Source organism: Henckelia pumila, chromosome 2 (assembly GCF_033568475.1).
Source record: "Henckelia pumila isolate YLH828 chromosome 2, ASM3356847v2, whole genome shotgun sequence".
Lineage (NCBI taxonomy): Eukaryota > Viridiplantae > Streptophyta > Magnoliopsida > Lamiales > Gesneriaceae > Henckelia > Henckelia pumila.
In genome coordinates, this window is record NC_133121.1 from 23,414,493 (window position 1) to 23,486,581 (window position 72,089).

The 72,089-nt window shown below is 37.0% G+C and overlaps 1 protein-coding gene across 2 annotated transcripts; it reads right to left on the minus strand.

Annotated features, from left to right (window-relative positions):
* Positions 1–22,272: 22,272 nt before the first annotated feature.
* Positions 22,273–33,076, minus strand: LOC140880017 (membrane-bound O-acyltransferase gup1). 2 transcript variants are annotated; one of them, XM_073284059.1, is made up of 21 exons: positions 32,993–33,076; positions 31,814–31,967; positions 31,662–31,717; positions 31,063–31,244; positions 30,917–30,965; positions 30,303–30,406; positions 30,144–30,208; positions 29,665–29,735; positions 26,984–27,043; positions 26,746–26,859; positions 26,016–26,140; positions 25,864–25,915; positions 25,534–25,596; positions 25,322–25,431; positions 25,146–25,238; positions 24,977–25,058; positions 23,892–23,969; positions 23,488–23,563; positions 23,365–23,414; positions 23,228–23,287; positions 22,273–22,748 (listed from the first exon to the last, which is right to left on the minus strand). In XM_073284059.1, the coding sequence occupies exons 2-20, from the start codon at positions 31,917–31,919 to the stop codon at positions 23,237–23,239; spliced, it is 1,587 nt and encodes a 528-aa protein (XP_073140160.1). In that variant the 5' UTR covers positions 31,920–31,967; positions 32,993–33,076; the 3' UTR covers positions 22,273–22,748; positions 23,228–23,236. The 2 variants fall into 2 exon arrangements, 1 of the variants encoding a protein (XP_073140160.1); XR_012149567.1 differs by lacking the exon at positions 22,273–22,748 and having other exon boundaries at positions 23,266–23,287; positions 23,918–23,969.
* Between the last annotated feature and the right edge of the window lie 39,013 nt (positions 33,077–72,089).

Sequence of the window (72,089 nt, forward strand, 5' to 3'; positions counted from 1 at the left end):
AGCATACTCGAGACAGTTGGTTCTTGAGTTTTCCCTTAAAATCACATACTAGCATCAATACTTGTTCTAGCATGTGGAACTTGTATTTTGTTGTTAATTGAGCTTTTTTTTATGTGGCTTAATGTTTATGTTTTCTTATGAATTCATCTTGAGCCAAACCTTTGATTTGTCGGGCAGAACGACTCTTTTTATATTAGACGTTTTGGGGGCTTTAAGCTAGTGGCCTAGGCGTAGAGGTTCGCATAGTGTCAGCATACTCCTTATAGTCGCACCAAAGTCTAGGGGATTGGGATACGTGGAACCACCTCGATTGGGAGAGTCGGTGAGTTGTTACGTGGTCTTATCCTCGGGATCCCAAAAGCATAGAAGCAATCCCTCGTTTATCAGAATCGATATCCTGATTTAAAGACATGTATATCATTCATTTTGATTTGATTATGTTGTTTTGAAAGCATGTTGTTGATATATTACTTGTATTACTTGTTATGTTGCTTTTACTGGGAATATCATTCTCACCGGAGTTTGTAAGAGTGGGTGCCCAGTGAGCCAACTGTGTGGCTATGGGCTTTGATGACTCTTTGTATAAACAATCTTTTGTTTAATATTATTTACACTTTTATGGCAATGACTTTATATTACTTCATATTGTTATATTGTGATATACTATTGTTGTTTTGATAAAGACCTTGAATATACTATAGTGTATGTAAGATGTGGTAGAACATGGAGATGTCTATCATGAAATACATCTTATAGTCACTGTATATTCTAAAAACCGTTCCTAGTCGATTGAGCTGTCCGATAATAAGGATAAGGATCGCTCGAGTTTGAGACTAGCATTTGTGATGCGGAGTACCACGTTTCATTGGTAGGGAACATGGAGATGTTCGAAGCATGCAAATGGATATTCATAGGATGAATAATCGAACTACCCTATCCGGACTTTCCAAGTGGTTATCACTTATCGAGTGGATAAAGTCCGCGGTTTTGGTTGTACACCATTAGTCCTTACGACTTGAAACATCATGGAGACTCTATATGCTAGTGCTGTGCTTTGACTCGTTTACCGACTCTATGGGGGTCATCAGGTGTCGAGATTGGGTACAGTTACGACACATATAGGAGTCAATGCATTGTTGTCAAGGATTCACCACATACTTGCGAGTGTGGATATCCTATGCGATCTGAGGAGATATTAGTGTGACAAATCTCTGGCCAGAGTACTTGATGTGATTTAAGAAATGGTTTCTTAGTAGCACATGCGATGTCACTAATTTGATCTTCAAGATGCATTGCATAGTTATCGAATCTTGAGCGACTCTCGATATACCAATGGTTGTTGATTCGATCGGGATATATGGATGAAGGGACCGTACTGTACGCTAACCAAAATCTACTGGTTCTTGTAGGCACTATCAGTGATACCTAGGGAATCATGGGGCGATGTTGCTAGGCGCTTTACCATGATTCGTTGGGCAAGTCGGAAAGTGTTGTTCCGAGTCACAAGGAGTTGTGAGCCCACGGCTAGCTGTATCCCTGAACCATTGAGGGTCACACAGTGTAATGGAGTTTTAATCCCCGTTGAGATAGTTAAATTTAAAAAGTTAAATTTAATGAACTAAGGAGTTGGACTTCTTAAATAAGAGTAAGGGAGTAGGATTTCCTAAAATGACATAGGGATGGACATTTTTGGAAACCACTGAATTCGGATTCAGGAAAATTTATTTTGACTTTAAAATGTGCAGAAATGGTTTCTGTGCACATTGGTGAAATTGGTTCATCGATCGGAGTCACGATGAATTTTATATTAATTTCTGAACGTGCGGGCTTTGCTTGTCGGGCCCTAGCTTATGACTAATGGGCTCTAAGGTGTTAGTGGCCTGCATTATAAATAAGTTATTGCAGTACAGAAATTACACACAACAGGTCATAATTTTTGAGACAGGATTTTCGAAACCCTAGCCTCCTCTCAAGTTTTCGGCCGCCCCCCCCCTTCACTCTGTCAGAGAAAATTCCGGTCTGTGATTTTTGAATTGCAGTCAGGAATAACGAATCAGATTCGTTTAATCTCTTCGCAGAAAAACTTCTGATAGATTTTCTAGTGCAATCTATCAGAGGGATTTAAACCCCATTCGTGGACCTGATTGAAGGAGTTCATCAGTTCCTGGGAGATACAAGAAGCGCAGAGAAATCTGTGTGGTGTCGATTAATCTCGCTTCGAGATTGAAGGTAAAATTTAATTAATTGTTATTTGAATTTTACACACACAATAATTTAATCGTTGAATGGTTGATACCCACACCATGGAATTGTTCCATGATAAAAATTTTTAAACTTCCGCTGCACCGGGTATCAATCGTGATTGATCTGACCGCCAGTTTTTCCAACAGAGTTATCCGGCTGTTGCTTTGTTTTGTATGTGTACTTGAAAACAGGTGGGGCAGGATCAAGTCATCGAAGACCTGGTTAGCATCAAGAGGGAGAGTTAGTAGAGGGACTCAGTTTAGAAGTCCTGTCGGAATGTTTATCTAGTTTATGATATAAAGCATGTTAGAACTCGAACTTATTATGTTTTGTATTCGGATTGTAATAGCTAGAACCGATGCATGTTCTATCTTATTGAGCGGTTGTATCAACTCTAGAATTTCATGTATTATTTGGAGAGATTGTGATTTTAATGCATGATTATGATTTGAAGGTTTTGGATTTGAGTTGTATCAAGTTTTGCTGTATTTTTTGGCTTCTGTACAGTCACCGATCGATCGGTAAGATTTGACCGATCGATCGAGTGACAATTTGCCTGGTTTCTCTTTTGGATTCAAGGTGCCCGCTCGATCGGTGGTTTTTGACCGATCAAGCGGTGCTGGGTTTTTGCCCGGGCAGAGAGTTGGAACTTTCTAGCTCGCTCGATCGGTTGAATCTTACCGATCGAGCGAGGCCCTATTTCAAAAAAAAAATTATTCCTTGCTTTTAATCTTGGATCTTGTTTTCTTAATCGTTGTTTAATCCGAGATTAGTGGTTTAGAACCGAGGTATCACATTAAGTGGTATCAGAGCGATAAGATTCTTGGTTGAACTAGATTGAGGGGGGTAGTTCGAGTCCGCATGTATTGGCTCCTCGCATGTGATTGAGTTATTCGTTGATTATTTAAATTACATGCGAGCATGCTTTATTGTTTGAGAATTATTTGAATTACATGATTATGTGATTTAATTTATAAAGCATGGACTACTTGAGATATAACTGTTTTTGTTATCGACTGGTATCCGATATTTTGAGAGGTTGAAAAGGGCACCGCATTGTAGCGATTGAGATATCTTGTGTCCTAACCTTTGATTATCAGATGGGTCCTCGTCGAGTTATTAACAGAAACCCACCGTCAGTTACTCCTCCTAATGAGCAAGCTAGTACTGAAGTCGATCAATTGGATGCCACAACGACGCTTATGGAAACCTTGCTGAAGAGGTTTCAGTAGTTTAATCCGCCTTTGTTGTTGGGTACAGAAAATCCTGTTGATTGTGAAAGCTGGTTGGATGACATTGATCAGTTGTTTGATTCCCTTAATTACTTTGACAACCGCCGAACTAGGTTAGTCATTCATCAGCTTCGTGGTGTTGCTAAGAACTGGTGGATCACGACAAAGAGATCCATGGAGAATGAAGGTACAGTTGTTAATTGGACTCTTTTCAAATCTGAATTTTATAAGCGATTTTTCCCTATTTCGTATCGAAAGGACAAGGGAGCCAAGTTTGCCAATCTAAGGCAAGGGAACCTGAACATTGAGGAGTACGTAGCCAATTTTGACAGTCTGTTGCGTTTTGAACCGCAAATTGCCAACAGTGAAGAAGCCAAAGCCGATCAGTTCATTACGGCTTGAATACCGACATCTTCACGTTGGTAAACACTGCTAGACCTAATAACTTTGCAGATGCCATGAATCACGCAAAGGGAGTTGAAGCAGGTTTGTGGAGACAAAGAGGAAATCAGATGGTACCTCAGCAGCAAAGACCGTCTCAGAACCAACCGTCTCAGTATCATAATCAGCAACCTCAGTATCAGAATCAACCACAGAGGTACGAAGGAGGAAGCAGTGGTGGTAAAGGAAGGATCATTACAAAGCAAGAGGAAACAGTTCAAGAGGCAGGGGAACAGTTCTTATAGTTCCAGTGGTTCCAAGAAATTCGGTTCAGGACAGAGTTCTGGATCTTCATCCTTGTTCTGCAACAAATGTGGGGGTAGGCACTCACCGGATCAGTGTATAGGAGTCTTTAGGAACTGCAATACCTGTCAGCAACCGGGAAACTTTTCTAAGGTGTGCCCTCAGTGTAGTAGAGATCGAGCTCTGAGTGGGAGTTCATCTAGGCCTATAGCTCAGCCTGAGAGATAGTCTTCTGCAGTTCACTTCTTCCAACCCAGCAACAGAACGGACAGGGATGTAATCCTAGTGCGAACCAGCCTCCGAGACAACAGACACGAGTCTTTTCTTTGACAGAGGATCAGGCTCAGGAAGCACCAGACGATTTTATAGCAGGTAACTGTTCGATTTTCGGTTATTCTTCTCATGTTTTGATAGATACAGGTGCTTCTCATTCCTTTATCTCTGAAAAATTTGTGTTGATGCATGTTTTGCTTACTGAGTTGTTGCCTAATGTAGTAGCTGTTACTTCACCTTTGGGTGGAGGAATTGTTTCTGTCATATTAGTCAGGAACTGTGAACTTTGTTTTGAGGGAAATTTGTTAGAGTTCGACTGTATAGTACTTGGGCTGTCAGATTTTGACTGTATTGTTGGTATAGATGCTTTAACCAAGTACAGGGCAACCGTCGATTGTTTTCATAAGGTTGTCAGATTCAGACCTGAAATGGCAGACGAGTGAAAATTATTCGGTAAGGGTTCTCGATCTAGAATTCCTTTGATTTCAGTATTATCTATGAATCGTTTGTTACAGAGAGGTGCAGAGGGATTTTTGGTTTATGCAGTTGATGTACTGAAATCTATCCCTGATTTGGTTGATATACCAGTGGTTAGAGATTTTGCTGATGTGTTTCCGGAAGATGTTCCTGGATTGCCGCCTATTCGAGAGATCGAATTCAGCATTGATTTAGTGTCAGTTTCTCAACCTATTTCCAAAGCTCCGTATCATATGACACCGATTGAACTGAGAGAATTGAAAGTACAGCTTGAGGATTTGATTGCCAAGGGATATATCAGACCTAGTGTATCACCTTGGGGTGCTCCTGTTCTGTTTGTTCGAAAGAAGGATGGTTCTATGTGGCTCTGTATCGACTATCGTCAACTGAATCAGGCTACAGTAAAGAACATGTATCCTTTACCCCGAATAGATGACCTTTTGATCAGCTGCAGGGTTCTTCTGTCTATTCGAAGATTGATGTGAGATCAGGTTATCATCAGCTGAGGCACGCGTGAGGAAGATGTTCCTATGACCGCATTCAGAACGAGGTATGGTCATTTTGAGTTTATAGTCATGCCGTTCCGTTTAACTAACGCTCCATCAGTTTTTATGGGTTTGATGAACCGTATCTTTCAGCGCTATTTAGATGAGTTTGTCAATATCTTCATCGATGATATTCTTATCTACTTGAAGAACCGTACTGCCCATGCAGAGCATTTGAGGACCGTCTTGCAGATTTTGCGAGTTTAGCAATTGTTTGCCAAGTTGTCTAAGTTTGAATTCTGGTTGTATCGAGTTATTTTCCTCGGTCATATAATTTCTAGAGATGGAATTTCTGTCGATTCCAGCAAGATTGAAGCGGTTATGAATTGTCCTAGACCGACGTCAATGCCTGAGATCCGAAGCTTTATGGGTTTAGCGGGTTACTATCGTTGATTCATCGAGAGATTCTCTTCTATCGCCAAGCCGATTACCCAGCTGACACAGAAGAATGCGCCTTTTATCTGGACTGCAAATTGCGAGGCTAGCTTTGTTGATCTGAAGAGGAGACTGAACAGTGCTCCGATTCTTTCTATTCCAAAAGGTACTGGAGGTTTCACAGTCTATTGTGATGCTTCTAACCGAGGCTTGGGATGCGTTCTTATGCAGCATAAGCATGTGATAGCGTATGCATCGAGGAATCTGAAGCCGCACGAGACTCGTTATCCGGTTCATGATCTTGAACTAGCTACGATTGTATTTGATCTGAAGATCTTGCATCACTATCTGTATGGTGAGTCTTTCGAGATCTTTTCTGATCATAAGAGTCTTAATTATTTGTTTTCACAGGCAGAGCTGAATATGAGACAGAGAAGATGGTTAGATCTGTTGAAGGATTTCGACTGTGAAATCAAGTATTATCCGGGGAAGTCGAATGCAGTTGCATATGCCTTGAGCCGAAAGCTTTGTTCTTTATCTCTTTCTACTATCGGTGTTTCTCAGTTGATCGATGATTGCTGTACTTTTGGTTTAGATTTTGAAACATATAGGGAGACTATCAGAGTATGTGCAATTTAAGCCGAGCCAGAGTTATTTGTATTGATCAAAGAAGCACATAAGTCTGATCAGAGTACTCAGATTTCAGTAGAGAAAGTCAGATCTGGGCATTAGTCTGAATTCCAGGTTAGAGATGATGTTTTGTTTTTGAATAACCGTATTGTTGTGCCTGATATTTCAGAGTTGAGGCAGCGTATTCTCCGAGAGGCTCATTGCAGTCGGTTCAGTGTTCATCCTAGAGGCCGTAAGATGTATAACGATCTGAAGAACCAGTTTTGGTGGAAGAGAATGAAGAGCGATGTTGCGAGGTTTGTATCTCGATGTTTGAACTGTCAGCAAGTGAAAGCAGAGAGGAAGCGACCGGGTGGTCTGTTGCACAGTCTATATGTTCCTGAATGGAAATGGGATCACATTTCTATGGATTTCGTCACGAAGCTACCGCGATCTGTTCGAGGATGCGATGCTATTTGGGTAGTGATTGACCGATTGACGAAGTCTGCTTGTTTTATTCCATACAGGATGACGTATCGTCTCGATCAGATGGCTGAGTTGTATGTTAGCAATGTTGTCAGATTGCATGGTGTGTCGAAGTCGATCGTTTCAGACCGAGACCCTAGATTCATGCACTTCTCACTTTTGGCACAGTCTTCAGGAGGCACTTGGTACTCGATTGCATCTGAGTACAGCTTATCATCCTCAGACAGATGGACAGTCAGAGCGAACTATCCAGACGTTAGAGGATATGCTTCGAGCAGTAGTGCTAGAATTTGGCACTAGTTGGCAAGATTATTTGCCTCTTGTCGAGTTTTCTTACAACAACAGCTTCCAAACGAGTATCAGTATGGCGCCTTTTGAGGCATTGCACGGCAAGAAGTGCCGATCTCCGTTGTTTTGGGATGATTTGTCCGAATCACCTGATTTGGGACCGGATATGCTTAAAGATATGGCGGAACAAGTTAAGATCATTCAGTTGAGAATGAAGTCAGCTCAAGATAGACATGCAAAGTATGCGAATTTCAGGCGTAGACCTCTGAGTTTCGAGCAGGGAGACCATGTTTTCCTTAAGATTTATCCTTTCAGAGGCACTGTTAGATTTGGGAAGAGAGGAAAGTTATCTCCGAGATTCATCGGACCGTATGATATTCTCGAGAAGTTAGGCGATCTTGCCTACAGACTTGCACTTACTCCGTCTTTTTTTGGTATTCACGACGTTTTTCACGTCTCTATGCTGCTGAAGTATCATCCAGATCCTTGTCATATTTTTCAGCCTGATGAAGCCGAGCTAGACGAGACTCTAAGCTATTTTGAGCGACCGATTCAGATCCTTGATCGAAAGGAGAAGCAGCTCAGAACCAAGTTGATTTTGTTGGTGAAAGTGCAGTGGAGCCGTCACGGAGTCGAGGAAGCGACTTGGGAGACAGAATCCGACATGAGACAGTGTTTTCCTGAGTTATTCGGATGACGTGAGTTCTTTTTACTGTCTTTTGTCCTTTATTCTATCTTATGAGTTATCATTCTTATTGATTTCGAGGACAAAATCTCTTCTTGAGCTTATTTGAGTTAATCAGAGATTATAGAGTTCAAGAGCCGACTTTATTTTGATCAAGGTCTATTTTACAAATTTTGGAAATTTCAGGGACTAAACGTAAATAGTGGATTTTATATATTATCTACTCTAGTTGACTTGTCTTATTCACACCATCTCCTTCCCCTTTTGCACGCCTTCTCCATTTTTAAAGCCTCCAACCTTTTCAAGCTTTTAGATTTCTGTCCGAGCTCGATCCGTCTGTTGGAAATTATTTCTGAGGGCAGATTAGCGATCACTGCAGCGAGAGCTTCGTTATATCGTAAGTTTTTCTCCGATCAGATACATTCTATTTTTTGGATGTTGTGAGAATCGATTGAGTTTCGGTTATGTTGTTCTTGGCAGAGTTCTGATCGTTTATTCTCTGTCGGTTTTGAAATAGAGCGACGTTCGGATTTGTTATGATTTTTGGAAGCCTGTTTTCAAAAATGAGGTTTTAAGATGTGTTGGAATTGCTTTTTTATTGTTGTATTAGCATTGATATGAGTTGATATCGATATTTTACTGTTGTCTGCGTTTTTGGTTTGTTCAGTTTATAGCCGTTATGCCGCCGGTTTGAGTTTTGAGATTTTGAACCATTTCTGAGTTGTAGAACTTTGGCATTGAGTTTTGATCGTCGTTATTGATCTTCTTTGCCTCCGTACAGATTCGTTTGGAGTTTGTCGAGCCCTGTATTAACAACATTTGATCGTCGAAGAGCGTAAAGAGTTTACCTTGAGCCTTGTTGTTGTTAGGTTGTATAGGTTTTGATATAACCTCTTTTGTAGCGTATCCAGAGTTGGATCTACTTGCATTGAAAGGTACAAGCAGTCATCGTTAGCGGGATAGCATACTCGAGACAGTTGGTTCTTGAGTTTTACCTTAAAATCACATACTTGAATCAATACTTGTTCTAGAATGTGGAACTTGTATTTTGTTGTTAATTGAGCTTTTGTTGTGTGGTTTAATGTTTATGTTTTCATATGCATTCACCTTGAGCCAAACCTTTGATTTGTCGGGCAGAACAACCCTTTTTATATTAGACGTTTTGGGGGCTTTAAGCGAGTGGCCTAGGCGTAGAGGTTCGCCTAGTGTCAGCATACTCCTTATAGTCACACCAAAGTCTAGGGGATTGGGATACATGGCACCACCTCGATTGAGAGAGTCGGTGAGTTGTTACGTGGTCTCATCCTCGGGATCCCAAAAGCATAGCAGCAATCCCTCATTTATTAGAATTGTTATCTCGATTTAAAGACATACATATCATTCGTTTTGATTTGATTATGTTGCCTTGAAAGCATGTTGTTGATATATTACTTGTATTACTTGTTATGTTGCTTTACTGGGAATATCATTCTCACCGGAGTTATCCGGCTGTTGCTTTGTTTTGTATGTTTACTTGGCAACAGGTGGGGCAGGATCAAGTCAGCGAAGACCTGGTTAGCATCAAGAGGGAGAGTTAGTAGTGGGACTCGGTTTAGAGGTCTTGTCGGCATGTTTATCTAGTTTAAGATATGAAGCATGTTAGAACTAGAACTTATTATGTTTTGTATTCGGATTGTAATAGCTAGAACCGATGCATGTTCTATCTTATTGAGCGGTTGTATCAACTCTAGAATTTCATGTATTATTTGGAGAGATTGTGATTGTAATGCATGATTATGATTTGAAGGTTTTGGATTTGAGTTGTATCAAGTTTTGCTGTATTTTTTTGGCTTCTGTACAGTCACCGATCGATCGGTAAGATTTGACCGATCGATCGAGTGACAATTTTCCTGGTTTGTAGTGACCCGCAATTAATCAAGGTAATTAAGGAAATTAATTACTAAATTTTGCCTAAAATTATCCGAAGTGGATCGGAAGCTCCGTGCCAGGATCGGAAGCTCCGTCGACAAGATCGAAAGCTCCGATCGTGATCGGACGTTCCGTTCTAACTAGGGCTGGCGTCATCACCGACGTCAGCAAGATGAAGTCACTGCTTATGCACGTGAGGTGACATCGGACGTTCCGTTGTCACGATCGGACGCTCCGTTCGCGATCGGACATTCCGATGAGGGATCGGACGTTTCGATCGCCGTCTATAAATAAGGGGTCCGAGCCCTCATTCTGTACACCGATTTTCCCTCCTTTCCTCTGGTTTTCGAACCTTCTTACTTAGATCTACGGAGTTCTAGGCATCCTATTGGGAATTCGGAAGTTGCCTAGCGATCCCGGCGTCGTAGCGGAGGTGTGCCTAAGTTTTGAGGCGATTCTACACCAGCGGGCTGACGACGGACGAAGGTATAATTTGGCTTCCTAAAAATATTTAGGAGTATGAAATATCTTAGTTAAGGCTTTTAGAGCGTCTATAGTAATGCATGGACTTTTGCATGTGTAGACGCAGTAGAGCAGACTTGTAGGCTTTGGACCTAGATGGGTGTGCTAGGAGTTGACCTGCAGTGTTAGAGGTACGTAAGTACTGACCGAGATAGCCGACATGATATTTATACATATGTGTGTGATGCATGATGCATGTGTTGTATTGGATATGTTTTACTATTTTTAGCACATGCATATGTTTTTACGGAGACTGCATCGGGTATGATGTGAGTCATGACAGTTTCCATCAGTCGAGGTGATTCTTCCTGAGGATTCGTGTCTTGGAAATATACGAGTACCATGCGGAGTCGCTCTCTTGCCCGGTACTGTGTATTCCAGGCGCCATGAGTAAAGTGATTTAACCCTGATTTTTAAAGTCATGTGCATGCTCATATTTGTATTTATATCATTGCTTCCGTATTGAGCGTAGTCGCTCACGCCCTTTATGTTTCGTGTTTTGGGACACCTTGTGGCGGGTCAGGTCTGAGGCTGGACGGTCTCGGTGGTTCCCAGCAGGGTTGAGGTTGCTACCGTGCAGAGGTAGTTTGTTAGGGATTCTGATACCCTAATTTCGATTTGGTTGTATAAAGAATTATACACTGTTTCTATCGTCGGTTGTATTCTGCCGATTGGATTTGTTATACTTTGGAATTATCCGCTATTTAACGCTTTAATTATTATTGCTTGCGCTAATCACTCTGATTAGGTAGTGGATCCGGGTAGGGTCGCTACAGGTTTCTCTTTTGGATTCAAGGTGCCCGCTGGATCGGTGGTTCTTGACCGATCGAGCGGTGCTGGGTTTTTGCCCGGGCAGAGAGTTGGAACTTTTTGGCTCTCTCGATCGGTTGAATCTTACCGATCGAGCGAGGCCCTATTTCAAAAAAAAATAATTTATTCTTTGCTTTTAATCTTGGATATTGTTTGCTTAATCGTTGTTTAATCCAAGATTAGTGGTTTAGAACCGAGGTCTCATAATTAGTCTGATAGCTTGGTTTAAGTCATCAGTGGTAAAAACAGACGTTGGGATTCAGTAACGTTTCAGGATAGTACTTTCTTGTTAGGAAATGACATACTTAATCTGAACATTGCTTGGTATTAGCAATGGGTGACTCAGCTTGTGGAGATATGATTAAGTGGTTACTCCAGGTTGTTGGTGAATGATAGTTTTCGAGGACTATTAGCCAAATAATTTTCCTAGGTGTTTCCAGTGATAGCTTTAGAGTGTGTCGTCGATTTGAGATCCGACAAGTGTTGTGGATTTTAATTATCATTAGCAGACTAACATCAGTTGTTTGGTCGTGGGATGATACGATAGCTGAGATCTGGTTTTGGGGTCTGGCGGGATTGTTGTCACTAAAATCCCAGTGTGTTTCTGATGTGATGTGCCATTGAATATTAGAATCGATCGGGATCGATCTGGGAGTTAGCTGGATTGCCGAAAGTATTGAGGATTTGGCGTAGGATCAAGATGAACCAGTTTTGTTTATCCCAGTAGTGATGTCAAGTTGACAAGGATTGTTGTTATCCATGGGTGGATAATCGATGCCGTGAGTTCAAGTGTTTTCCCAAGGGATGAGATAGCTATAATCATGCGATACAGATTACCAGTGCAAAGGATGGTGTTAGCTATCTAAGTGTTTAGCGGAATGGTAATATTATTTTTGGAATTAGTAGTCAACATCGAGCAGGATAAGTACGAAAGGTACGTACTCTGATGCTAGGGAGTTTTAAGGTTGCTGTTATCCGTGGCAGGATGACTAATGGAAATCGCTTGGAATTCTCTCTCCTATAGTGAGATTCAGATCACAATGGATCGTGATCAGTCGGATGTGTCTTTCACAAGCTGTGATCATACCACTAGAGATGTAATCTGAGGTTGTCGGTTGCAGAAAGTGGTATGCAACAATGTTAGCACTTTGCTAGTGAGTGTCAGGGTATTGGTCATTTCTTTTTGCAAGGACTATTCCTGTTTGGAAGTGAGAACTTTATCCTTAGTGAAGGGGAGTAACTCGGGGGATTACTCTGATAAGGATCTCTAGTAATTAACGCTAATATTAGAATTGACGGTTGGCTAACACTGGCGATAACATCAGGGATGCAATGTCAGTGTTAAACTAGTAGGGATACAATGCGTTTGTATCATGATGTCTCACCTAATGTGGATTAATGATTAGCGATAGGGATAGTTGATGTCAAGTTGAGATCTTGACAGGAATTATCATCGCTAAGATTTGCAGTTGGCGTTACTACTTCAGTTAAGGTTGGTATACGGAAAGTAGTCAGAGGACTACAATATTTCGTGGTATTGGGTTAGATATCCGAAGGATTTTGGTAATAGCTAGTCTGTAGCTACTATGATTCGGGCAGTATTTGAGATCGCACGAGTTCGGGGTAGACTCCTGTGTGATCTGGAATGATCATACGAAGTAGGTAGAATGACTCAGAGCTTCGGATTATTTCGCAGCTAGCGACGTTTGTAACTAATGGATTACATGATATCAAGGTTCAGTATCAGTCATGAAGCATGTTAAGTTCATGTTAGAGTAAGACTGATTCTGCGTCTAGGAAAAAGGATTCTTTTATCTGCTTGTCGTACATGGAAATTTTTGAGGAAATTGTTCATCGTTGATATAGTACTTTTTGCAAATGGACGGTGAATTGCTGATGGTAGTCAGTGGTGTTTCGCAGTTCCATCGGGATTGCGGAGGGTAAGAAAGTTTTCATAAGGTAGAATTCAGCGTTATCATGGATTATTGACAATGCGTGGGGAGTTAAAACCGGTGCATAGTTTTAAGTTGACTTTTGGGTTTTTATGTGACTCAGATAAGGTTAGACCATGCAAGTTTTAGCGAGGTCTGAATTTTCGAGAGTTATTTGACTAGATGTTTCGAATCAGATCTACCAGTGTAGATGATGAATTGGATTTGTGTTACGTTCTCGAATTTCCCTAGATTTCGAGGACGAAATCTTCTAAAGGGGGGAGAATGTTGTGACCCGTATCCAGAATTTACGATTAAGTTGTAATTAATTAAATAATAATGTTTAGATTAAGTAAAACATGATTAAGGAATTTCCAAACGGGTCTAAGGATTTGAAAAATAGATCTAGAACACTTGTTAATGGCCGGGAGAGTCCAAGATCTCGTAGAGATCGGAAAGTCCGAACTATAGGATCTGACGGTCCGAAGGGGTGGAGTTTGGAGGCCCTGATCCAGTTCGGAGGGGCAGGGTTCGGACGATCCAAACAGGATCGGACGATCCGATCTTCATCGGATAAGATAAGATAATAAATGAAATCTGATGGCTAGGTGTGGGAGTTCAGACGCTTCGAAGTAAGGGTTCGGACAATCCGAACTGGGTCAAGCCAGGTGTTCGAATAGGTGATGTCATGGAGGACATAATATTGGGTTCGGACGATCCGACATGCATCTTTGAATGGTCCGAAGTGCTGGAAGTGACACATGTCACACATGCAGATATCGGACAATCCGAAGGTGGGATCGGACCGTCCGAACTCACTCTATAAATAGGGGTGCCTATGCTCAGTTTGAAGTGAACCGAGTCCCTCTTCCCTCTCCAATTCTAGATAGTATTTTAGGCTTTTAGTGGTTTCTAGGCATCCTACTGGAAAATCGAAAGTAGCGGGATGCTACGGGGATAGTAGCGGAGCTGTGCCCAAGTTTTGGGGCAGTCGCCATCAGCGGGCTGACGACGGACGCAAGTATGATCCGAATTCCCTAAAATTATTAGGGAGTTTCTATTAGCTTAGGTAAGGATTTTAGAGCATGTTTAGTGATGCATGGATATTTTTCATTGTAGACTTATAGTTTGGGATGGTAGGCTTGGAACCTAGATAGATGCTTCTAGGACTGCCTTAGTGAGGTACGTAAGTACTGACCGAGATAGCCGGCATGATATGTGATCTTATATGTTGCATTTGTATGTGCTTTGTATATACCATGTTTTACTGCTTTAGCACATGCATGATTTATCCGAAAACATCTGTGAGATGTGGGTCAGGTGGGGAGGCTCAGCCCCGTATGGTTTTGTCTATCACTAGGAGACGCCACGACGGTGGAGACTGATTATACGATGATAGGGAAATATACGAGTATCCCGCGGACTAGCTATCCAGCACGGTACTTTATATTCGTTGGTGCCCCTGTGCAGACTGAGTTTTACAGGGTTTTAAATCCATTTGCATGCATCATATTTGTTTATATATCATTGCTTCTATATTGAGAATAGTCGCTCACGTTCAGCGTTTTTTGTATGTCTGGACACCACAATCGATGGGGCAGGTGCAGGTGTAGGAAGTGCGCCAGAGACTCGGAGTAGTCGAAGACCTGAGAGACAACAGTGAGTAGCTGTTGGGAATTATTATTTTCAATTGGGTTGTATTATTGGATTTATTTAACCGGTTGTATTCTATCGGTCAGCATTTATTTTAGTATTTTGCAGCGTATTTCCGATTAATGTTAATTGCATGCTTAATTAAACTTTATTCTCTGATTAGTAGTGGATACGGGTTGGGTCGCTACAGTCAGGCATTAGCAAGGTGCTACTGAAGCTATAGCGGAGCGGTGCCTAATTTGTGGGTCCTTCGACACCAGCAGGTTGACGACGGATGCAAGTATAGTCCAAGATCCCTAGAATTTTTTGAAATTATCTAATAGCATAGTTAAGTCTTTTAGATTAATAATAGGTGATCCGGGACGGGACACTATAGCTACAATAGCCCTGATTTCACATGGAGAAATCGACAAAAGTTTCCTATGTTTATCCAAGAAAGATTGGATCGAGTTGTTGTAGATCTGGCCTAGCAAGACCATTTTTTGGGGTGCTAGAGTGTCTCACCAAGACTTTAATGGGTTCAAGCTCATGTTACTATTGATTGAATGCACCATTTACCACATAAGACATTCTGAAACTTAGTTCGTTTCTAACCTCTTTGGAGAGCAGTGGTGATTTTTCCGACATATCACCAAATGATGATTTAAGCATGTCAAAACCATCCTCAAAATTTTTTGGATCTTTGCAGAGATTTGTTTAATTATGATTGGAGCCTTTAAGAATGGGGTAAGTGTAAGTTTGGAAATTTGGCGCATAGAAGTAAAATGGTGCAATGGTATCTAGCTATCTTAATAACCAATCTATTATTGGGAAAGGAAGGAGTGGATTCAACAACTGGAAGGTCAATTGGATCATTTGCTACAGTTGGAAAAATACCATTGGAAACAAAGGTCCAGAGCCAACTGGCTTGTATGGGGAGATCTGAATACAAGTATTTCATCATAAAACCATTAGTAGACATCGAAAAAATCTCATTCATGGTATTTTTTTGGTCTAATAATGAATGGGCAACTGAGTTTCAGGATATAGCTATTTCCTTCGACATTTATTATGCCACTATCTTTACTTGTTCGACTCCTAATCATGAGTGTGTGTAGATGATTCTCCATGGAATTCATAGGAAAATCACATCCACCATGAATACACAGTTAGATGATCCTCATCCTACAGAATCTGTTCATACATCTCTTTTCGGTATGATCCCTTGGAAAGCTGCAGGGCTCGATATTTTGACACAATGTTTTTTCAAGGAGCCTGGAATATACGGGAGAAGATCTTACTTCAATTTGTCTTGGTGTTCTTAATGGACATTCTTATGGTGCATATCTTGATGATACTACTGTTGTACTTATTCCAAAGATGAAGCAATGCAAATCAGCCTCTGATTATAGGCTAATTAGTCTTTGTAATGTGGTGGAGAAGAATATATGCACTGCATGAAACATGAATTATCCTATAGACAGGGATCTAACTCTGGAATATTATGCCACTTGGTTTGAAAAACAAACTCGATTTAATTCATCTGTATTCAATATTTCAAGAACAAGTTATTTTATCTCAAATAATATCCCCGAATCGATCCCAACGGGTGTTTAAATATGATGATAAACACTTGAATGATGAGTAATTTCAGTGATTAATTTATGAAATATGTTCTTTGTTTAATTTAGTTTTTATTTAAATTTAAATGTTTGATTAATGATTTGAGGCACAATCAATGTTTGATTTATGATTAAAGCACATTTTCTATGTAGTGAGAAGGACATGTCATAATGATGTTACTTTTTGTTTTATTGTGAGGGTAAAATATAATTTTATGATCATAAATCAGATAGTAATTTTGTATTAAATGTACGTACCATAAGTACTACATATTAACACTTGTACGACTGATCTCTGTCTTTATATCCTAAAACTTTACACGTTAAAACATAAATACAAATCGACATATTCAATATACTCGATTAAATTCGGGAATTTGAATCATAAATTACCAAAAAAGTGAGTTTCATACAGCCTCAAATGAACGAGTCATAAAAGTGTGTCATATTGCCTAAAAATTGAGTATTTCATTCTCAATTGTCTATTTGTTTATTCCACAAAAGTCTGGGATTATTCCAAATATATTTGCAGTTATCCCAAATCAGGGACAATGCATGCGTCTCATATATTTGACAAAGTTTGTGCATTTTCAAAGAATGAATTTCTCACATTCCAGACTATCTGTCTGTTTATCCCGCAAATATTTGAGATTGTTCCAAATATATTTGAAATTATCCCGAATCAAGGCAATTGAAACTAATCTAATATCTCTTGGGAAGGTCGATCATAGTGGCCCAAAATTTTATCCTGAAAATTAGAACGTTGTGTGCTCAATTGAGACACATTTGTACTCTTCTAGCTCATGTGTTGTGACAGATCCCATTATCACAAATGTTCTTTTAATATTGGAGTTCAAATACACGTGTCGTATTGCAAATTGAGGTAATTGATGTCAAAATATCACACTCAACAGTTTTTTAAGTTTAGAATTATATTTAATTATGCAAAGAATGAGTCACTTATATCCAATTGCTTGTATATTTGAGTCGCAAAATCCAAGATTGTTCTAAATTAATATGGAATGATTCCTAATCTTAGAAAATTTGAAACTAATTTGTTTTCACTAAATGTTAGTGGCCCAAAATTTTATGTGATTACAATAATCTCATAAAATAAGATCATGATTGTTCTACATATTTAATACGAATTAGTTAATTAAACGCACAAAAGAATAGGGATTACACCTGAAGCATGCTTTAACTATTTCTTGTTTTGAACGGATATGCGCCTCAAGTCTCTAAACCCTCAAGCCTTCTCCGATGTTCTCTCAAAATCGAACATAGGATTATTTGTGCGTGATCACAACTTTCTGTCAGCGTATACCCTAATCAAACTGGAACCAAGAAGCGAGTTGATAGGATGAATTGTACCGACAGAGCTTAATAATGAGACGTAGGTGGTAGTAAAAGTCTTTGATTGGTCAATTTCTACTAGGATAGTGTGATTCTCATGGCCCACAATGTTTGTCCTACAATCGAAACACATTGTTCTCGATTGAATAATATTTATCTCATCCATGCGTACTAGTTGTGCTCGATCTCGTAGTCACATGTTCAGAAAGATGAGTGGAATTAGAGTAAATGATAGTCCTCAAAGATGAGAAAACATCATATTAAATAAGTTACGAGTTTGGATTTTGAAAAATATACCTCTATTGTATACATTGGGTGGAAATGGACATTCACAAATGGTGCTCTCATTTGGTCATGATTAATGTCTTCCTCCTACACCATAGACAAGAGTGGGGCAAGACACATTACTAAACAAACACTTGGGTGATGGTTCTACCAATCTCAAGGCATTGAAACTCCTCTCCACTTGTGTCATGCAATGTATTATAGGATATTGGTGCATGTTAACATGGGCATGTCTTCTTGTTCCGCAAATCAAAAATATTATTTTACATAAGTCTGAGATTGTTCCTAATACATGACATTTTGATACAAAGCCACTTTCACTAGGAGAGTGTAATCCTCATGGCCCACAATGTTTGTCCTACAATCGGAACACATTGTTCTCGATTGAATAATGTTTATCCTATCTCTGCGTACTAGTTGTGCTCGATCTCGCACTCACATATCTTGAAAGATGAGTGAAATTAGAGTAAATGATAGTCCTCAAAGATAAGAAAACATCATATTAAACAAGTTGCGAGTTTGGATTTTGGAAAATATACCTCTATTGTATACATTGGGTGGCAACGGACATCCACAAATGGTGCTCTCATTGGGTCATTATTAATGTATTTCTCCTACACCTTAGACAAGAGTGGGACAAGACACATTACTAGACAAACACTTGGGTGATGGTTCTACCAATATCTAGGGATTGAAAACTCCTCTCTACTTGTGTCATGCAATGTATTATAAGATATTGGTACATGTTAACATGAGAATGTCTTCTTGTTTCGCAAATCAAAAATATTATTCTGCATAAGTCTGAAATTGTTTCTAATACATGACATTTTGATCCAAAGCCACTTTCACTAAGAGAGTGTGATCCTCATGACCCACAATATTTGTCCTACAATCGGAAGACATTATTCTCGATTGAATAATATTTATCTCATCTCTGTGTACTAGTTGTGCTCGATCTCGCACTCAAATGTTCTGAAAGATGAGTGGAATTAGAGTAATGATATTCCTCAAAGATGAGAAAATATCATATTAAACAAGTTACGAGTTTGAATCTTGGAAAATATACCCCTATTTTATACATTGGGTGGCAACGGACATTCACAAATGGTGCTCTCATTGGGTCATGATCAATGTCTTCCTTCTACACCTTAAACAGGAGTGGGGCAAGACACATTACTAGACAAACACTTGGGTGATGGTTCTACAAATCTCTAGTGATTGAAAACTTTTCTCCACTTATGTCATGCAGTGTATTATAGGATATTTGTGCATGTTAACACGAATATGTCTTCTTGTTCCACAAATCAAAAATATTATTCTGCATAAGTCTGAGATTGTTCCTAATACATGACATTTTGATCCAAAACCACTTTCACTAGGAGAGTGTGAACCTCATGGCCCATAATATTTGTCCTACAATCGGAACACATTTTTCTCGATTCAGTTATATTTATCCCATCTCTGCGTACTAGTTGTGCTCGATCTCGCACTCACATGTTCTGAAAGATGAGTGGAATTAGAGTAAATGACTCAAAGATGAGAAAACATCATATTAAACAAGTTACGAGTTTGGATTTTGGAAAATATACCCATATTTTATATATTGGGTGGTAATGGACATCCACAAATGGTGCTCATATTGGGTCATGATCAATGTCTTCCTCCTACACCTTAGACAAGAGTGGGGCAAGACACATTACTAGACAAACACTTAAGTGATGGTTTTACCGATCTCTAGGGATTGAAAACTCCTTTCCATTTGTGTCATGCAGTGTATTATAGGATATTGGTGCATGTTAACATGGGCATGCCTTCTTGTTCCGAATTTTTCTTGATTTTGCTAATCAATGCATAAATATTGAAGTTCATATACCAGCGTTGTCTTACAAATTTAGCTAGTCAATGCATAAATATTTTTTGAATTTAGAAATACATCTAATCACGTAATTGTAAATATTGAGCAATGAATAATATTGTTACACATGATCTCATTGAATAATGAAAAAGATGTATTCTCTTATATATTTGCCAAAATAGTACACATGACATAAGATGACCAACACTCAAGTAATTGGATGATGATTCCAAGATTGTTCCAAATTAATTTGGATTTATTCCAAATTCAGAAGAATTCGAACCTAATTTATTTAGTTGGTTGACATGTTCATCTTAGTAAGATTACTCGAATATATATTTATATATTCCATCATATATATATATATATATATATATATATATATTCGATCATAAATTTTTTTACTTGGTTGACATATTCAATCTTAGTAAAACAATTTATCAACCTAGAAAGACGAAGAACTATGCTAAATTATACAAATATATACTATTATCTTTAATTTTTGTACCAGAAATACAGAACACATATACAAATTGATTTCACTGAAGCTTAAATAACATATTGAATCACCGTGAGTTTACAACATGTCTTCCTACTAATTAATTATTAGCATACTTACATCAACCCCAAAAGCATAACCATATAATAAAAATAACTCAAAATTATTTTCCAGCGATCCATGTTCAACATATAATATAGTCATTTCTTTAGATAACATACTCGCAGCAACACAAGTTCGATTAGTATCCATCTTTACTGTCTTTTTATTTGTCCTCATTTCTTCTGTGTCACGGGCTACTCCAATGAACTCACAAAATTCATTAACAAGCATATTAAAAAAAAAATTCAAGAACCAAAATAAAGTTTAAGAAAAATTGGATTTACCATAATCACTTAATCATTTCAAATGAATAATTATTACAATGAAGCAGCCAAAAATATAAACAGAAATCATATAACAAATTCAAGAACAAAAACATAAAAATAGAGATAAACACATGAAAATAAATAATTAAAAAATAATTTATGAACGTTAAAATATAATTGAAGGATTTAGAGTAAAAAATCCACTGTGACAACCAAATAAATAAATGAATATGTTTTTTTTCAAATTAAATAACAAAACACTCGCAATTGTCAATAACGAAATCAAAATCAAGCATTTAAAACAAAATTTACGAACTTCTGCATAATCATTCAACAATTTCGAACAATTAATCAAAGAAAACAAATAAATAATTTAAACAAGAAAGTGACGACAATCAACACTAGAACACTACAAATTTGGGACAAAGGGACACAATCGAGAATTAGAAAAAAAAAACACCAAAAAAATCAACACCAAAACGCAGAAACCTTCAAATACTTGCGGAAAAACGATATTTAATCGATTTTCAAGATGAAAACATATTTTGAAAAAAAAAAACCTTCAAACTTTTTCTGGGTTTTATATTCGTTTTTACCTACGACTATTTATAGAATTCATTCTCAACCCAATCAATAAAAAACATAACATTCAATACAATAAGACTAAAAAATGAAGATCGGAGCTTTATGCATAACACATTCCACAACAACAAAAATAATTACAAGATCACACTTTTAGGCATCTGATTTGAATATTACAAGGAATATCCACATAATATTTATAATCCAGTACTAAACTATAAAAATTGACAATAAAATTATTATAATCGAGAACAATTACAAATTTTAGATAATCAATACACAATTGGTTGAGATGAACCACAAACCCACTTGTATATGTAAAACCTAAAAGTTGTCCATCAAATTTGTATAATTCACGCGATGTACGAAACTTCAACATAACCACAATACAACATTCAAAACACTCAAAGAATCACTCAATTGGAAAAAAAAAAAAAAAAAACTCAATCATCTAGATGGAGTTGCATCTAAAAATTTCTTAATTTTTCAGAAAAAAATCTACCTTAAACTTGTTGTTTCGATGTTGGTTCTTCGAAAAGATTTTTAAAATCTAACGATTCTTCGCTTTAAACTCCTTTCGCCTCAGTTTGTTGCACAAAACATCGACACAAATATATTGATCGTCGTTGATTTAGCCGTCAATGAAGATTCAAGTAGAAGACAAATTGGGAAAAAGTTGGATTGAAAAGAGAAAAGAAGAGCTATTAAATAAATATTTATTGGTCAATGGGTATTAGTGTGTTTTCATATTATTTGAGGGTAATTTCATAATTTCATCTCAATTGGAAAGTCCAAACAAATAGCAGGCTTGTGTGAGAGAGCTGAAAGAAAGAAACTCTGAATCGGGACTGACAAACAACTTCACTTTTCTAATTGAGATTTAAAGGCAATTTCCCGTTATAAGAATTTGAAATTAACTTGAATCAAACTATACACCAAAATTATCATAACATCAAAAAACACTGTTCCAAAAAAAAAAACAGATAAGAAAAGGACAAAACCCACTCTTAAAAATGATAATTTAGATCCACGAACATGTTTTCTTCTTTATATTCAGCTGCAATTGCCTTGAAAAAAGCATCAAGAAACCTTGAACTGAAATCTTAACTTAACTGAAACCACAATACACAGACAAAGGGAAGGGCTGATGAACAAAATTTCATAGAATAGACGCGACGCGACACCTACGTGCAATTGTGCGTGTTAATACAACCTTCACTTCCAAATCTGACAAAGATAATACCAAAAGATAAATAAGGCTGCTCTAGAATACAGTATTCGAATTCTTATATTGATCTCAACCGACTATCTGTCCTTAGTTGGTAACTGGGCTTTCAAGGAGTGAGCATCCTCCAGCAGTAGCACACCAAACAGGAAGCAGTCAATTTGCTGACAAAATAAGCTACTTCTGAGGAATTAAAATGTGCATTCCGACAGTCCTAACCACCAATTAAACGCAAACTTGGGCAGCTCTTAACAGCATCTGAAAGTGTATTCAAGAAAAGACATAAAATGGTCCCAAGGCATCAAAGACATCACCAAACCGAGTCATCAAAAAAATGACTGTTCTTTCCAAAAATATGATAAGATTTTGAAACAATGTAGATGTTATAAACTGGGTCTTACAAGAAACATACTATTAACACCCTGTGGGATAAGCCTAAACATCCTCCTCGTGAGGAGGTTTGGCAATTACAATGACACATTGTAGAGACAATTATATACCCTAAATGGGTCAGAGGATCGTTATTCAAACCTCGTTGATGATTCTATATTTAAACCTCCTAGGAAGTGCCAGTACTATTTACAATAAAGATAATGAGACTTGTCTCCATTCTAGCAAATAGTATGACTACTAAGGAAATTAAGCCATTCTCCTTCATTGAATTGATTCAACATATCATAAGGCTAGATTCCACATTGGTACTTGACTATTTACATTAGAACAAGGCAAGAACGCACCTTTATGTCTCATCTAATCTGTTCCTTCCGTTTCTTAGCATCAGATATGTGAAACATAAGCTGCATGTTTAGATTAGAAATCAAATTAAACAAAATCAAGAAACTAAGGATTAAGTTGAAAATCTTCAGGGCTTCACCTTGGTTCCAACATAAAATGAAAATAACAAGCCACCAAGCGTAGCAAGTCCTGTAAAACTCAGAAAATTGTAGTTATCCATTAGTAGATACCATTTATAAGACGATAAGTAAGAGAAACAAACCTTCTTCCTGGAGAAATCCAGAAATCAACCAATCAATGCCCGATGGTCCAATGACAAATCCAACAAGATTAGCCACCTTCAGGAAGAAAAAATCTAAATTACTTTTCACCTGATTTGATAAATTTATTCAAGATCCATGGTTCAGTTAATTTGCCACAGCAAAGTTCAGAACAAATCATGCAGTAGAGGTGTATAGAATTGGCATATAAGGGTTAAAAAAGGTGGGACTTATTCTGGAAAATACCATTAATTTATTACTACCAAACGTGACTTAGCAAAAGGTAACAAGACTGTACTGACACGCAAAAAATTTTCATAGATGCCTCTCATATACCCAGGATGATGATTTCAAAACATAAAACATGACACTGTTTTGGCTGAATGAAGAATAGCTGAAGACAAACCATGAGACATGTTATAGTTACCGCACCAGCAACAGCACTAAGTTCACGGAAAATAAGTCTGCTGAGAGCACCTTCCACCTGAAATAAATGTGACACAAGAACCTAGTGAGAATTGTGATGAGTTGCCAACTCATAATGAGGAGCATGAACATAATTTTCTCTTTGTTTTATTTATTCAATATCCTTCCTTGCTAGGGCGGAATGGTAAGTCCTATATGAGTTGTAACATAATTATCCTCTCCCAAAACGTCAGAAAACCCAGAAATTGCAGTACAACATGATCGTACAAAACATATAGAAGTTGATAGACACTTCATCAAAGAAAAGCTTGAAGGAGGAATAAGTATGACATTTGTCACATCTGAACAACACACTGTCGATGCCTTAACAAAGAGTCATTTAAGACCCAAATTCGAAGATTTCATTTGCAAGTTGGGCATGATAGATATCTTTGCTCCAACTTGAAGAAGAGTGTAGAAAAAAGAAAGAAAATATTTTAATTAGTATTAGAATATTTGATTGATATTTATTCCGCATGGTTTGTCAATTAATTAAGGTTAGGCTCTGAATATAATATAGAAATAAGTTTGTATTTATGTTGTAGGGTTGCATTGTGAATATTCATTCAGAAAAGAATATATTTTTACCACAAATATGGCTGTCTCTATCTTTCTTGTTTATCTTCAATTTCCTTATTTAGAAAACACACTTTCTAATAGAAAATAAAAATTAATTCTTCTGATAATATTCTGCCTTGTTTTCCATATAATATCCATGCTTCCTCATCTCTTAGATAGTTTACTTGCATATCTTACATGTAACTCTTCTGTAGTTTCATGGCACGGTTATTTAAGTCTTGTTATCTCAATCATTTTTCTTTCTGTCTAGGACCCTAATTTCTTGATATTGTGGGTCCCCTGACCCCTTGTTAAGAAATAACTAACATAGGCAGTTTTTTCCCCAATTAAATCATGGACAAGACCAACCCATTCAACTCAAAACAAATTTGAAATTGAAATTCATATGACAAGTAGATAAATTACAGGAGTGTGGAGACAAAATATGTGAGTGAAATATGGAGATACCTGAAAGCCCTTAGCCACTGATTTTACCAGCATTTCTGGTATGAAAAATATACATGTCAACCATGCCCAGGAAATAAGTTTCCTTTATTAGGCACAAAATGATGTTAGATAAGCAATTGTGGTAGAGTAAAAATAACATTGTTTATAAATTCCGAGAAGCAAATAATACCACTCCAAATCATGCCATATTGCAACAAACGTGAAGATGACCCAAACGTTGAGCATCTTCTTTTGAGCACCACCAAGAGGGATATAAACATACCTAAAACCGCAATTAGATGTCATATATGTCTGACTAAAGAGATAAGACCAAGAATAAGCGTAACCTCAAAAGTAGATTTCTACCTAACAAGCCATTTGTTGAATGAAGCATGCCAATTTTTCCAAAAGCTCTCTAAGTCGTGGCAGTTATTTATACACCTTGGCATATTCTCAGGAGCCACAATGCCATTAATCTACATGCATATGTTAATGTTAAAGGGCACTCTCTCATGCCACATGTATGGAACTGTGAAATTGCTGCGATCAGGAAAATGAGCAATCGTGTCAAAACCAACCAGTGACCAGAATCCGAAGTAGCGCCAGATCAGCAAAAATTTCAACCACATGATGTTTAGAACCTGTTAATATCAATATACCATAAGATTATGGGCATTATACCGTGATTAAACATTCAAATGCCAGAAGAATGCACCAGTTCAAGAGCCTCAGATATAGTGCACAAGGAATAGCCTTTTATATTTTAAGTTGTTCTGGTTTATTACATCATCTAATCAAATAGAATATTACAGAAAACCTGCTCAGGTTCTGGATTGGAGTTTCTTAGGACGATCCTAACATAGGTTAAATGCAAAAAGGATATGTACAAATCAAATGTTAGCACCTACCCCATATCCAATGATGAAGATGTCCATGGGAGATAATTGTTTCCACATGCCACTACAAGCCAAAAAAAAAAAAAAGAAGCTGTATGATTTTCAAAAGATACAGTTAAATAACCGAGTGCCAACAGTACGCGTATTTGATTAACAAGACTCACCTAATGGCAAAGGCGTTATAGTAAAAAAAATGTGACATCAATTCCATCAATAGAAGACTAGAAACCCAACGAAATCCATACAAAGCGACTTCACGAGATGAGTAGATTGATTGGGGAGAATTTAGCTGCCACAAAGATGAGTCAGTCATATTTTCTTTCCAGTCACATCAATCATGGTACAATAAGATATTGTTCACAAGGAAATTTATGTTACTTTAAAGGCCAAGAGATGTCATTTGCACACGAAATCAGATTTATTTTTCGATCAAAAGGTAAAAGATAAGCAAATAACATGGTATGATATTTTCCGGATTGGATTTTAAAAACCATTTGCAACTACATGAATGGATATAACTTCATTATCACTTGGCCTAAGATCAATAATTTCCTTTTGGAGTCTCTTCCATGAAGCATGATTGGAGAGAAAATCATAGCCATATGATGACATTTGATTGGTTTGAGACCATATAACGACATTTGATTAGTTTGTGACATGAAACCCTCATTCAACAAGGTAAACCAAAATTGATACCCAGACGAGAAGCCACTCAAAGAAATGACAAACATAGAGCATTCCATTTCATGGTATATGGAAGAAAATAAATAATAATAATACAATCAAAACCATATATAATAATAAAATTAAAAAAAAATTCTCTACCGGCTATTGTACTGTATACAACGCTCCATAACAACAAAATAGAAACAAAAATTACTTTATTTGAAGTACCTGTGAAACAAATGCGTTGAAGCTAATGATTGGACCGGCTATGTAAAGAGGTGCATACACCAAGTAGCAAAAGTATATTGAAAATGAGAACATGTCATTTGTGACACTTCGCTCCTGGAAAACGTAAAATTAGAGTCCATCCAAAAGAATTTCATAAAGTATAAGCACAAAAAAGGTTGAAGTAATTCAACATATCTATTTAATTACAAGCAAAACTCTTGCGAAAACAAAATTTTACCTGTAAGAACAGATAACACGTCTTGCCCGATGAACAATGGTCACAATGCTGAATATGCTTCTTCAGATGGAAAAGGAAAAACATTATCACAAAGGTACCAGAAAGTAGAAGTACGCATTTTCCTTGGTCAATATTGTTATGAAGAGCAACTAACACCAGACATTTTTCCCTAATTAGTAGTATAAAGATACATACAGTGTGCCTTGCATAAATCATAATCCATGAAAATTTTAATGTACTGTTTACTTGGATCACCGGAAACTAAGAGTTTCTTTTTTTTTTTCCCCAATTATAGAGTCGAAAGCAGCTCTGATTTATGTCATGTCTCGACATTTAGGGTATAAGGAAAAAGTGTAGAAAAGAGTTTAAAAACATTAGCCAACTGATGTGTCCATCAAAAATTGCCATCTGGTCCTTAAGGTGTGGCATACTGACTTATTTTGCTGTAGGTGCCTGGTCAGATTAAAGACATCACTGGCGAATTTCCAACTGAATGGGTATTTTAGACCATGCCACTTCCTCATAAGAGGGTAGAGCATGGATATAGATGAATTTTATTTTTTGACAAAAGGATATAGATGAATTTTTTCATCAACACGTATGCAATAGTTTTTAATGAGCCGGAGGACTATAAGGAAATGATAGCTATGATCTTTGTTTTCCAAAGGGGATAGATCAGAGAAAATTGGCAGGGCAGGAAACCTATAGAAATGCAAGTCTAAAAATTACTGATATCCAAAACGTCACAAAGTTAATTTCTGATCATGTAATCCATTTTCTGGTTCAGAATTCAAAACAATAATGAACCATTGAACATGTTTCAGGCCTCAAAATTTGTACAACACCTTTAACATACGACATTATCATAAACACATTGCATATCATTAATGTCCATCAATTCCAATCCTTCGTAAAAACTTTGAAACACTTCACTGACATTAGAGAGCATTCTTAGACCCAATTAAGCTAGGCCAACTCAAAAGCAAGAACCATGGAATCAAATATCATGTGAATGATTTGGAGCCAAGAATCATGGATTATTGTACCGATACATGATTTTAGGAATGATATCTCCTAGACAAGAGAGAGAGCAGAAATTGTTTGGAGTTGGCTCCTTAAACAGCCTGGTTATCATTCAACGTTGTTCCCCGGTTGTACATTGTTTTCCATTGCTTTTGGAATCACGTTTGCCTACTTGTTGTTCTCCTCATTTCTAATTCTGTTTTTACTATTTATAGGTGGAATGGAACATAACAAGCACTTTCATTGTCAATATCACTACAATCACACAAGATCTACAGAAAGAGGGATATAGTGCTAGGATTATAAAATTAGCACTGCAGAAGCAATATAACTGTCAAATCTAGTCCAGTTGTTTTTGCTTTGGTTCGTTCATTCATTGACTGCTCTGCTCCCCCCAAGGAAGACTTGTCGGAAATCGCCTTGGTCAAACCAAGAAAGGCATGGGAGTTTTTGGGCTATGGTTATAAACACTTTATTGTTCCTATTAACAAAACATTCCTTTTTTCTTCGCTCTTCCGGAACCGGTACAGAAATGGGTTCAAGGACTCAATCGTATGGATATGTAAAATACAGGAACTCTTAAGGAACCTAGCAGGAAAGGGAGGGAGGCCACAGTATTGAGGTTTCGGCTGAGTTCCACCAATGGACGCCCCACTTTTAGATGAAAAAACATCACCTATGGCTGTCAAACTGGAGTGTGTTTAACCTCAGCACACATTCAATTTTTATTTGTCTCAAAAAGAGCATTTTCTTTTGAGTCTTGTTACTAATTTGTTTCAATTCGGAAACAAACCCAAGCAAGAAGAAAAACAAGAAGATGTGTTTGATCAGTCTTTCAATTCAAGTAAATTATAAATTAAAAGGAAAACATTTTGGGGTATTTTTTGAAATGTCGTTTGGACAAAAGAGGTGCAGAAAAAAGACTGAAATGCAACAATATGTTCTAGACAATTGCTTCAAAATGTAAGATAACGCTTTGATTGAAAATTTTAAAAAATCCAACCAATTGAAGGTTTTGAATGTATAGAGTGGTTATTAAAAGCTCATCAGAGGATGCACAGCGAATGCTAGAGGCATTTCAAGGCACACCTTTTTAGTGAAGCATGCAACTTGGCCTGGCCACAAACTGTGTCTTTGTGCACCTTGCATTTGTTGTTTAAATGAAATCGTATATTATACAGTTTCATATTTGCTTATACATTAAGAATATTTTGTTTCATAATTCAATAATATGTAATGTAAAGTTCAAAGTATATGATATATGATATACTTTTCTTAACATAGCTAAATTCTAAAATATCATTTTTCAGTATGTCTCACTATAACTGAAAGATCTGAGCTAGTGCCTCAAGCTTAGGCCCCAAAACCAATTTCTGTTTTAGTGCCCCTTGCCCTTTTAAAAACTCTGATGCATATTAAACTTGTGAATTTTAAATTGAGCTGAGTTTGGGAGCTCAAACAAGCACCTCTAAATGTGATTAGAGAAAACTCAATAAACTAGAAGGATACAAAGTTTTGCTTTGATTTTTATAAGATATAACTGGAAGATAATGTCTAAATGATTCCTGTATCTCTAGGCAATAGAGAAGTAAAAAGCAGTACCTCATAAATTTCCTTACGGCTAAGTAATGACATAAACTTAATGCTTCACTCCATACCTTTTGATCAAAACGATTATACTGTTCAGCCGAATGGTAATCATAACCGAAGCTTATCATACGCAGAACAACTGCCCAAATATAACAAAGTGAGAAGAAAAGCCAGACAAGAGAAAAACAATGTGAAATAATCAGTGATAGAGTGAGACCATAAGACACCTGAAAGCATGTGCACATATTTTAGGCCGGTTAAATAATAGAAGAAATCATCCTAGACGAGGAATATGATTCTTTCTTTTATTTATAGGATATGAAGAATATTATGAGTGCATGGCAATGCTTATACAAACAGCTTTACTCGGAGGAAAGAGGCGGGCATCTAAAAATCAGTGCGACACATTCTCTATCTCTTTACACAGAAGAGATTAAAATATGATAAGGTATGCCTCTCTTTAAGGTAAAGGGAAACAACAATACTCATGGATAAAAACAAAAATATGAAGATAAGGTATTCTAAATATAAATGGGAAGATTTCTACCAAAGTTAAAGCAGATATGCCATCTAAACGTTCCCCGAAAGTTATCCAAGTAAGACCAGCGGTCCCTGCAACAAGGAAAAAACGACACGATTATGGATAAAAACATTTAAACAACACATTTTTTATGCTCAGAGAGATCAGATAGAAAACAGACCTTACCCAAAACTAGAGAATCGGTATCCCTCATAAACACGATTAACTAATAGAAAAAATAAGTTAAAACTCCAGAGTACAAATGGGAAATATCTTGTCCTTCCAAATATCTGCAGATTTTAAAGGGTAAACATGAGTGCATCAGAAGTTTTATTATTACACGCACAAGAATAGCAGTTTCACCTAAAATATGAATTGCAATCACAATGAAAAAGTGAACCCCACCAAACCATGAAGCTTAATTGAATTTAACACACAAAATGGACATCCTAAATGACTGAACCTCGAACCAAATAAAAAAGAGTAAGTCATCTAAAACCAAGAAATTTTTGCAACCAAATTTATTTATTCCATTTGATATTTTCAGGTCCAATTAACTCTTTTCGTGAAGTTTACACATATTAATTGCTCAATATAAAACATTGTTATCCCATTCCCACCAAAATAAAATTAAATAACTAAATCATAGGCCGAGCTTTTAATGATTCATAAATAAAAAAAAAAGAGCATATAAATAAGTGAAAATTATAAATATCATCAGTATTCTACGAATGTGTAGAACTTTTATATAAATACAATACAATGGCAGAGAAAACATCAAGAGCTAGAGGAAAACGGACCTTTACTATAAGAAAATTAAATGAAGCAATGGCGATGACAAAAATAATGCTGCAAAAAAGGAGACACCATTATAATGACACCTCTTAAAATATTAATTGCTGCAAAAAAGGAGACAACCTACATATCTTATAATGACAATACATACCAGACTCCATGAAGATACGATAAATAAAATAAGGAAATCAGAACCCAAACGATAGACATCCCCTTTGCTTCTAAACGAAATGATCTTCTGAAAATGTTGGCGACCAAGGTGAAAATCCCAAAAACCAAGATGAGAATTGGTAAATTCCCTCTAAAATTTCTCCATTGGGCATCAGAGACATCCTATATAACAAAATAGGAGAGAAGCAAAAGTTTTTTAAAAAAATAAAAGAAAATTCAACGAGCCCAAATAACTTGCGAATCAATCAAAAGGGGAGATCAACATAGCTAAAGTAAAAACACACACAAAAAAAAAAAACAAAAACAAAAAACAAAAACAAAAACAAAAACAAAAACAAAAACAAAAACAACAACAACAACAACAATGAAGAGTACCCGATGCCAACATAATCAAATAAAAATATTAGCCAAAATTAGCTTTAATTCAATAAGCTAGCATCAAAATGCTGACACACATCGTCTTCTTGTTCAAAAGGCACAAACTTGTTTCAAATCAATAAGAACAAGAAAAAAGTCAGGAATTAAAACTACTCAAGAACAATTCAAATAACAAAAGCCAATACAGCGAAATTGGCATACATTAAGTCGTCCAGCGATCCAGCCATGGCGCAGACCATAAAGCTCAGCGTGATGATCTGTCATTACAGTCAACAGAAGCAACGAAATTCGTAAAAAACAATGCATACAAAAGCAGAGAGGGGGGCGGGGGAGAAGTTTGCAGGAAAAGGCACCGTGGGAGAGCTGAAGAGACCGGCGAACGAGGTAGAGGTAGAAAACGGCGGCGTATAGTACGAGAAATGCGAGCTCTTTCTGCCGCCAAGAGCCCATCTTCAACATTGCTTGTGCTGAAAACTGTGAATCTGCTCTCCTTTTAGTACTCGGTTCCTGTTCGAAAAAAGAGACGAAAAAAAATACACTTAACGATATTTTAGAAAATATCAAATTAAATAATAAATTTCCAAAACTAATTATCTAGCTAAAACAACTTTATCTTTTTTTGACATCTCCAGCTAAAACAATTTATACGCTTTCAAAATATGTGTTGTAAATTGTTTCAAAGGCTTATCTATGTGTTTAAAGGTGTTGTGAGGGCCCGTGATTTATATTTAATTAGCACGCAATCAGGATTAATTAGTGTAAACAACGAAAATAAGTTAAAAATTTACTTCTGGGCCTATCGAAAATTCGATATGACCTCCTTGTAAATAGGACATATCTAGAGAAATCAAAAAACAAAAAAATCTTAACATCGTAATTAGGGATGACATACCGTACCGTACCAAAAAATCCATACCGTATACCGTACCGAAAATTACGGTATAAGAAAATATATACCGATACCGTATCGAAAATTTCGGTTATCGGTATACCGAAAATTTCTGTACATATAACTAACATACTGATTATATTAATTTTTACGGTATACCGAATTTCGTTACGGTAACAGTATTATACTGTTTATACAGAAAAATAAATTTTAAAAAATTGGGTATCAAGTAAAAATTCTTCATTAGCATCAAAGTTGTACAGTTAAAGAGCTTATAAACAACTCCTTGCACATACACCGATACACGACCACAAAATACAAAGTTTATCTATTGAATTCAAAGAATTTGGACTCGGAGACAAATTTTGGATTCTGACCTAAGAGGCCATGCTCAAGATGCACGATTTATCAATTCTTATTCACCACATTCAAGATACAAAATGCACAGTTTCCATACTCATTTCTCCTTTAAAAAAATGATTTTAAAAAACTAGGGTTTTTGTAATTGATTAGCATTAGAGTGTAATTGATTAGCATCAGAGTTTTTATTCTTTTGAATGTAAATAACCCACTGTGAAATTAAAAATTGAAGCTATTTTTTGAAACGAGAAAAAAATTATTTACGAAGGGTGACAGAACAAACCGTAGAGAAAGAAGCATCCGAGCAACGACAGTGGAGGAGCGACGAAGGTGGAGTGCGATGACGGAGGAGATGACAACAACTCAATACCCATCCTGGGCTCCACTGGCAGAAGCACTGCCAGTTGCATCTAAACCACCTGTATAACTTGTCATGAAAATAACGACAAAAATCACAGCATCCCCGAAGGACAGGGGTCAAATTCTAGTACGAAGACCAAATAAATTACAGCAAATATAAATGATATGTAAAATAACTAATGCAATACAAGTGTGTGGTACCAAAGAAAAACGAATATCAAATTTGGATCCAAAGAACAATAGCTATAAATGTGGCCACCTGTGCTAGGGGTGTGACGTTTCAAATACGCACTCAGTCCTGCAACAGTACGCGTCAATGAGAAGCAGTCTGCAGAAATGCGCGGCCCTTATTCTAGTCATCAGAGGTGTGACGTAAAAACACACTCAGCTCTGATGTCTAAAACAACTTATCAACGAGCGGATAATAGTCTCAGAAATAAGAGAATAATGACTCAATATGAATGAAATGCATCAGCAAGCATATTCATCATCATTTAAAACGTATAACCAAGTCAAACACCTCAATTAGCAATAGTCACATTACACATCGTCATAAAGGCTGTAAGGATGCGATCAATCCGCACCTCAATAGTCAATAATTTACCACAACAATTCTTACAAAACTCGGTGTGTTTTTGGGTTATTCCAAACCTGTGACAATTATAATTCTCATCAATTCTAACATATATATCAACTTCCAAACAATCCAAATATACAATCCTAGGCTCGAAAATGCCCAAATTCAATTTCTGAAATTTCTGAAAAATACTCATAAATTCCAGAACTATTATATAAAAATTCTAAGACATTCCAAGATCCAAATATTCAATAATTCATCTCAATAATTCAAAAATACCTAATATAAATATTCTGAAAATTCGAAATAAATTCCAAAAAAATAGAAAATTCGATCGATACCTCCAATCGGCTCAAATATAGCACATACAACCAACAAATAATCATATATCAGTCATAGAAATTCGAATGAACCAAAAGCCCAAGTTTCGAAACCCTAGAATGCGAAATATACCTCAAGGCTTCTTTGAGCTCCAAACAACCTAAAAAACCTTTCCTATAGCCTAGGCGACGGTCAAAGACAACAAATTCGAAGGGATGTGCTCAAAACCTTGCAAAATGGGTAGTGGAAAAAAAATCTTTGCCAAAAGGATTCCAAATCTATGCTCAAATCAATTTTTCAAGAAACGAGGCGACGTAGATCGGAGCTTGAAGTATCCTATGTTGTTTCTCTCTCCACAGCAGAGGATCCAGATCCCCGGAGAAAAGGATCCTCTGCTGTGGAGAGAGAAACAACATTGGTGCTGACATTGAAATAGCCTTGATTTACAATATTTCATTTGTGTAATTAATTAAATATATTATTTTTAATCCTGTGATATGAATTAGAGAAGTTATTTCAATGCAAAGTATCCTGTGATGTTTCTCTATCCACAGCAGAGAATCCGGATCCCCGAGGGAAAAGGATCCTCTGCTGTGGAGAGAGAAACAACATTGGTGATGTGCATTAAAATAGTCTTGATTTACAATATTTCATGTGTGTAATTAATTAAATATATTATTTTTAATACTGTGATATGAATTAGAGAAGTTATTTCAATGCATAGTATCCTGTGCTGTTTCTTTCTCCACAACAGAGGATCCGGATCCCCGGAGGAAAAGGATCATCTGCTATGGAGAGACAAACAACATTGGTGATGTGCATTGAAATAGCTTTGATTTACAATATTTCATGTGTGTAATTAATTAAATATATTATTTTTAATCCTGTGATATGAATTAGAGAAGCTATTTCAATGCACAGTATCCTGTGTTGTTTCTCTCTCCACAGCAGAGGATCCGGATCCCCGGGGAAAAAGGATCCTCTGTTGTGGAGAGAGAAACAACATTGGTGTTGTGCATTGAAATATCCTTGATTTATAATATTTCATGTGTGTAATTAATTAAATATATTATTTTTTATTCGGTTATATGAATTCGAGAAGCTATTTCAATGCACAATATCTTGTGTTGTTTCTCTCTCCACAGCAGAGGATCCGGATCCGCGGTCGGGAGAGAGAAATGAGAGGAAATATATTTGTATACTAGCGTATTTGCACAAATTCGTTGTGTGTGACGAAAAAGTTAATTTTTTTTATTAAAATTAATTTCGAAAAAATCTAATAAATTTATGGGAACAAAAAAATGAATGTTTTTTGGGTTAAAATATTAATCATAAGTAGTAGTTAAAACATAATTTATTATATTGGTTATTTCCCACTCTTTTTTTTTCTCAAAGAATTTGAAATTTCAAATTAGAGTTTCATACCAAGAGACCAAGTAGTTTTTCTAAGGTCTTCTTGTTTAATAAATAGGTATAGATATTAGTTATTTCCTTCTCTTTTCTTTCTCAAATAATTTGAAATTTCAAATTAGAGTGACATACCAAGAGATAAAGTAGTTTCTCTAAGGCCTTCATGCTTAACAAATAGGTATAGATGTATGTTTTTATTTATTTGGATCAAACTTGACCCGGTCTAAATTATTTAAACATGTGTGCTATAAAACTAAATATGTATTTTAATAACATCTATAAACCGATAATTACTAATACATATTTTTAGCACACTCTGAAATATAAATAAATCTTTCCAAATAATAGGGTAATTAGGATCGGATCCTTACATGTATGCAAATGGATGGAACTTGGTTAGATTTCAAACACAAAAAAAATTTGTGAAACGGTCTTAGTGATCAATTTCGTAAGACAGATTCTACATTTAGGTCACCCATGAAAAAATATTATTTTTTATCAGTGTTCTAAAAGGCGTCGCCTAGCACCGCCCGCCCACCGCCCCGTTTTCTTCATGGGCGTCGCCATATTAATCGCCCGCCTAGGCGGGTCGGGCGCCGCCTAGGCGGGTTCAAATGGGCCTAGACGGATACAAATGGGCCTAATCCACCTAGGCCTTAATTATCCATCACATGTGAGTAAGAAACATTAGTAGCTTTGGTGTATATATATACTCAAGATTCCCTTTTTTTCTTTTTCAAAAGTAATGTGGGACAACCATTTTGTCAACCCTTTTCCCAATTCATTATTTTACTTTTATTATAATATATAATATTTTTATTTATATATAGATTGGATTTAGATATATTTATTTTTAAATTTATTATTAATTTATTATTATAATAAATTTATTATTAAAATTTTATAAGAATTTCATACAACATATAAGACATAAAATTATATTTTTTTAATAAAACTTATGAATATCTCAAAATATTTATTACTTAAGCTTTAGAAAAAAACCGCCTAGTCCCCGCCTAGGCGGCTAGGCGCTAGGCGGTAGGTCACCGCCCGCCTACCGCCTAGCGTTTTTTAGAACATTGCTTTTTATTCCAAAAGTATTATTTTTTATTGTAAATATGGGTTGTGTTGATTTGTCTCACGGATAAACATCTGTGAGACCGTTTCACAAGAGATCTACTCGATTTAAAATTGTAAATACCATTGTAGAGATTGGCAAACTATAATTTCAAAATAGGATTTTGTTAAGAAAAATATATTCAAGTTTTGGTGATGACAAAGAACTTAATAAAATAACTCAAACCATAGGCAGATCTGCAGTGACCCGCTCCGTGATCACCTACTAATCAGAAACTTAGGCATGTAATTAAACAATAATAAATCATAATCAGAGTAAATGTAGAAACTCAAATAACTTAATACCAGCATGGTAAAACCTAGTGGCTGACCCTGAAATCCTGTCTTGGTCACCATCCAATCTCCAAATCTTAAGAGAACTGTAGTGACCCTGCATAAAATCACCTACTAACTGGCAACTAATAGCATGCATTAAACTTAATACAGCAAAATGCTTAACAGAGTAAAACATGCGAAAACATAATCCATAATTTACATATCTGCTTAGTAAAACAAATCCAGGCTTAGTACTGTAGTGATACAACTATATCTAAAAGCTTAAAGTAAACTGTCTAAAACATTTATATAGCTAAACAAATCCTGCTGTATAAAATCCCCTGAAAAGCTCCGGCTCCCTAGTCCTGCCTCGAGCTACCGGCTCCGTCCATCCTGCGACCTGCCCCATGGAATAGGGTGTCCAAGATAATAACTAGGACGTGAGCGCTAACGCCCAGTACATAAACATGAGTACACGTATATATATGATGCATGCAACATGAAGACTGGTAAAGGGTCATCTGAAAATTCATGCTCAGTACCGGCGCCACATGAGTGCTGCCACCGCACGGATCAACCTCTGGGTGCAACCACACTTGTCTAGTACACCAGAGTAGTCAGACATACATGTCCCCGCCGTCGCGGTACTCTCAGTGACAGACTATCGAGTATAGAGCTGAGCGTTTCTATAATCAGGTATAACAAGGTATAGACTCAATGTATATAGACACATGACATATGAATATAGAAAGCGGTAAATCATATATCATGTCATATAATAATGCCAAATAAATGCAACATATAAACATGTATACTCGCTGGCAATCTCAGTCAATGTGTACGTACCTCTAGGCTAGTTCAAGTATAGTAGGATCCTAGGTTCCAAGACTATATTCAAAAGTTCACCGTATCACTACACAAGTTCTATAAGTCTTAACTAAGCTAATAAGTACTCCCAAAACTTAAATAGATTCCCGGACCATACCTTCGTCCGTAGTAAGCCCTTTGGAGTCGCTAGTCCTGGATGACTATAATCACACCTTGGTTATTCCAGAATCTCTATTATAACCTATAGGGCCCTCAAGTGTATAAATCACACTATATATAACTGAAGAAGGAAACTCGGAAATTCGTAATTCAAAATGAAATCGAATGAGCCCTATTTATAGGAAATTTTCCGGTCAAGTTCGGACCCTCTGAACCTGAGTTTGGATCGTCCGATCCAACTCACTGCCTGCATACGAGACACGTCGAGTTCGGACCGTCCGATCGCCACTTCGGGCCGTCCGAAGTGTCCTCAATTCGACACTTGTCAAAAACCATGGCTGAGTAATCCTGCCTACTTGGCACAGGTGAAGTTCGGGCCGTCTGATCCTAGTTCAGACCGTCCGAACGTGCCTTAACTCCGAAGTCAACATGATCACGATCGGAGCTCCCGGACTGCTGAGTTCGGACCGTCCGAAGTCCTCTTCGGATCGTCCGAACTGGCCTAAATATTGAAAGTCAAATTCTTAATTCTAAAGTCAGATTAAGCCCCAGAATTGGTTAATTACTAACCCTTAATCGTGTTTAACATATTATTATCTTAAAATGAAATCTGGGTTACTACATTCTCCCCACCTTTAGATATTTCATCTGCGAAATAAAATCTAAAGACAACTCAAGATAAAAATATAAAACATCAAACCATGTTTTATTACAATAACTGTAATTACATCTTTACATGGCAGTCAAAAGTACAAAGCAAACAACTCAGGATATTCCATTCGCATACGACTCTCGATTTCCCAAGTTGCTTTTTCAACGCCTCGACGTTGCCACTGTACCATCACAAGTGGTATAGTCTTGTTCCGAAGAACTTTTTCCTTTCTGTCTAGGATACGGAGTGGTCGTTCAACATACGACAGATCTGGCTCTAGCTGAACATCAGTAGGCTGAATAAGATGAGATTCATCCGCTATGTACTGTCAAAGTAAAGACACATGAAAAACATCATGTATACTGGAAAGATATGGTGGTACGCCAAACGATATGCAACATCTCCGATCTTCTCCAGTATCTGGAAAGGCCCAATGAAACAAGGTAACAACTTTCCTTTCACACCGAATCTCATCACCTTTCTGAAAGGTGATACTCGCAAGAACACATATTCACCAGACTCAAACTGAAGTGGCATGCGATGAATATTAGCATAAATGACTTGCTGATCTTGAGCAGCTTTGATCCTTCGTTTGATCAAATCTACCTTGTCTACAATCTGCTGCACCAACTTAGGACCCTCGACTTGTCGTTCTCCTATCCGTTCACCTATCTCAACCCAGAATAACGGAGTACGACACCGTCGACCATACAATGCCTCAAAAGGTGTCATATCAATACTACGATGATAACTGTTATTGTAGGCAAATTCGATCAAAGGTAACTGATCTTGCCAAGACAAACCAAAATCCATGACTGAAGAATGTAGCATATCCTCCAACGTACGAATAGTGCGCTCGGACTGCCCATCAATCTCCGGATGATATGCAGTGCTCAAACTCAGAATGGTACCCAACTCCTGTTGAAAACTACCCTAAAAACGTGAGGTAAATCGCGGGTCTCTATCACTAACTATGCTCACTGGAATCCCATGTAATCGCACTATCTCCTGGATATATAAACGTGCCATGCGATCATAAGAATACTCCTGGTTGTAAGGAATTAAATGTGTTGATTTCGTCAAACGGCAACAACGACCCAGATAGCATCATACTGACATGAAGTCACAGGCAAGTGGGTAACACAATCCATAGTCACGTGCTCCCACTTTCATTCGGGAATCTCAAGATTCTGCAGTAATCCACCTGGTCGTCGGTGTTCAGCCTTGACCTGTTGACAAACCAAACATCGACAAACAAATTGATATACACTCCGCTTCATCCCTTTCCACCAGAATCTAGTTCGCAAGTCCTTATACATTTTCATGCTTCCAGAATGAAATGACAATCGACTCCTGTGAGCTTGAGAAAGAATATCGTTTCTGAGCTCCGCAACATCAGGTACAACCACTCGATTCGATAAGCACAATAAACCGTCTGCCTGATAATGGAATCCAGATGTATTAAATCCATTGGCTAAACGTGTCAAACGCTGAGTCTTAACATCAGATATATGAGCTTCTCTGATTCGAGAGTACAATGTTGGCTCAGACAAAATAGTATACAATTGAATCCCATTTCTTCCTTTCTTGTGCTTGAGTGTAAAACTCAGTGAACAACACTCTTGAACCATATGAGATATTTCACTAGTATGAAGTGCAGAAAGTCTCACCTATCGAATCAAGGAATCAGCAGTAAGATTAGCAGAACCTAGATGATATTTGATTTCACAATCATAATCCTTCAGGAGATCCATCCAGCGTCTCTGTCGCATATTCAACTCTGCCTGAGTGAATAAATATTTCAGACTCTTGTGATCCATGAATATCTCAAATTTCTCGCCATAAAGATAATGTCTTCAAATCTTGAGCGCAAATACAATGGCGGCTAACTCGAGATCATGCACTGGATAATTCACCTCATGCATCTTCAACTGTCAAGAAGCATAGGCAATAATATGTCCATGCTGTGTCAGAACACATTTTAAGCCCTGACCAGAAGTATCAGTATAGACAACATAGCCTCCCGATCCAGAAGGAAGAGCTAGCACAGGTGCAGTAGTAAGACGTCTACGCAGCTCATGAAATGACTCCTCACAATCCGAGGACCATATGAAGGCAACATCTTTCCGTGTAAGCTATTTCAAAGGCCTGACCAATTGTGCAAAATTCTCAATGAACCGACGGTAATAACCCGCTAAACCCAAGAAACTTCGAATCTCAGCAATTGTTGTCGGACGAGACCAGTTCAGCACTGCCTCTATTTTACTAGGATCAACAGATATTCCTTCACTAGAAATCACATGACCGAGAAATACTACCCGATCAAGCCAGAATTCACACTTGCTCAATTTTGCATACAACTTCTTATCTCGTAACGTCTGCAAAAAAATCCTCAGATGCTGTGCATGCTCATTATTGTCATGAGAATAGACAAGAATATCATCAATGAAGACGATGACGAATCTATCCTGATATTTGCGAAATACCTGATTCATCAGATTCATAAAGACCGCCGGTGCATTCGTCAAACCGAATGACATCACCAGAAATTCATAATGCTCATATCTGGTCTTAAAGCAGTCGTAGAAATATCTAAGTCTCGTACTCTCATCTGGTGGTATCCCGATCTCAGATCTATCTTAGAGTAAACAGAAGTACCCTGTAATTGATCGAACAGATCATCAATCCGCGGCAAATGATACTTATTCTTAATGGTAACACGATTCAACTGCCTGTAATCCAATACACAATCGCATCGATCCATCCTTCTTCTTAACAAACAAAACAGGTGCTTCCCACGGAGAAACACTCGGACGAATATATCCCTTATCAAGCAGATCCTGCAACTGCTGTTTCAATTTCCTCATCTCTGACGGTTCAAGACGATAAGGTGCTCGGGATATAGGCGTATAGTTCATGGTACTAGATCAATACCAAATTCAACCTCTCGAACCAGAGGAAAACCATGAATCTCATGAGGGAATACATAAGGAAACTCGCTGACAACCGATAACTGATCGATACCCGGACTACTCATGGACATATCAACTGCATAAATGAGGTAGCCCTCCCCACTTGACTCTAAGACATGAAATGCCTTCAGAGCCGAAACAAGTGGCATCAGAGGTCGCGCACCCTCACCGTAAAAGTACCAGCTATCACCCTCATTAGGATGAAACTATACCAGATGCTGATAACAATCCACAGTAGCGTGATACAATGTCAGCATATCTATTCCCAAAATACAGTCAAAATCTGCCATCGCCAAAATCATCAGATTAGCCGATAACACATGACCCTCAAACTCTAGAAGGCAACCCATCACTAGACGCTTAGTTACTACCTCCTGCTCCAGCGGAGTAGATACAACTAAATTCATGTCTAATGATACATAAGGTAATCTGTAAGGCCCGGGATTATTTAATTTTAATCCGAGAATATTTAATTTGGGAATATTTAGAGTTTATAATTAAATTCTAATATTCTTAAATGATGAAGGATTGAAATTGAATTAAATCGCTTTTCCGGGGACTGATAGCAAATAGCCAAAAGTTCAGGGACTAAATTGCAATTTGGATAATATATATCTAAACTTACCTTTAATATCTAGTATTACAACGTGAAAAAGGGTCAGAATAAAATAAAAGAAAGTGCAGAGACGGCTGAACCATTTTGGACGCCATTTTCATCCCGTGAAAGCTCCGATATCTTGCGATCCGGCCGTCAAAAATTCGAGATATATATATATATATATCTGCGATCACCGCTCCAAGATCTTTGTTTTGGTACAAGTTTCATTCAATTTTCTCAGATTTTATTTTTATGTGGAAGATGGAATTTCATGATTTTGAGATATATGCATATATGAACTATACCGATTGTGTATTCGCAGACGGTTCGGAAAAAGACTGTTGTTCAGATTTTATATGAATTTCTGAAGCTATTTCAAAAATCTCAAATTTCTGATTTGTATTGGACGTGTGATTACATGTTGATATCTTGAAGATTATGAGTTGTATTGATTGTTGGATTGATTTGGATATTGTTTCGGTTGCCGGTTTTTAGCCGTTACGCCGTCGGTTTCAGAATTACTACACTTTTGAGTCTATTGAATTAGTGAAGCTTAGATTGAATGTATAGCTGAGTTTTTGGCTCATTCATATTCCATTTTCAGCTTGGTATCAAAGTGTATTGAATCCAAGACGATAGTTTTCGAACCGAGAAGGATTGAAGAAGGTTTGAAGTAGTTTGATTGATTGACTTGCAACGAATTCAAGCAGATTTTGATATATATTTGTCATGTTATGTTTTCAGATTTGACGTGCTTTCAGACTCGACATTGAAAGGTATAAATGACAGATAATCCAGATGGGATAGAACACTCGAAATAGCTATTGGTTCGAGTATTCCCTTGTCAATCACATACTTGTTTGATTATGTGCTTTATGTGATTAGATGCTTTTGTTGCTTTGCTTGTTTATTTGATTAAGTGTTCAAGGTGTTTTATAGTATTTAATGCATACAGATTATGTTGCATGCATCTTAAACTCCAGCCTAAAAAGCATAGAGGGCTGAAAGGCCTAGAGTGCAGACGACGTTTGGAGGACTGTAGTTGAGTGGCACGGAATGTAGATTTACTTCTAGAGCTAGATGACTCACTATAGTTGCACCAAAGTCAGGGGATATAAAATACTTGACGTCACCTCGATTGGGTGAGTTGGTGATTCGTTTGAGAATTTTATTCCCCGGGATCCCAAGAACCAATATTCGATTGATATCAGACTTGATAGCCTTCATTTGAAACATGAATTGCATTCATGTTTATTATATTGCATGTTTTGTTGTTTATACTGGGATTTTATTCTCACCGGAGTTATCTGGCCATTGCTGTGTTTTGTATGTGTGCATGAATAGGTGGGGCAGGAGCTGGTCAAACTCGACGTGGATAGCTCGAGATAGAGTTTTAGCATGTGAGGACTCAGGTTTTAAGCAAGAGAACATGTCTTTTGAGTTGTTAAACATGTTAGAACACAAACAAGAACCTTTGTATATATGTTTGCGAGTACTCGTTTATATTTGATGTCGTGTATCCTAGATGAAGGGATTAATGTAGTTTACAGGTTTATGACTGTGTAGTTGCATAAGAATGCATGTAAATGAGGTTTGAGATTGAATAAGACTTGTATATATCATGTTTACAGCTTTGCAATGTTTAGTTCTGAATTTTTAGTACAGGGCACGGACCCCGTGCCAAGGTCCGTGCAGGGGTCCTGGTGCACTCTGCCTTGAAATCCATTTTTTTTAGAATTTTGTCTTGGGCACGAACCTAGGTCCAGAAGAGGCACGGACCCCGTGCCTTGGGTCCGTGCAGGGTCCGGACCAAGGTCCGTGTGTGGTCTGCCCGAAAAAAAACAATTTATTCTTTTCGCGATGTGTTTTCGCATCGCCAAATGTAAGGTTTTGCGTCGCCAAATGTCCTGTATTATTTATTTGATTATTAAGCGGACTAATATTTAGATTGAATATTTCTAGTTATTAATTGCCCTGTAAGATTAGATTAGCACCCGAGGTCCCCACAACAGGTGGTATCAGAGAGTAAGTTTCTAGATTCAGATAGAGGTTGATGAGCTGGGTAGATTGAGTTTGTCTGATTGCTTGATATTGCATGAGATTACATGTTGTATCTGATTATGTGCATTATATGCTAGCATGATTTATATTGCAAGACTTATGTGATTGCATGATTATGTGCTTTCAGTGCTACTGCATGCTAGATATATGAAATTGTATTCCAGATTATCCTCAGTCAAAACCTGAATTCTCATGAGAATGCATGAGAATGCTTATCAGAAAAGGATGGAATAAATTGCAGAATATGATATTGTTTATGCACTAATCTGTTTGACAATCAGATATGCCTCCCCGTAAAGCACCGGTGACTTGACAGACAGTGGCTATTCCTCAGCCAGAACAACCGAATGTACCACAGCCAGTGGTTGAGCCTCAGAATGCACATGGTAATACATCTGCTGATATGATGGATGTTACAGCTACACCCATGGAGACTATGTTGAAACGATTTTAGTCGTTCGAACCGCCAACACTGAAAGGAACAGAAAATTCAGTTGACTGTGAGAATTGGCTTGAAGATATTGAACAGCTGTTTGAATTGCTTGATTATACCGATGATCGTCGTATTAGGCTTGTAATACATCAACTTCATGAAGTTTCCAAAAGTTGGTGGATTACGACAAAATGGACGTTGGAACATCGAGGTACGACTATCACCTGAACTGTCTTTAAAACTAAATTCTATCAACGCTTCTTTCCAGTCTCCTACAGGAAAGATAAGGGTGCTGAATTCGCCAATCTGAGGCAAGGCAATTTGAACATTGAAGAATATGTGACCAAATTTTCAAGTCTTTTGAAGTTTTCTCCACATATAGCAGCGACTGATAAAGCTATGGCAGACCAGTTTATTAATGGCCTCAATTCAGATGTGTTTACCCTGGTGAACAGTGGACGACCTAATAATTTTGCTGAAGCACTGAATAAAGCTAAGGGAGTAGAAGCAGGTTTATTGCGACAAAGAGGAGCACCATTTCTTTCACAGCCATCTCCACAGCCTGTATCAGCATCAGTGCCACAGAATCCGCCACAGTTTCAGCAACCATCTCCCAGATTTGAGGGAGGAAGCAGTGGCAGAAAGGATTCTAGATTCAGGCCAAAAGGTAAACAGTTTAAGAAGTCAGGCAGTAGTTCCTCCAGTTCAAGTGGACAAAGATCATTTGGTACAGGACAGAGATCTAGTGATGCAGGAGTGTTTTGAGGCAAGTGTGGTGGACGACATGCTACTGATCAGTGCAGAGGTGTGCCAGGTAATTGTAATATTTGTCGTCAACCTGGTCACTATGCCAAGGTGTGTCCTCAAAGAACAACAGAACGTGCATCTGGTGCAAGTTCATCTCGACCAGTACCTCAGGCAGAAAGACAATCAGTGCATTCCTTTCAGCCTCAGCAACAGATCAGATTAGGAGGAAGCCAGACTATGACTCAACCTCCTAGAAAACAGGCACGAGTGTTTGCATTGACTGAGGAGCAGGCTCAGGCAGCACCTGATGATGTTATAGCAAGTAACTGATTTATCTTTGATTATCCTGCTTATGTTTTGATAGATACAGGTGCATCACATACATTCATATCTGAAAAATTTGTTATGATGCATTCTTTATCATCTGAGCCATTGCCTACTGTTGTTTTTATTTCTTCACCTTTGGGTGAAGGTATTGTATTTGTTAGAATGATTCGAAATTGTGCTTTGCAATATGACGGGAATGTGATTGATGTGGATTGTATAGTACTTGGATTATCATATTTCGATTGTATTGTCGGTATAGACATGTTAACCAAGTACAGGGCGACTGTAGACTGTTTCCAAATAGTGGTCAGATTTAGACCAGACATGGAAGCTGAATGGAAATTCTATGGTAAGGGTTCTCGAGCCAAGATCCCTTTGATATCTGTGTTATCTATAACCCGTTTATTGCAGAGAGGTGCAGAAGAATTTCTGATTTATGCAGTCGATGTATTGAAATCCAGTCCAACAGTGACAGATATTCCAGTGGTGCATGATGTATTTCCTGATGAAATTCCTGGTTTACCTCCAGTTCGAGAAATAGATTTCAGCATTGAGTTAATGCCAGGTACGCAACCCATATCCAAAGCTCCTTACAGAATGACACCTATTGAATTGAAGAAGTTAAAGGATCAGTTAGAAGATTTACTTGCTAAAGGGTACATTAGACCGAGTGTTTCACCTTGGGGCGCTCCGGTACTTTTTGTACGAAAGAAAGATGGTTCTATGCGGTTGTGTATCGATTATCGTCAACTGAACAAGGCAACAGTGAAGAATAATTATCCACTGCCTAGAATAGATGATTTGTTTGATCAGCTACAGGATTCAGCTATCTATTCTAAAATTGATTTACGATCTGGATATCATCAGCTAAGGGTAAGAGATGAAGACATCCCTAAAACTGCTTTCAGAACAAGGTATGGTCATTATGAATTTATTTTCATGCCTTTTCGTTTAACCAATGCTTCTGCAGTATTTATGGGATTGATGAATAGAATATTTCAGAAATATTTGGATGACTTTGTCATTATTTTTATTGATGATATCTTGATATATTTCAAGAATTTGCATGATCATGCTGAACATCTCATAATCGTATTACAGACTTTGAGAACTGAGAAACTATATGCTAAGTTATCGAAATGTAAATTTTGGTTGCAGAAAGTTGTGTTTCTTTGGCATATCATTTCAGGTGATGGCATTTCAGTGGATCCAAGCAAGGTAGAGGCTGTACTGAATTTGCCAGAAATACGGAGTTTTATGGGCTTAGCAGGATATTATCGCAGATTTATCAGAGATTTTTCCAGCATTGCCAAGCCTATTACGCAATTAACTCAGAAAAATATGCCGTATATCTGGACTAAAGCTTGTGAAACTATTTTCTTGGAGTTGAAGAAGAGGCTTACAAGTGCACCTGTCTTGATGATTCCATCAGGTACGGGTGATTTTGTTGTATATTGTGATGCTTCTCACAAGGGTTTGGATTGTGTGCTTATGAAGCGAGGGCATGTTATCGCTATGCTTCGAGACAGTTGAAGCCACACGAGACTCGGTATCCTATCCATGATTTGGAGCTTGCCGCTATTGTCTTTGCATTGAAGATATGGCGACATTATCTTTATGGTGAGAAGTTTGAAATATTTTCTGATCATAAAAGTTTGAAATATCTGTTTTCTCAATCAGAATTGAATATGAGACAACGTAGATGGCTAGATTTGCTGAAAGATTTCGATTGTGAGATTAAATACTATCCAGGGAAATCTAATGCAGCTGCAGATGCCTTGAGTAGAAAGGTATGTTCTTTATCCTTATCTACGATATGTGTATCTCAAATGGTGGAAGATTGTTGTATTTCTGGATTAATATTTGAAACAAATATTTAGCCTATTCGTGTTTGTGCTATAAAAGCTGAGCCAGAGCTATTGATACGAATCAAAGAAGCACAGAAATTGGATCAAAATATTCTAAAATCGATTGATATGGTCAGATCTGGGCATCAATCTGAATATCAGGTCAGTGCTGATGATGTTTTATATGTGAATAACAGACTTGTTGTTCCAGATGTTTCAGATTTGAAACAACAGATATTGAAAGAGGCTCACAACAGTAGATTCAGTATTCATTCTGGTGGCAGAAAAATATATAATGATCTAAAAATGCAGTACTGGTGGAAACAGATGAAGTCAGATGTGACTGAATTTGTATCCAGATGTTTGAATTGCCAACAGGTAAAAGTTGAACAAAAGAAGCCAGGTGGTCTATTGCAGAGTTTATCCATTCCAGAATGGAAATGGGATCACATTTCCATGGATTTTGTTACACAGCTACCACGTTCATCCAGAGGGTGCGATGCCATTTGGGTGATTATTGATCGTTTGACAAAATCAGCATGTTTCATTCCGTACAAGATGACGTATAGACATGATCAGATGACAGAGATTTACGTCAGAGAAGTGGTAAAATTACATGGTGTGCCTAAATCTATCATTTCAGATCGAGACCCTAGATTTAAATCACACTTTTGGCATAGCTTGCAACAAGCTCTTGATACTCAATTGCATCTGAGTACATCTTATCATCCTCAAACAGACAGACAGTCAGAGCGGACTATCCAGACACTTGAGGATATGTTGAGAGCTGTAGTACTAGACTTTGGTACTAGTTGGAAAGATTCATTACCACTTGCAAAATTTTCTTATAATAACAGCTATCAGAAAAGCATTGAAATGGCTCCATTCCAAGCACTGTATGGAAAGAAATGCAGATCACCGTTGTACTGGGATGATATCTCAGAAGTTCCTGACGTTGGGCCTGATATGATCCGAGAAATGACTGAAAAGGTAAAGCTTATTCAGAAAATAATGAAAACAGCTCAGGATAGACAAACAAAGTATGCGAATATCAGACGGCGACCACTATCTTTTGATCAGGGAGACAGAGTTTTCTTGAAAATTTCTCCGTTCAGAGGTACAGTCAGATTTGGCAAGAGAGGAAACTTATCTCCATGTTTTATTGGTCCGTATGAGATTATTGAGAAGATAGGCGATCTTGCTTATCGACTCGCTCTTCCTCCATCTTTGTCTGGTATTCATGATCTATTCCACGTCTCTATGCTGCGGAAGTATCAGCCTGAACCTTCCCATATTCTTCAACCCGATGAAGCTGAACTTGACGAGACTCTCAATTATTTTGAGCAGCCTATTCAGATTCTTGATCGCAAAGATAAACAGCTCAGAAATAAGACAATTCAGTTAGTTAAAGTTCAGTAGAGTCGACATGGCACTGAAGAAGCGACTTGGGAGACTGAGTCAGATATGAGACAAAGATTTCCAGAGTTGTATCATTGATGTGAGTTCTTATTCTGTTTTCTGTTATATCATTCTCTTATGTGTATACAGATTGCATATACAGCTTGCATATACAGCTTGCTTATGATTTCGAGGACAAACTCATGCCTTAGCGAGGGAGAAATGTAAGGCCCGGGATTATTTAATTTTAATCCAAAAATATTGAATTTGGGAATATTTAGAGTTTAGAATTAAATTCTAATATTCTTAAACGAATAAGGATTGAAATTGAATTAAATCGCTTTTTCGGAGACTGAATTGCAAATAGCCAAAAGTTCAGGGACTAAACTGCAATTTGGATAATATATATCTAAACTTACCTTTAATATCTAGCATTTCAACGTGAAAAAGGGTCAGAATAAAAGAAAATAAAGGGCAGAGACGGCTGAACCATTTTGGACGCCATTTTCATCCCATGAAAGCTCCGATATCTTGCAATCCGGCCGTCAGAAATTCGAGATATATATATATATATATATATATATATATATATATATGCGATCACCGCTCCGAAACCTTCGTTTTGGTACAAGTTTCATTCAATTTTCTCAGATTTTATTTTTATGCGGAAGATGGAATTTCATGATTTTGAGATATATGCATATATGAACTGTACCGATTGTGTATTCGCAGACGGTTCGAAAAAAGACTGTTGTTCAGATTTTATATGAATTTCTGAAGCTATTTCAAAAATTGGAATCTGAAGCTATTTCAAAAATCTCCAATTTTTGATTTGTATTGGACGTGTGATTACATGTTGATATCTTGAATATTATGAGTTGTATTGATGATTGATTTGGATATTGTTTCGGTTGCCGGTTTTTAGCCGTTACGCCGTCGGTTTCAGAATTACTACACTTTTGAGTCTATTGAATTAGTGAAGCTTAGATTGAATGTATAGCTGAGTTTTTGGCTCATTCATATTCCATTTTCAGCTTGGTATCAAAGTGTATTGAAGCCGAGACGATAGTCTTCGAACCGAGAAGGATTGAAGAAGGTTTGAAGTAGTCTGATTGATTGACTTGCAACGAATTCGAGAAGATTTTGATATTTTTTGTCAAGTTATGTTTTCAGATTTGACTTGCTTTCAGACTCGACATTGAAAGGTATAAATGACAGTTAATCCATATGGGATAGAACACTCGAAATAGCTATTGTTTCGAGTATTCCCTTGTCAATCACATACTTGTTTGATTATGTGCTTTATGTGATTAGATGCATTTGTTGCTTTGCTTGTTTATTTGATTAAGTGTTTAAGGTGTTTTATAGTATTTAATGCATACAGATTATGTTGCATGCATCTTGAACTCCAGCCTAAAAAGCATAGAGGGCTGAAAGGCCTAGAGTACAGATGACATTTGGTGGACTGTAGTTGAGTGACACGGAATGTAGATTTACTTCCAGAGCTAGATGACTCACTATATTTGCACCAAAGTCAGGGGATATAAAATACTTGACGTCACCTCGATTGGGTGAGTTGGTGATTCGTTTGAGAATTTTATTCCCCGGGATCCCAAGAACGAATATTCGATTGATATCAGACTTGATAGCCTTCATTTGAAACATGCATTGCATTCTTCTTTATTATATTGCATGTTTTGTTGTTTATACTGGGATTTTATTCTCATCGGAGTTATCCGGCTATTGCTGTGTTTTGTATGTGTGCATGGCAATAGGTGGGGCAGGAGCTGGTCAGACTCGACGTGGGTAGCTCGAGATAGAGTTTTAGCATGTGAGGACTCGATTTTAAAGCAAGAGAACATGCCTTTTGAGTTGTTAAACATGTTAGAACACAAACAAGAACCTTTGTATATATGTTTGCGAGTACTCGTTTATATTTGATGTCGTGTATCCTAGATGAAGGGATTAATGTAGTTTACAGGTTTATGACTGTGTAGTTGCATAAGAATGCATGTAAATGAGGTTTGAGATTGAATAAGACTTGTATATATCATGTTTACAGCTTTGCAATGTTTAGTTTTGAATTTTTAGTACAGGGCACGGACCCCGTGCCAAGGTCCGTGCAGGGGTTCGGGTGCACTCTGACTTGAAATCCATTTTTTTTTTGAATTTTTCCTTGGGCACGAACCCAGGTCTAGAAGAGGCATGGACCCCATGCCTTGGGTCCGTGCAGTCTGCCCGGAAAAAAAAATTATTCTTTTCGCGACGTGTTTTCGCGTCACCAAATGTAAGGTCTTGCGTCGCCAAATGTCTTGTATTATTTATTTGATTATTAAGCAGACTAATATTCAGATTGAATATTTCTAGTTATTAATTGCCCTGTAAGATTAGATTAGCACCCGGGGTCCCCACATTATCTATGTCTCTTAACGAAGCGACTAGAAATAAAGGAATGCGATGCTCAAGTATCAATTAAAACAAGTGCAGGAATACCACATAACAAAAAGATACCTGCCAACATGCGATCACTTCCCTCAGTAGCCTGCTCCTGGGACAGAGCAAATACCTGCCCTTGAGTCTGTGGACGGTAACCAAAAGAACTCTGTAGTGCTGGCTGCTGACGTGGAAAAATAGAAGCCTGAGATCCAACCTGTGATCTCGATCCACTAGCAGAACCCATACGCTGAGGACAATCTCTTCGCAGATGTTCCTGCTCACCACAAATATAACAAGCACCAGTAGCCTTCCGACATGATGCTGCAGGATGCTTCCCACCACAGTGGCTGCAAAACTCCTCCTTATTCTTCTTATTCCCAAAATGGAACGTACCTCGTGAGCCACGAGAACCAGACGAAGTAGTAGTAGTAGAAGAAGACATAGGTCCAGATTGCACAGCAGATTGAGCCCTAGGCCCAAAAGATCCACTAGGTTGTCCTGGAATCATCAACAGTGCCCGCCTATTGCTGTTTTTTACTTGACGACAACGGTTCACCAAAGTCTCATAAGATGTCGGATCATCACATACGACAACTTGTGAATAGATATCTTGATTCAAGCCTTGCAGAAAGATATCATACTTGGATGCGTCACTGTAATTTATATGAGGACTAAAAGGTAGCAGATCAAGAAATCGTTGCTGATATTGATAAATAGTCATTGATCCTTGCCTCAGAGTCAGCAACTCCATAGATCGTGCCTGTCGAACGGCTGGAGGAAAATATAATTTTTGAAACTGCTGACAGAAATCCCCCCAAGTCACATGTCCTCTCTCAGTACGTGCCTGAGTAGCTTTGGAATCCCACCATAAGCGTGCTCGATCTTCTAGAAAAAATTCTAGAACTTCCAGTTTCTGCTCTTCAGTGAACTCGAAAGCTTGGAAAGCACTCTCGAGTTTGGAAATCCATCCTCTCGCTTGTTCAGGATTCTCGCCTCCCACCAAGGGTTTCGGTCCTACTAGCATGAATTTATTGATAGTATAGCGACGTTTACCCTCATGAGGACGATGTCGATCCTCATGATGATGATGATGGTGACGATGATGACCACCTCCCTGGCCAACATTACCATGACTTTCGTCAGCCATATACTGAAAAGAATTGCACATTAAAATCCCAAATGCGCAATATTCAATACTAAACTAAATTCCAAGTACTAATCCCAAAATCTATTCATGCTCTGATACAAAAAATGTAGTGACCCTGCATGAAATTACCTACTAACTGGCAACTAATAGCATGCATTAAACTTAATACAGCAAAATGCTTAACAGAGTAAAACATGCAGAAACATAATCCATAATTTACATATCTGCTTAGTAAAAAATATCCAGGCTTAGTACTGTAGTGATACAACCATATCGAAAAGCTTAAAGTAAACTGTCTAAAACATTTATTTAGCTAAACAAATCCTGCTGTATAAAATCCCCTGAAAAGCTCCGGCTCCCTAGTCCTGCCTCGAGCTACCGACTCCGTCCATCCTGCGACCTGCCCAATGGAATAGGGTGTCCAAGATAATAACTAGGACATGAGCGCTAACTCCCAGTACATAAACATGAGTACACGTATATATATGATGCATGCAACATGAAGACTGGTAAAGGGTCATCTGAAAAGTCATGCTCAGTACCGGCGCCACATGAGTGCTGCAGCCGCACGGATCAACCTCTGGGTGCAACCACACTCGTCTAGTATGCCAGAGTAGTCAGACATACATGTACCCGCCGTCGCGGTACTCATAGTGGCAGACTATCGAGTATAGACCTGAGCGGCTCTATAATTAGGTATAAAAAGGTATAGGCTCAACGTGTATATGCACATGATATATGAATATAGAAAGCGGTAAATCATATATCATGTCGTATAATAATGCCAAATAAATGCAACATATAAACATGTATACTCGCTGGCAATCTCAGTCAATGTGTACGTACCTCTAGGCTAGTTCAAGTATAGTAGGATCCTATGTTCCAAGCCTATATTCAAAAGTTCACCGTATCACTACACAAGTTCTATAAGCCTTAACTAAGCTAATAAGTACTCCCAAAACTTAAATAGATTCGGACCATACCTTCGTCCGTAGTAAGCCCTTTGGAGTCGCTAGTCACGGATGACTATAACCACACCTTGGTTATTCCAAAATCTCTATTTTAACCGATAGGGCTCTTAAGTGTATAACTCATACTATATATAACTGAAGAAGAAAACTTGGGAATTTGTAATTCACAATGAAATCAAATGAGCCCTATTAATAGGAAATTTTCCGGTCAAGTTCGGACTCTCCGAACCTGAGTTCGGATCGTCCGATCCAACTCACTTCCTGCATGCGAGACACGTCGAGTTTGGACCGTCCGATCGCCACTTTGGGCCGTCCGAAGTGTCCTAAATTCAACACTTGTCAGAAACCATGGCTGAGTAATCCTGCCTACTTGGCACAAGTGAATTTCGGGCCGTTCGATCCTAGTTCGGACCGTCCGAACGTGCCTTAACTCCAAAGTCAACATGATCACGATTGGAGCTCCTGGACTGCTGAGTTCGGACCGTCCAAAGTCCTCTTCGGATCATCCGAACTGGCCTAAATATTGAAAGTCAAATTCTTAATTCTGAAGTCCGATTAAGCCCTTGAATTGGTTAATTACTAACCCTTAATTATGTTTAATATATTATTATCTTAAAATGAAATCTGGGTTACTACAAGAACTACCTGCAACTGCCCCGCCGAATGGGGACCAGACAACAGAAATAACTGGACGTGAGCGCGAAAGTTCAGTACGAGAGTATGAGTATACAATATTATATGTTCATGTATGCATGTGTACGGGTTACCAAGACTCGAGGTCAAGAATATCAAGAACATGGGCCCTGGGTATGTAGCACGTTGTGTCGTCGCTTCAAAAGGTGAACTACATACCCAACTGATGGTGACCTGACACAAGTCTATGTGTCCAACCAATATCGGTGACCTGACACGAGCTCATGTGTCCAACCAATATCGATGACCTGACATGATTCTATGTGTCCAACCATATACTGACAAGATAGGGTAAACACCCTACTACAGGTTATCACAAGGATATAAGATCAAGATGATCATGCATGCAGCATAATACCATGTCATAATATATGTAGATAAAAATCATGTCATATAAATAATTCCATATAAATCATGCAACACATAATTCATGCATACTCAGTCAAGATATCTCGAACAGTACTTTCGTACCTTTCTAAGACAGTTTCTAGAACCCTCATTTAGGTTCTAAGCCTACCATGCAACATTACAATTTCATAATAACCATGCATCATCTAATATTCTCTAAAAGTCTTAAATAAAACTATAGCATACTCCCTATATTCTATAAGGAGCTAGATCTATACCTTCTTCCGGAGTCAGCCCGCTGATGATGAATGCCCCAGAGCTTGGGCACAGCCTTGCTACGACACCTGGATAAATCGCCAAAGCTCCGCTGCTTGGCCACTACTACGGACACTGTCCGTTGTATAAAAATATACTAATACCTACTCCAACTCTTTATAAAAGAGTCCCAAAGCCCTTAAAATCGAGACATCATGGGAGAGGAGAGGTTTCGGAGTGAAAATCAAAATGAGACCCTCGACCCCTATTTATGGAGCACGATCGGATGCTTCAAACTTTGGATCGGAGGCTCCGATCTGCACATGCATGACACATTCCGATCGGCCTAGTTCGAACGCTCCGATCTACACTTCGGACGCTCTAATCTCATGCTTGCAGCTACGTGTTCAAGTTTTATTTCCACGTGCATGGCACCACGTTTGGACGCTCCGATCTTCACTTCGGAGGCTCCGATCACTTCGTAGCTTCCGAACTCCTTCGCTAGCTTCGATTGGTTCGAACCATCCGATCCCCCTAAGGCTTGAGTTCGGACCCTCCAAACCACCCGAGCCCAAATAAGCCCATTAATCATTTTTCGGACGTTTTGGACCCGATTCCTTGGTCTGTTTGATCATATAAAAATCCCTTAATCATGTTTTATTAATTCTAAGAATTTTAGACAAATTAATCTTGTAAAATAGAACTGGACTAATATATTCTCCCCCACTTAAGATAATTTCGTCCTCGAAATAAATCTTAAGTACTAAAATGAACTTGTAATAGTAATTCATTATATTACTTCTGAACATTTTACAGGATACCGGTTTAATCAATATCTCCGGATATTCTGTTCGCATATGGCTCTACATATGTCGAATTTGTTTCCAGCTGTACCTCAGATGGTTACAAGACAATAAGAATTATCTGCCACAAGCCACAACCATAAAACACATCTCTGTTGTAAATCAATTTTATTACCTTTATGTTGCACTTACACTCCCTTACTCATTCCCAGAATCTTGAAACAAATCTGAGATCTTTATCACTGACAATGCTTACTGGCATTACATGAAAACACACAATCTCATGAATGTATAAACGAAACATTCAGTCAAACTGAAATCTAGGTTATATGGAAAGACATGCGCTAACTTGGTGAGTCAATATATCACAACCCTGATAGCATCATAATTCCTCGATAATACCAACAAATGGGTCACAAAGTCTATCGTGATAACTCTCATTTCTAATCAGGAATTAGTAAACTATGATACACACTTCCAGGTTGTCGATGTTCTGTCTTAATCTATTGACATACCCAATACTCAAAATCATATTGATACTCAATGCGCTTTCCACTAGAACCGAGTAAACAAATTCTTGTACATAAAAAAATACTACAACTTATATCAAAGATTGACTAATACACGGTCAATTCTCTTGCACATGTGACAACAATGTTGTTCACAATTCTTGATTCCATGAACCCCCCAGGTTCTCAGCTTGACAATACCAATACTATTTTGTTGACTCAAAAGTCGATTAGTGCAATCCCTAGTACAAATAGTCCGGGTCAAAATAATGACATCTATCTCTTAACTTGAGATAAGATCTGAAATGATACTGATTATCTTGTCATGGATAACAATAAGTTCTAACTAAATCCTGACTCGCTCTACTAGATGAAAAAAATTGGTTCATCCTATCTACCGCGAAGTCCTCATATCAATACAATCTAGATAACTCATGATTCGATTCTATTGAATCAAAATACATCAATGACCTAACGCATCCAAAAGACATCCCGAAAAACCAGTGACAACAATCTCGCTAAACATGGTAACAATAGATCTCAGCTGCTGTCATTTTTCCACGTCTAAACACCTAATGCTATCTTGTTAGTATTGTAGCACCTAAAAATCTAATCTACTAAATCGCATGCATTTATATTAAATAAATATTATGATTATTATTTTTAAGTTTAATCGATTTAAATTTTGTTATTTGAATTATGTGTTAATAAAATATTAATTATTTATTCAAATGATTTTATTGTACCAGATATTTAATTTATATTGTAATTGTTTAAGTTTAATTGTCTAAATGATTTTTTTAACTGTTTAGCTTATTTGTTTAAATATTTTCGAGTGTCCAACTTATTTATTTTAAATAACCTAAGTTTAATGGTTAATTATTTTAAATTATGTTAAATGTCTAGCTTATTAGTTTAAATCATTTTTAATTATCCAAATCATTTTAAAGGTTTTTATACCGCTTGTGTATTTGTTTAAATTAATTTTAAACGTTCGTCTAGTTGTTTAAATTATTTTAATCGCTCTGCTATTATTTAAATATTCCATTTATTGCCGTGACATCAAAATATTTAAAGTGTTGATTTTAATTCCTAAGATAGTGACCTAAATTCATTTTCAATAATTATGATTTTAATTGCTTGGAATTAATTGTTTAAGTTCCTTTAAAGTTTAAGTGCTCAAATATTTTAAGTTATTTATTATTGAGATTTTTGAGTCAGTGACTTCCGGTTCCGGTGTTCGGCGATGGTGGATTTCGGCGGTAAGTTTCCAAGATTTTTATTTTTAAAAATTTAATTAGGGAGGAAAGAAGAAATTAGATGAGAGTTTGAAAGTTAGAAGTTTCCGGGTATCAAAAATCAATTTTGTTTATCGCAATATTGGGCTTATCCTTTAATTTTTTTTAAAAGTTAGAATTTGCTTAAACCCGGATTAGTAAAACCCAATATAATATTTTTAATTTGAGGTTTTTAAATTTGGGGATTTTACAAGTGTTAATTTAGTAGGCAAGAGTTGTACTTTTTTTTAACTCACTCACACACCTACCAATAAATACATACACCTATACACACACACATATACACTTAAACTTAAAATATAACACAAGTGTAACCCTAGCCCCCAAAATACACCTACCTCATGCCTCACACACTCCCCTCACGCTTTTTCACTCACCAAGGCCGCTCCATAGCTTCTTCCTCCTCCAAGCTTCCTCCACCACCACCGCCGTCCAGTAGCCGCCCTAGCCGATCGGAGTCCAGGTGTAGGAGGTGTTGCAGCTGGGTTATGTCGTGTCCTAGCAGCCATCTTTGCTTTCTTTTCCATCGGTTATAGTGGTTTTCTCGGTTGAGGCAAGTATAAGCCTTCATTGCTCTTTCAAGCAAGCTAGATAAATTTCTTTGCTCAAGTTCTTGTTATTTTCGAAATATACATGTTTGTGGTTGTGTTGGACTCGGTTTTCACAATTTTTCAGCAAGGAATTTTGGCAAAAATTGAGCTAAGCTTATGTTTGAAGTATAAAGTGCTTGCATGATGAATGTTGCTATAAAAAAATGTAATGTTTGATGCATATTCGGTTTGTTCCAGAAAGGTTCAGAGGCATTTTGCATTAAATTTGAAATGGTTATGATTTTGGCATTTGTGGTGTTCGGTTTTTCTGATTCCCAGCCCATGTTATGTTCAAAAATCGAGTTATGCTCATGGGTGTCTTTGATTGTCCAAGCATTTGGTGCATTTTGGTGTGTGTTTTGTTAACTTCAGAGAAAAGAGTTTGTGGTATGGTTTGAGGGCTGCCTAGTGATTGTATAAGTCCTAATAGATGGTGTTGAAGGTTGCTAAGGGCTGGAAATGGATTATAGATAAGGAAAAAGAAGTATAGAGTTGGAATTGGAAGTGTAGGTGAATGGTTTGGGTTGCATTTGTGCTAGGGCTGCTGTTTTGGGTGCAGGGGCATAGGCTGGTGTGGTCTGGTCAGGCTTTGGCTTAGTCCTAGGTCAAGTTTAAGATGTCGGGGTTGCGTCGATATAAAATGGGCTCGTTACGGTTAAGTTTTGGAAGGGTTAAGGGTCTTTTAAGTTTGAGGTATTGGTGCAGAATTTTTAAGAGGAAAAAGGGGGCTGTCCGAAAATGGTTGTGGATTGGGTTGCTTGGGATGTCAAATGGGGTCATAACTTGGTCCTATGGTTAGTTTGTAGTGTTTGGAGAGTGTCGGTTCGAGCGAGGTTGAATTCGGTTAAATTAAGATTGAGTTAAGGGCTTTTCGGGTTGATTGCTCGGGTTATGCCTTGTTTGTAAGGTTTGGAGTTAAAGATTGGGTAGCCCTAGGAGCAGCCACTCTCTCTCCCAATACCCACATTTTTGTGTTGAGTTTCATTTCCTAAAGTTGCATTCTTGTATGCTTGAGTCTCATCTTTGAGCCAAGCAAATGGTCACAAAGGAAGTCGCTTCTATTCTTGCATGCTAAATATTTTGAGTCGAGTCAAAGAAGGAAAAGAAAATATTTTTGAACGAAGTGAGTTGATTGTGACAAGACAGGGTAATGTTGGGTTAGGGGATGCGTCACTCACTTTCCAAATAGACGGGTAGTACGAGATCGGGAGACATCCCGGGATCCCTACCAAAATAGACGGGTAGTGTGAGATCGGGAGTATAAGGCCCGAAAATATTAAGTTCTTAATTACGGGATTTAAGATTTAAATTCCGAATAAGTGAAAAAATATGAATTTAAGAATGTATGAAAATTGGAGATTTCAATTTCGGGTCAGAAATATTTACTTTGAGGATTTTCGGATTTTAAGATGTTAATATCCGGAATTCGTACATTAAAAGATTAAAAATATTTGAATTGATATTTATGGAATTTAAGATGTGAATTCCAAGATGATAAATATCAAAGATTGAATTTGAGGATGAAATCCGAGCAAGGACCCATTTGCAAATATTGAGTAGTTCAAGGACTAAAATGCGATAAGTTCCAAAATGATTTAATTTTAATCCGAGAATATTTAATTTGAGAATATTTAGAGTTTAGAATTAAATTCTATTATTCTTAAATTATTTAGGATTGAAATTGAATTAAATCACTTGTTCGGGGACTGAATTGCAATTAGGCCAAAGTTCAGGGACTAAAATGCAAATAGGCCAATATATATCAAAATTGACACATATTTCCTAGCAATTCACGTAAGAATCAGCATTGTGGCAGAAGCAAACGAGAGAATGGGGAGAAAGGGTTCCAAGCCAATTTTCAACCTTTCAAGCTCCCGTAAAAATTGAACCGCCCGGTAGAATTTCCGATTGAACATATATTTGCGATCACAGCTCCGAGTGCTACGTTTTGACGTAAGTATTATGAAGTTCTACCATATTTGAATTTTAAGTTGTTGTTAGAATTAAGAGTTGATTGTATAAATATGTTCTAACATATACGACGATAGCATATCTAAGACGGATCGAGAAAAGATTGTCGTTTGGACATGTTTTCGATTTTTGAAAGAATTGTTGAAATTCTGAAAATATGGGGCTGTATATTTAGAAATTATCTTATGGAATTGATGATGATATAGTGTTGAGATGGTGGTATTGATGATGCTTATGGTTTGAGAATTTCCGAAATCATACCGTTACGCCGCCGGTTCAAGATTTTGAATTGATATGCATTCTAAAGGTCTAGAGCTCATCTTCAAGTTTATTGTAGATGAATTGAATATGAGATTGAGTTTAGAATGTAGATATAATGATATTTGAATCAAAAGATTTATCGAACTCGAATAAGTTGCGACGTCGGTTTGAATTCCGATTGTATTAGCACGATTTGAACTGTATAAGCTTTAAAGAAACATCGATTCAGATTGGACATTGATGTTTAGCTATGTTATAAACCATTTCAGATTTGAATTGAAGATTATTGAAGTCGAATCGACGAGTTCGAGTTCGAATGACTTGAAGTGTTTGAAGTTGAATCAAAAACATCTTCAAGTAGCACTGATTGAAATGAGCAGATTGTGATGACCGATTTGGATAGCTTTGAGATGATCAGCATTGGCAACAGATTCAAGATATTTGAATCGTGATGAAAGGTATGAGTTGACATTATTCTTGCCGGGTAGAACAACTCGAGAACGTGGTGGTTTTCGAGTTATCCTGAAATCACATACTTAGTTGTTTAAGTGCTCTTATGTGATTTACTTGCTTTTGTTGCTATGAATATTGACTTATGTGTTCAAGATGTTTATCAGTATTTATTTGATTAATGCATACAGATTATGTTGCATTCATCTTGAACCCTACCTTGAATAGCACAGAGGGCAGAATGGCCTAGAGTGCATATGATGTTTGGAGAACTGTAGTTGAGTGGCATGGAATGTAGATTTACTTCCAGAGTCAGATGACTCATGGCACGGAATATAAATTTATATCCAGAGTTAGATGACTCACTATAGTTGCACCAAAGTCAGGGGAATTGAGATATTTAACACCACCTCGATTGGGAGAGTCGGTGGTTAGTTAAAGATTTTATTCCCCGGGATCCCAAGAACTAAGATTATTGGTATCAGATTTGATAGCCTATTCCTTGGCACATGCATTGCATTTATGCATTACCCTAGAGTTTTCTATGGTTTAGAATATGCAGTTATAAATGCTAGCATGTTGTGATATGCCATTCTAGATATGAATGTTTTATTATGCTTTATATGCTATTGCTTTAGATGAATCGTTATGTGTTAAGAATTTAAGAATCGATGATGAATCTATGCTCTACATGTTATTACATGTTTTATGATTTTAGAGTTTTATGGCATATAGATTCCATATGCTTTAATGATGTATATGCATGTCTTTCATACTGAGATTTATTCTCACCGGAGTTATCCGGCTGTTGCTTTGTTTGTATGTGTGCATTGCATCAGGTTGGGGCATGATCAAGCTAGAGTTGGCTTGGATAGCTTGAGAAGAGAGATAGCATGTGGTGATTCGGGTTTTAAGCAGATGACATGTAATTATTATTTGGTAAACATGTTAGAAAGCAAGAACCTTTGTATATGTTGTTTTTGCCAAGTATTGATTTATACTTGAGAATTCATGTATTCTAGATCACTTGATATTAGTTTGAATGCATGTAAATTATCTAGAAGCATGTTTAGAAAGTTTATATGAAGTGTGTATGAGTTTTGGAATCACATTGTACAAAAAAAATTCATTTTATTTTTCTGGACAGGGTGCCCGCTCGATCGGGTGAACTTCACCGATCGAGCGCGGCCTGTGATTTTCCAAAGCAGAGAAGTGAGTTTTTGGGCTCGCTCAATCGGATGATTTCCACCGATCGATCGAGACCAATATGGATTCAGACCCGAGAGCTGGACTTTCTTGCCCGCTCGATCGGGTGAATTTACCCGTACTCAGTTTAAAAAAAAAAAAATTAGCTCTTGGTTTGAATATTTTTTTATTGTTCGATTAATTGTTTATTAATCGTTAATTGCCCTAAGATGAGATTAGCAACCCGGGTCCCCACAACAGGTGGTATCAGAGCATAAAGTCTTGGACTAAGATAGAAGTTAAGCGGGGTAGATTGAGTCGCATGCATTTATAGTATTGCATGATTATGCTTTACTTGCTTTACAGAATTGTATGCGACAATGAGTATTGATTGCCACTTCTTGCTTTACTGATAGAATTACATGCTTATATGCTGATATGTATGCCTGAGTTATTGAATTCATTAGAATAAATGAATTCGTTGCGAGCATGTATTAATTGAAAAGCATGAGAATTTGCAAGCATGTGTTCTATTCAGAAGCATGAGATTATATGTATGTTATACTTAAATTGTATGTTATAATCTCTGCCATATATATTGCTTCTGTTCTCGAATAAGACAGATTGTGCTGATAGCATGAGAACCTCAGACAGAACAGAATCGCAGATAGAACAGAACAGTGTTGAGGTACATTTTTGAACCGATTGCACTATGTTAGTTGAACAACTCCAAAGCTATTTTTCATTAACTCAGAACGATACAGAATATGCTATGTCTAGAAAGGGGTTGATTTGAAGAGCTGGATCAGTTGTTCAAGAGAAGCATATTCAGATGAACATAGAACCAGCCTGATTTTATATCAACTCTAGGACTTAGCAAGAATTTGGTGAAGTTGCCAGAAGAAGTACTGAAATTGTTTGGCAGGTAAGTAAACAGAATTGTTCTTTCCGTATATGAAAAAGAAGATAGAACAGTAGACTTTGCAGAATAGAAGCATAAGTTGATTTCAAGCCAGTAATAGAAAAACGAAATCATGAACCGGTAGTATGAGGCAGAGTTGAATTTTTATTCACGCCTCTGTAATTATGAAAACCTATGATCATCACCTCCACTACAACTTGCATAATAGTATAGCTATGAAGCAAGCGATAGTGACAATAACAGCAAAGATTGATTTAGTCTAAACGCCAGCATATGAAAACATGTAAGCATAACTTCCCCAGCTGAAACAGATCAAGAGAAAATTTGAATGACAGATAATGTCATAAGCAATAAGCAAGTACAGAAAATGAGGCTCAAGTTGTATCAGATAAGAATATTACAGGTAAGTGAGTTAATTCTAGTTAACCGCTTATATATTGATTGCATAGCATACATTTATAGATCAGTGATTTGTTATGCTATAATCTGTATCTGATGAGCCTGTATTCATTGTATTTGCTGAAATTTTTCCTTTGAGTAGATGGAATACATTTGTAAGATTAGTCATAGAAGATGAAATGCAGACTTGAGGAAATAAGATTGAATATGCATTATAGATATTAATGCAATAACTGAGTATCAGATAAGAATTGATTGATTCTGTGCAGTGATTAAGTTAGATCAGCAATATCAATGAGTAGAGATCTATTTGATATGAGTTGCAGAAATAAATTTCTATTATGTTGGTACTGTTTATATCACGATGATCGTGGAAGAATGTCAGTAGAAGTTTAGTCGATATATTGAACTAGTACAGAATTAACCTAGAATTGACAGATATGTCAATGGTTAGAATGTACAGAAATAGTTCAATGACATATATCGATTTTTCTACGACATGAATGCAGTTCTATATAGAGTGGTGTCTAGTACAATGGTATTATGACAACTTGTATAGAAGAGCATTACGTGAACAAGAACTCCAGAAACAGCTAGAAGATTGAGTAGAACAGAGTTATGTATCGAAATGATGATAAATTCTATGAAAATAAGTTAAGTCGAAAAGATTATATTCGACTATTGTCAGCTAAGAATTAATAAATGAACTCATGTCAATAGAGAATAAGAAAAATCAGTTACAGTTGAGCTTTCTCTTCAATTTTGTTGAAGCTATTACATCATAGAAATCATGATTCTTAAATCTCTTGCTATCGATTCTGAGGTTTTTATATTCGACCTCAATCGAGTTTGATGAACTCTTATTTTTTTTACTAGAGTCTGATTTGATTCCTTCTTCTTAATTTTTATGATGCAAGTGATATGGTATCACTTAGCAGATTTTATCATTCAGAATATGTAATTTTGGATGATCTTGATTTGAGCAAGTTCCTTTGAACTGAGATTTGAGAATTTTGATTATTTGATGTATTTATTCAGTGTATCTTGAAGTATTTGGCTCGTAACTGATAGAAATTCAGATTCAGAATAATAGCAAGATTTATGGGTTTTAGCTAATTGCTGAATTTATTGGGTATAGATCTATACTTGTTGAATATTTATGCTTGATAGATACTTAAACAATCAGAATTGTTGTGATCCAAGCTAAACTCGAATTAGTTTGGACAGATAAAAGCAACAGATTGATTGAGAACGCTAAATTAAGATAAGAGATAAGACAGTAGAGCAGAACAGATGAATTTTTGCGGTGAATAATCATTTTATTATGCCAGATATTCTAGATATGGAATATCAGATTCTGAAAGAGGCATATGACAACAGATTTAATATCCATTCAGTTGTCTCAACATGTATGACTTACATGTAGTCAGTACTTGGAAATTAGTATTGGAAGAAGAACTGAAAACAGATACGACATAATTAACATTACCAATACTAAAATTCCAGTAAAAGAAGCAGAAAAAAAGAACTCAAGTGGTTTCTGTAACAGATTAGTTACATAAGAGTTGAAATCAGATCAACTTTTTGAACGACTTTGGTTCGAATCTACTCGAATCGTCATGATTTTGCGATTTAGAGTGTAGTAGATTTCGACAGATTTATGAATATGTTGTATTAGATATGATACAAACATAAAAGATACTTGTCATGCATTTAACAAGATGATCAGATTACAGGAATTATTGCAATCTATTGTCAAGATAGAGACTTTAGATTTGTTTTCTAGATTGTGGCATTGATTGACAAATGTTCTGAGTGTTTGGTTGTATGAGATTTCATTATACCATCCTCTGGTTAGTGGACTATCAGATGTGATTATCCAGATTTCCGAGGATATGCTCAGAACTATAGTACTAGATTCGGTACTAGTTGATTGATTATTTGCCACGTGATTACTATGATTCCTGTGACAGCTATTTGATAGATATAAAGACAATATTTTAATGATTGATTGATCAGAAACATAGAATTGTCTTTATATTGAAACAATCTTACAGAAATATCAGCTATCAGACCAGATATGAGTCAAGAAACGATAGAGAATGTGAAGATTGCTTCGAACAGAATAAGAATAGAGCAGCATTAACAGAGCTAGTAGATGAGTAACAGATAGAGATTTGAAGCCTGAACAGAATGATCAGAAAAGAAATTTTTTCCCAAGCATCATTAGGTTCAGAAAGATATTTTAGAAGCTATGAGTATTTGATCTAGCTAGTTGATTAATACTCAATCGTGAATTGTCAGATAGATGAATTGTTATCCATATGCATTGGCTGAAGAATATCAGCTAGAATATGTATGTGCATTCAATTCAGATACAATAGAAGTCGATAAGATTGTAAGCAAGACAGACTAACTAATGCAGAGTTAGATCACGAGAAAGAGCAACTTAGATATAAGTTGACTCAGTGATTATATGTATTGCAGAAGTAATCAGAAAGAAGATTAAGATACGATAGAAGAGAAGATATCAGAATAGATATCGAAAGCTCAGAGAATTGAAGTCAGTATTACTTCAGTCAGCTATACAGCTTACGAGAATCCGCAGTCAGATCGAATGCGATTTCGAGGACGAAATCATTCCTTAGCGGGGAGGAACTATAAGGCCCGAAAATATTAAGTTCTTAATTACGGGATTTAAGATTTAAATTTCGAATAAGTGAGAAAATATGAATTTAAGAATGTATGAAAATTGGAGATTTCAATTTCGGGTCAGAAATATTTACTTTGAGGATTTTCGGATTTTAAGATGTTAATATCCGGAATTCGTACATTAAAAGATTAAAAATATTTGAATTGATATTTATGGAATTTAAGATGTGAATTCCAAGATGATAAATATCAAAGATTGAATTTGAGGATGAAATCCGAGCAAGGACCCATTTGCAAATATTGAGTAGTTCAAGGACTAAAATGCGATAAGTTCCAAAATGATTTAATTTTAATCCGAGAATATTTAATTTGAGAATATTTAGAGTTTAGAATTAAATTCTATTATTCTTAAATTATTTAGGATTGAAATTGAATTAAATCACTTGTTCGGGGACTGAATTGCAATTAGGCCAAAGTTCAGGGACTAAAATGCAAATAGGCCAATATATATCAAAATTGACACATATTTCCTAGCAATTCACGTAAGAATCAGCATTGTGGCAGAAGCAAACGAGAGAATGGGGAGAAAGGGTTCCAAGCCAATTTTCAACCTTTCAAGCTCCCGTAAAAATTGAACCGCCCGGTAGAATTTCCGATTGAACATATATTTGCGATCACAACTCCGAGTGCTACGTTTTGACGTAAATATTATGAAGTTCTACCATATTTGAATTTTAAGTTGTTGTTAGAATTAAGAGTTGATTGTATAAATATGTTCTAACATATACGACGATAGCATATCTAAGACGGATCGAGAAAAGATTGTCGTTTGGACATGTTTTCGATTTTTGAAAGAATTGTTGAAATTCTGAAAATATGGGGCTGTATATTTAGAAATTATCTTATGGAATTGAATATGATATAGTGTTGAGATGGTGGTATTGATGATGCTTATGGTTTGAGAATTTCCGAAATCATACCGTTACGCCGCCGGTTCAAGATTTTGAATTGATATGCATTCTAAAGGTCTAGAGCTCATCTTCAAGTTTATTGTAGATTAATTGAATATGAGATTGAGTTTAGAATGTAGATATAATGATATTTGAATCAAAAGATTTATCGAACTCGAATAAGTTGCGACGTCGGTTTGAATTCCGATTGTATTAGCACGATTTGAACTGTATAAGCTTTAAAGAAACATCGATTCAGATTGGACATTGATGTTTAGCTATGTTATAAACCATTTCAGATTTGAATTGAAGATTATTGAAGTCGAATCGACGAGTTCGAGTTCGAATGACTTGAAGTGTTTGAAGTTGAATCAAAAACATCTTCAAGTAGCACTGATTGAAATGAGCAGATTGTGATGACCGATTTGGATAGCTTTGAGATGATCAGCATTGGCAACAGATTCAAGATATTTGAATCGTGATGAAAGGTATGAGTTGACATTATTCTTGCCAGGTAGAACAACTCGAGAACGTGGTGGTTTTCGAGTTATCCTGAAATCACATACTTAGTTGTTTAAGTGCTCTTATGTGATTTACTTGCTTTTGTTGCTATGAATATTGACTTATGTGTTCAAGATGTTTATCAGTATTTATTTGATTAATGCATACAGATTATGTTGCATTCATCTTGAACCCTACCTTGAATAGCACAGAGGGCAGAATGGCCTAGAGTGCATATGATGTTTGGAGAACTGTAGTTGAGTGGCATGGAATGTAGATTTACTTCCAGAGTCAGATGACTCATGGCACGGAATATAAATTTATATCCAGAGCTAGATGACTCACTATAGTTGCACCAAATTCAGGGGAATTGAGATATTTAACACCACCTCGATTGGGAGAGTCGGTGGTTAGTTAAAGATTTTATTCCCCGGGATCCCAAGAACTAAGCTTATTGGTATCAGATTTGATAGCCTATTCCTTGGCACATGCATTGCATTTATGCATTACCCTAGAGTTTTCTATGGTTTAGAATATGCAGTTATAAATGCTAGCATGTTGTGATATGCCATTCTAGATATGAATGTTTTATTATGCTTTATATGCTATTGCTTTAGATGAATCGTTATGTGTTAAGAATTTAAGAATCGATGATGAATCTATGCTCTACATGTTATTACATGTTTTATGATTTTAGAGTTTTATGGCATATAGATTCCATATGCTTTAATGATGTAAATGCATGTCTTTCATACTGAGATTTATTCTCACCGGAGTTATCCGGCTGTTGCTTTGTTTGTATGTGTGCATTGCATCAGGTTGGGGCATGATCAAGCTAGAGTTGGCTTGGATAGCTTGAGAAGAGAGATAGCATGTGGTGATTCGGGTTTTAAGCAGATGACATGTAATTATTATTTGGTAAACATGTTAGAAAGCAAGAACCTTTGTATATGTTGTTTTTGCCAAGTATTGATTTATACTTGAGAATTCATGTATTCTAGATCACTTGATATTAGTTTGAATGCATGTAAATTATCTAGAAGCATGTTTAGAAAGTTTATATGAAGTGTGTATGAGTTTTGGAATCACATTGTACAACAAAGATTCATTTTATTTTTCTGGACAGGGTGCCCGCTCGATCGGGTGAACTCCACCGATCGAGCGCGGCCTGTGATTTTCCAAAGCAGAGAAGTGAGTTTTTGGGCTCGCTCAATCGGATGATTTCCACCGATCGAGCGAGACCAATATGGATTCAGACCCGAGAGCTGGACTTTCTTGCCCGCTCGATCGGGTGAATTTACCCGTGCTCAGTTTAAAAAAAAAAAAAATTAGCTCTTGGTTTGAATATTTTTTTATTGTTCGATTAATTGTTTATTAATCGTTAATTGCCCTAAGATGAGATTAGCAACCCGGGTCCCCACAGGGAGAAATCTCGGGATCCCTACCAAATGAAAGTTAAAAGGGCAAGTCGCGTCAGGAGAAATCTCGGCATCTTGCCGGCATAGTGCACTGCAGCCATTGATCGATCAAAAACAGAGGGTCACAATTCAAGGATCTAAGTTCTCAGTTTCAGTTTCAGCATTAGTTTGACTCATCTTGTATTATTATGTTTCCAGAAATGCATGAGTTCATTTAAGTTAAGAAAGTTCAACAGTTTCATAGCGTGAGTTGGCGTGAGTACATTGTTTACAGGTTGTCTCATTCTCTTGTATCATGCATATTTTCAGTTTAAGTTGCAAAGTATATTATGTACAGTATTTTGAGTATTACTGCAGATATTTTTAAACTCTTGTTATTACATTGTTTATATTTGCTGAGTCATTAGACTCACTATGCTTGTTTGATTGCCAGGTGAGGAGGAGTATCTAAAGATCGAGGGGCAGGTTCCTCGGGGTTGAGGTCGCCGGCGGTGCAAGGCCCTATGACCGTTGCTACTTTTAATTTTCGCATAAGTCTATGTTAATAAAGAATTTTAGTTTGAGTACTTTCAGTGTTATCCAGGATGTGTTTCCCTGTGCTTAAAATTTAGTCTTGAAATTTGTTATCGCTATTATTGCAACTGTGCGGGGTTGCCTTTCCTTTCGTAGTTTATGATTATCACAGTTTGGATTTCTTATTATCACGTTTATTTATTTATGTTGGAATTGCTGTGTGGGACAGGGTGATTTTGTTTACTTTCAAACAAGTCATGGCAAAATTTTTATAAATCCATATTTTTCTTTATTATTTAATTAAGTTTAGAGGTTATGGTCGTTTCAAGTACCCATTGAAATTCAAACACTAGCTAGATCCATTTCCGATATTGAAACTTCAGAAATATTGCAGAACATCCCAAAATACTAACAATTGTTCATTTCAGTCTCTGTAAACCGAGTTAATCAGTTTCTAATTACTGAGAAATTCACAATTCAAATCGCCCTTTCTTACAAAAGAAGCATTCACCTCCCCCATTACTGGGTTACAACATCTGTATCAGTCACAAATAATTTCAGAAATATGTTTTAACTGCTTACCAACGATCATGAATGTTAATACTTAACAATCTTTCTTAAACAGAAGAAACCCAAAAGTTGAACTAGCATATTTCTGAAAATTTTCAAACTATGAGAAATTCTGAATATATCTCACAGACCATGTTCTTAAACATACGAGCTTACAGAACTATCTCCAGTACTTTCTAGCCCGTAATATCTCAAATCAATACTGAATAGATTTTAACAATCTCACTTGATCCACTGCAATTAACACTTAACCCAAAAAGGATCAATCAATTAAGTCTATTATTCACGAATACTCGATTCATCAGAACCTCACACTGTTGATCAACCACTATGATCTCTGTGATTATATTCAACGAGATCTATCTGAACCCAAAATACTTGGAATATCAGAATTCCCATGAGTTCACTAACCTTATCTCTGACGGTGTCAGATGATAACCAAAAGTAGTTACTTTGCACAAATCCTGCACCATTCTAGATCTACCATCAAATTGTTCCTGTCCAAACCATAGACACTAATATCACTAATCTTTGGACTAATTCCAATTCAATGATCATTCTCTATTATGTACAACTTATGTTACTATGAAATCTTATTTCATATCTCTGACGAAGTAAGACGATAATCCAATGATCATTGATACATAATCAGTCCTTATATTAATTTATTTTATGATATTTCCAATATCAAATCTATCTGCTCAGAACGTTAACCAGTCAAGGAATACTCTTTCCAAGACTATCCTGACAGCAGCAAATCTAACTCTGTATCTCTGACGAAGTCAGACGATAATTAATTCCCTTAGACATTTCTTAAAATAATTCCAAATGTCGCATAACTAATTTTCCTTCGATACTAAATCTAGTATCAAACTTCTACCATAGAATCCACATGTCAAATATCCATATCCCTATCGTGACTGTTGAAAACTACCAGACTAAGGTAGCCTCCCCTGTATACCTCTTCCTCTGAAGCACGAAAGGCTCTCAGAGTACTACAGGCCTAGGGTCGCGCCCTCTCTTCGTTTAGACATATATCCACACAATCCACATCACTTGTTATATTTCAACACTGTTCCCTTGATGAAAACATACCATTCCTGGAACTATTCAATGTCAATCGACTCATTAGATTATTCCAGAATATACCTACTGAAAACACTCACAACCAAGTTGTTCAGAATGATCACTTATCGAGGAATATTCATTTTAGATTATTCCGTTAACAGACGATACCTATTCCTTATGAAAGCATTCAACTAATCAAAATACCCTTGTGAATGCTATAGAATTATTAGGCTAAGGTAGCCTCCACCATAAATTCCCTCCCCCTAAAACACGAAAGGTTTCCAGAGTAATACCGGCATAGGGTCGCACTTTCTTTTCAACTAGCTAATTCATATAGTCCACCATACATGGTATAATCTTGTCCAATTATATGAATCATTCATGAAAGCACTGTAGTTAAATAACTGATTAATAAAATCAATATAATCCCAATGATTACAGTACTTGAACCGCAAATCCTGGTTCTAAACAATCTTTATTATAATCCCAAAACAGAATAACCAAATACAAATAAATAAATCCAAGTGTCGTTCAGTCTTTATTACAATTCCAAATAAGTTTACATCGAAGTATGTACAATGATTACAACAAATTTCTAGAATCAAAATACAATGATCCAAATGTTTACAACTGAAATATTGTTTATGTAGTGACCCTTACCGAGATCACCTACTAATCAGAACTTAACCATGCAATTAACTTAATAAAATAGTAAACCATAATTAAACTGCGGAAGCAAATAAACATTATACAATCCTAAGAAAAGGAATCTGTAAATACCCAAATAGTTATACAACCAAATCGAATGTTGTATCAACCCAATACATCAAAATAAAAACCCTAGACGAAGCTTCAACTGGCCATTCACTACCTAGTCCCTCCTGGATCCAACCGCCTCATCCAATCGTAAACCTGCCCCATGGAATAGGGTGTCCAGATGCATAAAGTACGAGACGTGAGCATAAAATGCTCAGCACAAGAGTATGAGTATACCGTACATATGAATACATGAATGCAAGTGTACCGCCTACTGAACTAGAGGCCAAAGAACAGATAACAAAGACAGACCGGGCCCTGGTATGTAGCACGATGTGCGGTTGCCTCAGGAGGTGGCTCCCATACCAAAATACAAGTGGACACTCTGGACCCAAATCGTTGGAAGTCCATCCACTAACAGATAGGGTAAAACCCTACTACAGCCATCTCAAAAGATATAGTACGATATGCAAATGGATGCAGCATAAAATCATGTCATATAAATTGTGCAGTCACATAATACATGCATACTCAGTCAGGATATCTCGAACACTACTTTCGTACCTCAACTACTAGGCAGCTCTACCAGCTCTAGGTCCAAGCCTATAATCCGCACTACACAGCGAAATGAT

Coding starts and splice junctions, on each gene's coding strand:
- LOC140880017 (XM_073284059.1), bottom strand. CDS start 31,919: ATGTTGAAGATGGGCTCTTGGCGGCAGAAAGAGCTCGCATTTCTCGTA. Junction 25,916..26,015: donor TATAACGCCTTTGCCATTAG/GTGAGTCTTGTT, acceptor TTTGGCTTGTAG/TGGCATGTGGAAACAATTAT. Junction 23,564..23,891: donor TAACTATAACATGTCTCATG/GTTTGTCTTCAG, acceptor TTCTTCCTGAAG/GTGGCTAATCTTGTTGGATT.